This window comes from Papaver somniferum, chromosome 3, assembly GCF_003573695.1.
Source record: "Papaver somniferum cultivar HN1 chromosome 3, ASM357369v1, whole genome shotgun sequence".
Taxonomy (NCBI): Eukaryota; Viridiplantae; Streptophyta; class Magnoliopsida; order Ranunculales; family Papaveraceae; genus Papaver; species Papaver somniferum.
The window spans coordinates 78218226-78290314 of record NC_039360.1 but is presented as its reverse complement, the minus strand read 5'-3'; the positions used below and the strand labels follow the sequence as shown (position 1 = coordinate 78290314).

At 37.8% G+C, this 72089-nt stretch overlaps 3 protein-coding genes across 3 annotated transcripts; all 3 read left to right on the top strand.

Moving 5' to 3' along the window:
* Positions 1-26837: 26837 nt before the first annotated feature.
* Positions 26838-31766, top strand: LOC113356580 (thiamine biosynthetic bifunctional enzyme TH1, chloroplastic-like). Its single transcript, XM_026599751.1, has 10 exons — positions 26838-27004; positions 27090-27326; positions 27652-27726; positions 28055-28130; positions 28217-28292; positions 28618-28752; positions 29578-29642; positions 29752-29879; positions 30407-30663; positions 31043-31766. The coding sequence occupies exons 1-10, from the start codon at positions 26963-26965 to the stop codon at positions 31578-31580; spliced, it is 1629 nt and encodes a 542-aa protein (XP_026455536.1). The 5' UTR covers positions 26838-26962; the 3' UTR covers positions 31581-31766.
* Positions 31767-57777: 26011 nt separating this feature from the next.
* LOC113356579 (serine/threonine-protein kinase SRK2A-like) lies at positions 57778-62465 on the top strand. Its single transcript, XM_026599750.1, has 9 exons — positions 57778-58453; positions 58545-58619; positions 58710-58811; positions 58903-58956; positions 59057-59149; positions 59265-59357; positions 60925-61029; positions 61133-61231; positions 61881-62465. The coding sequence occupies exons 1-9, from the start codon at positions 58334-58336 to the stop codon at positions 62229-62231; spliced, it is 1092 nt and encodes a 363-aa protein (XP_026455535.1). The 5' UTR covers positions 57778-58333; the 3' UTR covers positions 62232-62465.
* A 311-nt stretch (positions 62466-62776) lies between these two features.
* LOC113356578 (short-chain dehydrogenase TIC 32, chloroplastic-like) lies at positions 62777-65108 on the top strand. The gene is made up of 8 exons (XM_026599749.1): positions 62777-62967; positions 63041-63272; positions 63354-63433; positions 63525-63687; positions 63824-63902; positions 64105-64186; positions 64291-64349; positions 64792-65108. Exons 1-8 carry the CDS (start codon positions 62853-62855, stop codon positions 64966-64968), a joined length of 987 nt encoding a protein of 328 aa, XP_026455534.1. The 5' UTR covers positions 62777-62852; the 3' UTR covers positions 64969-65108.
* Positions 65109-72089: the final 6981 nt, after the last annotated feature.

Genomic DNA, 72089 nt, shown 5'->3' with positions numbered 1-72089 from the left:
GACCACCACCTGCCGCCGCCGGTCGCCGTCGTCGGCCAATTTCCGTCCGGCTCTCCCAGGTACGTTTTTTTTTTGCTGATGTTTATGATCCTCATGAGTTGTTCATGCTTTGATCATGATGAAGTTATATACATGTGTGTATATTAGTGTGAGTTTTATGAAAAAACCCTCGTTTTTTGAAAACGTATGTTCGTTCGATCGTTAGTTTTGAAAACTAACTATAATCCCTGATTTAGGAGAGATTTTTTCTTAATATGAACCTAGGTCCAGTGATAAAACTTAGTGTATGAGATTTCATGTATACCAAGGTTTCATCATAAAAGAAGTGAATTTTCATGTAATTGGAAAAATCCTACGTTTTAAAGACAAATAATGATGACACGAAGGAAAATATGTATGATGAACTTGTGCCCAGTGATAAAATTTTTCTTATGAGGTTTCATGTAAATAAAAAACTTTATCATATGTATGAGACGTGAGCTTTCACAATATTTTTTGAAATAAACCTTCGTTTTAAAGACAAATAACGACGATACGAAGGAAAAATATTTTTTTTTATATATGTATATGCAGCCGTGACATATATTGTGCAAAATATGATGATATATTTTATTTTCATGAGTTTGTTTTCATTAAATAAAATCCTTGACAGTTTATGTATGCAAGTTGCATTAATTGCTGCTTTTTCGAAAAATCAGAAACGTGGGTTTTGAGGAACCTTCGAAGATAGACAATATATTTATGATGAAATATTTTATTGTTGTAAACTTCATAGGTCAGTTGTGTGAATTTTCACATTATGAAAATTGTGTCCGTGATTTCATGAAAAATCAGTTTCGGAAATTAAATAAAGTTTCGTTCGTTTTTGCAGTTTTCGAAGAGACGAACGATTTTGAGGTGTTAACTCTAGCATTACTATCACTATTGTTAGTGGAAGTATAAAAGGTAAGAGTTAAGAGTTACCATTTTTGCTTGTATTTCCTTGATTTATATCTGGACGGCATACTGAAGTAGAATGTAGTGTGAACCTTTTCAGCTACTTAGCAAAGATGTCCAATTCCCAAGCTGACGACGCCTCGAGGGAAGAGATGTGCGTTGATGATGATATCTCCAGAGATGAGACATGCATGGATGAAACTTTCGTTGGGGGAGACGAAGACGAAATCCCTGGGATTAAGAATGTCCCGAACATAGATGATGCATTCTTTGAAAAAGATATTCCAGGAGCTGAGCAACATTTGAAATCCCCGGTGTATCGTCTTTTGATAAATCCCATAACTGTTACTCAGAAGAAATTGGTGACTCCTAAGACAGTGATTCGATTTTGTCTTGAACGAGGGGTCTTCGCCTCATCAATCATAGAGTTTAAGCTTTCTCGACGACCTTTGGAGAAATTTGTCGGCTGGGTGAGGCATATGTTGGTTTTTCCCCATGTGAGGGCTATGCTCGACCAGGCGCAGGTGACGAGAGCTATTCAAGCTTCTGGAGCGTTGTTCATTTATCATGACGCAAGTGGTATTGTGTCTCTATTTGCTCGTTGGTGCATTCCCACTCACACTTTCATATGTAGATGGGGAGAGTTTACCATTACCTTGGAAGATGTGGCGGCTCTGATGCATCTCCCGATCACGGGCAATCTTCCTGGGGATCTTTCAGATCAGGAGACCGCCGTTTCTCATGTCTTGACAGCTGCAATGGATAAAGCGAATAAGGCTGGTAGTAAAGGATGTTATGCTTCCTGGTTGACACACTGGTGGCCTAAAGACGAGGTTTCTGATAAACCCATCGACGGTATGTTACCCATTGCTGCTTTCTTATGTTTATGGTTGTCCAAAGACGTTTTTGAAGACAGTGGAAACATGTTGAAGCCTTTTGTGATTCCCTTTACTATTAAGATGGCTCAAGGTGAGCAACTTCCGATAGGTAGTTTATTTTTAGGCTCCTTATATTACAACCTGAACTCCTTGATTATAGACTCCAGCGTGTCGAACGGCTCTATGAAGATTGAGTGTTATGCCAACACGATGTTTCTTCAAGCTTTGATGTGGGAGCATTTTAAGAATTATGCAACTACTCCACGTAATGTTCTGCAAGGACCGAATACTGATGCGTGCCATACTTTCCCTGAGAAAGATAATGCTAGGATCATGCTTTGGTCCACAAAGCAGCCTCATTCTAAAATACGCTTTATTGATGTGTTAGATGAAGAATCCGAGTTCAATTTTCGCCCGTGGGTTTCAGTCCCTGATTATGTTTCTCAGCCGATGACTTTCAATACTGGAGAAAGCACGAGTTTGACGTATGGTGTGCATCTGAGTGATGGCGAAAGATCTTTCATATTGAGTTGCACCCCTGGTCATTTGCTATCATCCACGTTTGGAGAGCTTTCAGTGGAGGAGTATAACAGTGACAGAGCATCTCGACAAATGGGCATGGATCAGTGTGTCCCAACCATACGGAGAATGAATCCATCAGTTGAGCAACTCAGGACTCATTTGGATCATACCCACGTGGATGAGAGTAGCTACTGGTTTCCTGGATCTGATATATTCGCCTATGTAACCCCAGGTTATGTAGAGTTCTAGGATCAGCAACTTGGGCGTTTGCGTGGCTTTGTAAGATTTCCCAGATCTCCATTCAAGGATCTTCCTTCGGCTGAGATGATTTCCAGTCGACCAAGATTGAAGTATCTTTCTGGTGATAAACGAAAGTCGTCTCCAGGATGCTCTCAGGTATGTTTTTTTTTAATATAATCTTCCCGAAATTATAAGAACTGTATTTTGATTATATTACTGGATTTCACCACAGGACGGTCGTAATATACGACCTCGAATCGGTGTAGATTTCTCAGAGATTGAGGCGGTTATTCATGGCGGAGAAGGCAGGCATAAAGGTTATAAGCTGTTACCCAATACCGTAAAGTCCCCAGTTGGTGCTTTGGTGAGTTCCAAATATTTCTCACCGTGACTTTCATTGCTATTAACATTAGAATCATGAAGCCAATGTTGTTAATTTTGTTGCAGAATTTTACTCCACCGAGTCTTGAAGGTCTTCAATTTTCTGCTACTGAACAACCAATTGTTGATTTGAGTGACGAGGAAACTGTAAGTATTTCTTCACATGTTCAAATGTGGTGCTTCATGGATGAAAATATTGATTGTAAAGGACGTGTACAGGAGGATGTCGTCATGGAGATGAAGAATTATGGAACTCAATCATCCTCTGGAAAGGGGAATGGAGGTAATTCCCAAGATTCGGAACCGGATGGAAGTGATGTTCCTCTTGTCGTTGATGTGGACAATTCCAACCCCTTGGACACTTTGGAGACTCCTCAAGTAAGTATATATCCTGTATATTCTTCATAGAAGTATAAAAGTTCTGACTTGTGAATGAATGAATGAGAACCCATATGAATATATGAAAACTTAGTCGTCAGAAATTTCAGAACCCAGCTTTTAGTAAAAACGCTGTAGAATCTTCGTCCGGAGTCGGATTTTGATGATATGCATGTGAAAATTCAAGACCGGAAAATTTCCAAGCTTTAGGAAAGAATCTTTTTAAGTTTTGAGCACGTTCAGGGCTAAAAAAAGGCGAAATAGTAAACTTCCAGGAGACTTCCAGAACTTTTTCAGATTGCGGATCACTTGATATTTTGGCCACATATACCCGCTCGTTCATCGGATTGTCATAAAATTTTGACATGTCATAGAGGACATCCATACAAAGAGAATGGTATATGACCCATCCTCATATTCCTTGTATATTTCTCCCAGTCTGTCTCTTAGTACCGGGAAGAGTTCAGTTTCTTCAGACGGACTTATCGTAAAACGTGTTTTCATGACTTTCATGCTATTTGATCGTGTCTTGAATGTAGTATGATGAAATTTGATGATTTTGTCTTGAGGGTATACTGTGTTTCATAATCCCCTTTGGCTTCGTGACTCTAACCTCATGCAAATCTTCGTATTAGGTGCTAAATACCGAAGTTGAGGATACTGGAGCTTATGATGATAACTCTAACCTTTCCGAAGTTATTGATGAAGAGACGGCTATCCCTGCACTTCAAGGCTATGAGAAGGTCTCTGATTATGTTATGGAAAACCAGATGGTTGTTGCATCAGTGATAGAAGAAACCGAGATAGCAGCGGAGAATACCGAAGGAACTGTTGCTTTGGTCGTGGAAGCCGCTCCATTGATTGAGAACCGTATAATAGTGTATGAATATCCAACTGCAGGGGTTGCTTTCGATCCTCCCTTTAACACTTCACTCCTGTATCATGAACTGGTCGGTGGATTCAGCATTCCCATTGGATATGCACGCTTGTACGAGACGATATGGAAGAAGTTCGGCAACATGATCGTTGACAGGAACCCTGGGCTTGCTTATGCTTTAACCATGCAAGTAGGCGTTATCTTGCGTGTCATGAGTGATATGCATACGAGACCCAGGAATACCATGACTCCAGATATACTCTTTGATTGGGAGTTTAACTTGGAGAATTCAGAAAGACTTGGCCTCAACGTGAAATGGCTTCGTAAGCAAATAAACATTATCAAGGATTCATGTGAGAAGAACGTACCCTTTCCAAACGATGATGTGAATGAGAAGGAGGACAAGATTTCCAAGCTGACCGAGGAGTTGAACAAGGAGAGGGCGGCATTGCAAATCTTGAAGGATCCTAATGAGCGAAAGCCTTTTCTTGCTGATCTCTTGAACTTCTGAACTTCTGAGAGATGTGAGGTTTATACTTGGGTTTTGATATTTAGATGGTTTTGGATTGACTGATGGTTGAGGATTTTCTTGTAGATTTGATAGAGATTTTCTTTTACGAAATATGAACTGAATTTTGATAAATTGCTGAATTCAAATACTGATTGCAAGTATTGCAAATGTTTTGGAGGAATTGAAATACAAATGAAAGAAAATCCTAAATGTTAAATCCCAACACCATGAGTGCTTCAAACGCCCAATACCTTAAATGTCCAATAATTTCAGATAAACGCCTTGAGCCAATTTTCGTGAATTACTGGTAGGGTTCTGCCATCTGTGTTGGTCAATTTGTAGTATCCTCCCGGCACTCAGCGACCATGAATGGTCCTTCCCAATTGGAGTTCCTTGTAGAATGAAGACCGCGCTGAACTGCTTTGAGAACCAGGTCCCCTTCATGAAACTTGTTAGGCTTGGTCGATCGTGCCTTGAATATCTTCCGCTGATTCGGAATTCCCTGTTTGATGGAATTCCTCGATTGTGGCCCGTATGGACACTCGCGGAAGAGAGTATCCAGCATAGTGTTGATCATGCTTAGCCAAGTCTTCAGCAATAAACCTCTCGATGGAGTGACCGATTTGAAGAAGTTCTGAACCCAACCATTGAGTGTAATATTGCTGAGGTGAAGTTACCCACTCGTAGCTTTTGATGACTGCTAAATTATTCATGGGGAGAAGTCCCTGGACCATAGTAGCGTATTTGAACATTGGTAATATTGGAGCAAGAGGAGGAATAAGACTTGCCTGAGCTCGAAACCTTCTGACAAAGGTGTGCGGATTATCTCCAAGTTCTGCGTAAGTCCCATCAGAGTTACTTCTTCCAGATGCTCAAACGTGGTGCGTCCTCTGCTTCGTCTTCCGACTCGGAATCCTTGTCGATGACAGGATGTGTTGAAGGCATCGTTGTCCTTTCAGCATGAATCCAAGTTCTCCCAAGGACCATGTCGTATCCAGGGACTTCCCGGATTATGAAAAACTTGGCCTTAGTGCAGATCGATGTTTCCGTAACTTTGAGAGTGCCGTATGCGTTTCTGGAGATTCCTTCGTGGTCCCTGATTGCTATGAGAGCGTGGGTGGCTTCCCGTCGAGTAATACCAGCAGCTATGAGAGTTTTCAAATGGATGATGTTGACGGCAGTACCAACATCGGTGAACGCCCTCTTGAACTCATTTCCTTTAATGTGCACTATGGTGAGCAGTCCCCAGTCATACATTTCTGTGTCGGTGTCTGAAGGTCCGGTGGTAGTATCTTGGATCAGCGGACGTCTTCCGGACACGATGTGGTTCAGTGCAGCAAACATGTCTTTCCTTTGAGCTTTCGAAAGATACAACAACTTGCAGACATGTTCGATCAGAGATTGGACCGTTTCCTTGACAGGAGGTTCGGAGATGGTAAAAGTTCTGACTGGGAGGGGTTTTTTGTGCACCCCCTCAGTCCCCAGGTTGAGCTCTCCTGATTCGACCTTTTCTTTGAATATGCGCTTCAAAATTTTGCAATCATTCCATGGCCTCTTCAGTTGGTTCCTTCTTGACATAAGACAATTTGTTTGCGCCGTCTTGAATCCAGGCATCGAGTAGTTCATTAACTTCTTCCATTGAACAGGGAAAATCAGGTGCTTCTGGATCTTCGGTATGCTGAGGAGGGATTTTCGAATTCTCTTTCTTGTGTGTCTTTGAAGGGGTGGAGGAAGTCTGCTTGTGTTGTGGTTATGCTTTTCGCTTACTCCCTTCCGCGACAGCATCTGTTGAAGGTTGCAGGTTATACTGCTTGTTGATCAGACGCCTGCTTCCTCGAGTGTCTTTTGAATCTTCAGTCTTTGTAGACTTTGCTCTTTCCAAAAGAGCGGGTGCAGTGATTGCCGACCTCTTCGCAGCTTCGTGAAGCTCTGAGAAAGTCTGGAATCGAAGGTTTTCTAGCAAGGCCCTGTAGACCGGGAGCATGCCATTGATGCACAAGTCCACCATTTGTTGTTCCGTGACGTTTGGGTCATGACAATCCAGGGCTTGGACTCTGAACCTTTTCACATAATCATTGAGATTTTCACTGACCCTTTGAAACATTCTTCCAAGGTCGTAGAGGGTGACTTGTTTAGACACGAAGAAGTATTTCCTGTAAAATGCGTTAACCATTTCTCCCCAATTATTGATGGTCCCTGGTGTGATGCTGTTATACCAGGTGTATGCCCTGCCTTTCAGAGATTTTGAGAATTCCTTGAGACGGACGACATGATTATGCTCATGTTCTTCCAAGGCTTCGAGAAAACGAGAGACATATTCCCGAGCATTTCCAGTTCCATCATACAAGGTGAAAGTTGGAGAAACGTAACCTTTGGGGAGTGGAATCCTCTGCGTAGCGGCAGGATAAGGAGGTTGATGACGATGGTCATGCGATGTCTTGCCTTTTCCATGATTCTCTAAGAGGTGCTCCAGATCCTCGCGAGTGATGAAATTCGGTGATCCCTTCGTTGATGAGTTGTCGGCAGCAATTTTGTGGACTTCGTCGTCTTCGACTGTATGGATTGGAATTACTTCAGGACCGTCGTCCGAGGATTTCTCCTTCTCCTTTCCCTTCTCTTGAGTCTTCTCTGACATCTTGTCAGTAAGAGTTTTGAGATAATTGCACAGCTCCTTCTATGTAGCAACCATGTGAGTCTGATTCTTTGCAAGAGTCTCTTGCGCTTTGATAAGATCGGAAATGGTAGGTGGTGGATCTCCTCTGACTTCTTCAGGGTGTCGTCCGGACAGTGGATGTCCTTCGACGTGAGGAGGAGTAACGTCACCACCATCAGTGTTGGAGGTCGGAATTGTCTCTGGGATATTCTGATTATTGTTGTTGCTAGTGCTAGCACGGTTTGTATTAGGATTTGTAACTGAACCTGACCTGAGATCAACCATCTTGTGAAATTGCGAGATTGCAACCGAGAGATTAATCACCCACTGTGGTCTCCAATCTGTAGATGGGGAAAAACGATTTGCTGGTTTATAAGGAATTGAGGAGACGACCGTACGAAGGAGACTCCTCGGACCGAGCGAAATGTTAAACCTCACACAGATGCACCGCTGCAAAGGGGGTGCTTTAGATTCGAGAGATCAATCTGTAGTACTCCGGCCTAAATCAAGACAATTACCGTTCCAGAGTAAATTCGGTCACAAGAGAGGATGGGTTTATCTGTAGGAGGGAAGCTGAGAAATGTGTGGAATCAATGGTAATCAAAGATTGTGGGTGTGTGAATTCCGAATGCAATAAGATCTGAGTGATTGAAATTGCTCAACTGAGAGTAGTTTCTCAATTGATAAGTTGATGATCTCGTGTTGTCAGTTTGACGTGAGATTGATGATACTGATGATGCTGATGATTCAATCATGATTCAGAGACTTATTTATATTGCTGGAATTTTAGACACCATGATTCCATGAAGTGTGACAGTTGATGGAATCAAGGAGTGGGGAAGTGGAGATCGTGTTTGAAACCAGTTGCTCAACGTGTGGAGACTTGGTCGATTTTACACCCACTACCTCGTGAATTCCTTCAACTGATTGCACGACTTGCTCACATTCCATCATGTGTTTGAACACACGTGCCGTAGACCGCCAGACCAAAACCCTAAGTGATATCCCCCCAAGTGACACGATTGACGTCTCGTGGTTTGTTATTCAATTGATGACTTCGTGGTTTAATGGGACGATGAGTCCATGTAGTTGCTGAACTGAACATGATGTTCTGAAACTCATGAATTAAACATGTCATGAGACAGAGGTATAGTTCTTACGATGAAGTGAGCAAATATTGCTCATTCGATGGATCGTTGAATATTGATTGTTGAACCAATATTCCTTGGTTTGAGCAAATTTTTATCATCCGAGCAAGTGTTGCCCATGTGATGAATTGTTGAATATTTGATCGTCTGAGCATGTGTTGCTCATCTGATGGATTATTGGCAGCGTACCAAAAATATTAATTAGAATACTGGTCGTTGAACCGAGAATAATTAATAAAATTAATGACCATGAGGTCGTCGTAAAATTATTAAGGTTGGAATCTAGAATGATGATCCTTGGATTCAAAAACCCTAATTTGATCAATTGATGATCAATTCATGGTTCGTCAGAAGTTTAACCATGGGACGAAGGAGGGAGCGACTACATAGGACCGTGGATCAACCATGTAGTGTCCATATGCTCACGTGAGCAAATACGAAGAACTCCTTGTAGAGTTGACGATTTTTTGGTGAAAGAATGATTAAATACTGGTTTAATCATTTATTCGAAAATGCTCGTTTGAGCCTTAGGTGAGAAAACCTAATTAATTATGACGAGGCGATGGACCGACCATGGAGTCATGAAACCGGACCTGGGTTGTCACGTGACCGCCTGACGATCTCTTCATGAAATTCCAAAGTGTTTGGAAGAGTTTTGGACCTAATACGAGCAATTGTGCAAATTAGGTCAAAACTGTGAAAATTGATGGGACCGGCTTCCGTGAGCCAAAGAGCCAATCTTGGTCGGTCAAGATGGCCTGCTCGTGTCCCCAAGGCGTCCGCGTCTCATTCCTGAGAATTTTGACATTTTCTGGCGTGCAATTGAGCACCCATTCGAGAAAATATGCCAAAATTAGGGTTTCGACGAAACTGAGGAAAACACCATGAGATGATGAAAAATAATTATAAAATAAGGAATGAGAGGCGTGGGACCGCCATGGTCAAGGCATGGTCGGCCGGTCATGACCACGGTCACGTGGTGCCTTTTCCTTAATTTTATAATATTTTGATGATTTTATGAAAAATTCATGAATTTTGAGAAACTTGATGAATTTTGGGAGTTTCCATGTATTGAAGGAGTTTTCATGAGTTCAAGGAAGCAAAATATATTAAAATAATAAAACAAGGGTGTGTGGGATTGTGGAAGGCATGGCCGGCAGGCTAGGGCCCGGTCCTACAAGTTTCCCTAATTTTATAATGATTTTATGAAAAATTCATGAATTTTGAGAATTTTGATGAATTTAGGGAGTTTCCATGAACTGAAGGAGTTTTCATGAGTTCAGGGAAGCCAAAAATATTAAAATAATAAAAACAAGGGCGTGTGGGACCGGGGAAGGCATGGCCGGCCGGCTAGGGCCCGGTCCCACGAGTTTTCATAATTTTTTAATATTTTTTAGGTATTTTTGATGATTTTAGGGAATTTTTCCTAATTTGAGAGAAATACCATGACATCAAGGAATTCGATGAATTCAAGGAAAACTAATAATAAAATAATAAAACAAAGGGGCGTCTGGGACCGGCTAGGGCATGGCCGGCCGGCCAAGGCCCGGTCCCACAAGTTTTCATAATTTATTTTATTTTATTATTATTTGATAATTTGTGCAAAATACCATGAAATCAAGGAGTTTTTTCATGAAATTAGAGAAATAATAATAATAATAATAATAAAATAAGAAACCGTGGGTGTGGGGCCGGTTGGGACCAAGGCATGGCCTGTTGGCCAATGGTCACGCCCTACACTCCTTTCCTTAATTTTATATTATTTTTTATGGATTTATGGAAGTACCATGAAATCGAGGAGTTTCCTCAAGACGAAGGAGATTTGATAAAATGAGAGAATTTTCATCAAATCATGGAAAATAATAAAAATGCATTAAAAATATAAAATTGGCGTGGGATTGACCACGACTCGGTCGGTCGGTCGTGTGTCCGTGCTCCCAGCACCCTGGTCAATATTTTAATTATTTATTATTTTCATCTCTATTTTGCATAGGTTCATCGTTTCGTTGTATTTTTGAAATACTCGTTCGTGCGGTGACTGTTAGCGTATCATCGTTGAATACAGCTTCACCATTTGAATCGGGGCTTACTTAGAGGTAGCTCAGACGCCCGGTTGTTGATTATTTATTACTAATTGTGGAATTCAGTGGAGAATAATTCACAAAACTAAGTAATAAGATGTTTATTATTAATTCATAGGATTAGCTGAGGATTCAACTACGAATTCAGAATAATAAAGTGAGCATTACCATTCCATGGGATCGTAGATTCGACCATAGAATCGGAGTAATTAAGGTTTATCTATTACCATTTATGAGACCAGTTGTGGAATCGATCATGAAATCGGAGTAATGAGATAATATAGTTATTGTTATTCTATGAGATCAAGATGTGGATTCGATCATAGAATCAGAACAATTGTTATTGTCATTCCATGGGACCAGTCATGGACTCGACCATGGAATAAGAGCGATTGTAATTAGGAATAATTAACTTTGTGGCTCTATACTAGCAGAGCAAGCTGTCTAGGAGCATTAATCATCCCGATATGAGCTTGTCGGTAAGTCATATCCTTTATATAGTCAGGATAAACTCGTTGTTTGTTTCTGAAGACGTTATCGCTATATCCTAGCAGAGCAAGCTGTCTAGGAGCCGTCCATCACGTGATGCTATATAGAAATAATCATTGAAAGTATTCAGTATTCCTGAGATATGCCGTTGTCCGGTCGTGAGACTACATATCCACATGTACTCTGAGAGAAAGTACTTTCTGTTGAGAATTCGATGAGAGAGTCGTGTCTCAATACTCGCATCCGATTGCTGAATCAGAGCTTCGTATAATTATGAGTTTACAATTTTAGCCTTTGTCGAAAATCCACCATCTATATTAAGTCCCCTGCTTACTGAGGAAAGCTGTGTTCCTCAGTCAACATTAAATGGTGATTTTCCAGCCATAAATAATAATACCAATGATTGAACTTAGTCATAAGTTGAGACGTTACCGGATTTAGAAAGCATGAGCAAACCACGACTTGATGAAAGCTTCAATGTCATGATGGAGCGCCGTTTGATGAGCACAAATTGGTGTTGAACCGCTGGTTTGGACGACGAGTCCGTGGTCGGTTAGGATTCGCGGGTCGGGCCCAATAAGGAAATCCTTAGAAAATTAGGTTTTGGAAATAAAATTGATATAAAAGGGATTAATCCTCTTTTTTTTATTTTTTATTTTCCTCACACACGACCAGAACCTTCATCACCTTCACGCCAGGGAAGGAGAGTTTTCCAGCCGCCGCTGGACCACCTTCACGACCTGTTTCTAGATCTACTTTTTCTCTTTGTTTTTCTTCTTCTTTTGTTTGTTTTGATGAAGATATTTATGATTAAGAACGACGAAGATGATGATGATGATGAAGACGTTGATGAATATTGATTTACAGATCTATAAAGCTTGATTTTGACGATTACAAGATCGATTTTGCTGTTTTTAAAGATGATGAAAATGATGAAGATTTGTGTATTTTTATTCTCTGCTGTTGTTGAAGATGATTGAGACGATGATGGAAACGATGAACACGATGAAGATGAAAATAATGGAGACGATGGACACAATGAAGATGAAGACAATACGATGATGATTTCTTGTAGATCTATGTTTGTTTTCATTATTTATTTTTTTGTTCTTCGATCTGATTTTTGATGATTTAGGTTTTTGTTGTGTGTTCATTTTTACGAATGAACTCTGTTTTTCTTATAGGTTTTATTATCTGTTCATTTGAAAAAATGAACTCGGTTTTCATATATGTTTCATTAGGAGTTCATTTCTGCAATGAACTCCGTTTTATATAAGTTTTTATCAGGAGTTCATTTCTGGAATGAACTCTGGTTTATATAGGTTTTTATCATTAGTTCATTTTCTAGAATGAACTCTGGTTTATATAGGTTTTCATCAGGAGTTCATTTTCTGGAATGAGCTCTGATTTATATAGGTTTTTATCAGGAGTTCATTTCTGGAATGAACTCTGGTTTATATAGGTTTTTATCAAGAGTTCATTTCTGGAATGAACTCTCGTTTAAAAGTTGATTTCTGAAAAATTAAGTAGAAATTAACAGGAGTTCATTTTGATGAATGAAATGCTACAAAAAATAAACATAAATTAACACGGAAGGGTACTTTGGTCTATTTAATATTTTTCAATAATTATGGACTAAACAGTAAAGGCGTTTTCCCAAAGGACTAAACTGACATGGGACCACCTAAAAAAGGACCAAACGATTATTTTCCCTACAACTAATCGGTTCACACTTCGTGTGATCGTCTATGGATACGAGGTCGAGACAATACGACAACAAGATAACTTGTGTGATTGACTATGGATACAAGATCAAGACTATACAACAACGAAGTATGTTTACTTGATAAAAGGTTCGGACTTAACTAATCACAATAGGATTGCTATCAAGTAAATAGGAATTAACATTTGTGTATTTCACTTCTAATTATAATAAAACAATTATAATCGTGGAAATATAAAAGTAAAAGACACAGCAAGATTTTGTTAACGAGGAAACTGCAAATGCAGAAAAACCCCGGGACCATGTACAGAATTGAATACTCTCAGGATTAAGCCACTATACAGAATCTAAACCAACTTCGTATAGTTGAGAGTTCACCTAGTTCCGTCTGTATCCCTGCGCCTCCAACTTGCAATAAGTCACACACTTGGAACAATTCCTTTGGTTCGTATTCCAAACAGTAAAGGAACAACAAATCTGTTCGGTAACAACTCTTTTCAAACAACGTGATATGAGTTTGACAAAAGGCTCTTCCGTTTATCCCAATAAACTCCTTTGTCAGGTCCTTAGATCTATCTTTTCAACAACTACCAAAGTAATTGTTAAGATTATGCAATCAATACTTTGAATCACAAAGAATTGTATTGATGTTGATCTACTCAACTAGTCAATTCAATCTATCACAAAGATAACCCGATTATAGTTGGATCCTTTTCCAGCCGAAACAAGTTTTGTGCACACCAAAGATTATGAACCCAAATATCTTATTTATCTTCAAATCTTCTTTGATCTTCAATAAACACTTGCACACAAACAACTTGAATCTCTTGTGATCAATCACACACAGAACGGAGTCTGCTAACAGTGGATTATCACAAGACGTCTTTAGATCTACAAACAGTCTAAAGATCCTCGTTGAAACTTCGATCTAGTTTAAGTGAATCTTATATCAGAAGAGAAGATTCTTAAGCATAAACAAACTAGGTGCAATCAAACTTCAACAACCGTTAGTCAATCAAATCAATCAAAAACTAATAATAAACTGCAATTATCTAGTTTCCCACCAACGGTACTCGTAGAGATTCCCAATCCCAAAGAAGTCTTTAAAAAGAACGGTCGTAAGAGATTTCTCCTAATTAGGGTACTTTCCTCTCCGAATAGACGGCTCCACCAGTAACAACACAACTAGGTAGTTTTGCTGGCTCTGAGGATTAGTTTGCTAGAAATGCAAACTTCAGTATTTATAGATAAGGAAGTTTGGACACCAAGGAATTTCCAAAACCGAATATTCTCAAAGATATGCAATAAGGGCAAAAACGGTTTTCATAATTCCTGGAAATGCTTTGTCCAAATATTGATCGAAATCTCAGTAGAAAATCTCCAACTAGTAAATGCACAATACTAATTTTTATTTTCTAAAGATATGCATTTTAGTTGCTGGAAATTAAAAACATATGAGAACTAAAAACCTTAACTAAAAGATTCTCAATTTATTTCGATTTGGGATTCTCCTTTAGCTATTAAGGAATATCTTTGAACAATAAAAGATAAGAGTTGTTGCACATGTTCAAATTATGTCGACATCTTTAATTTGTAAATCCTTTTTCATATTTACAATCTTGGAACCGATTTTCCACACTTACAAACAAGTTTAGAATTGGTTCATCTGACTTCCAAGAACTATGTGATTGATTATCCTATCAAGTCACCATTAATGGGTTCACGGTTCTACCTCAACATAAAGTTTCGATTCTACCTCCAAGTGGGTAATAGGATCGGTTACACTAGTTACCATAAAATGGCTAACTAAGTACTAGGATCGGTTACCACTTCATATGGTAAAACTTGTGATCGATTGACCAAGTTATAGGATCAGTTACACCAACTTACTAAAACTTGTTAAACCTCTTACAAGGATCGATTACACTCTCTCTTGTGATCGGTCACACCTCTTACTAGGATCGGTTACCCAATGGTTAGTATTTAGTCACATCAAATTCAAGATATCGATCTTTCCATCTTAGATGATTACTTAAGATCGGTTTCACTAATAAAAGTTATACCGATACAAAAGTCAGGCCTTGTGAATAGTTTTACCAAGATACATAAACAAGTTATGAGCGGTTATACTAAACATACATATTGGTAATTCAAAAGATTTGCAATGAATGACAATACCAATAAGCCTAGCGATTTCCCTTTCGATTCACAAAACAAGTTTATGAATTTACTTCCTTTAAATGAATGTAAAACATTGTTTCCTAAGACGAAATCGTCACTCATACCCATACATAATCATAATAGCATTCATACGATTATGTCGATGCCTTATATACGAAGTTCAAAAGATAGGCGTTATACTTCGTATTGTAATTCCTTAATACTATGTCTAACTAGAGTATAATATCACAGCTTCGCAGTTATGTTTTCAATATGCACGACTTGAAAGATACATTAGGGAATGAAGCAGTTGAAGTCAAATATTACTAACCTCAAGTGGAAGGATGATGTCGTCGTTGTAGCTCCTTACTTCTTCACATTCTTCAAGTCTTCACGTAATACTTGTAATTTCTCATATCCTAATACTTTCAAGCTAACCTATACGAAGTTGACTCTAGCAAATAATCAAGCGACTCTTTAAATGAGTTTTGGTTCACTAAAATATGACAACCAATTTTGACATACCAACGCTTGGTGGGTTCAACCGAGCTATGATCTAACACATAGGACTATTTATACATCATTTTTACTTGGCCAAACCGTGCACAACCGTTGCACACGCATGGGACAACCATCTGTCCCATTGAGCAGTTCTGTAACCGCCAACAACTGTGCTAACTGGCCAGTTCTTCTCCAACTCGCGCCAATCATCCAACACCTGTTCTATTGCAGTTAGGAACCTTCTCACACGCTTATAAACTCCCTTTATAACCTTTCTTCCTTGTCTCGCGTGTTTGGAATGCTTTTGAATCTCGTAACCAACTCCTAACCGTCACTTGAGCTGCATTACACAACTGTTGCGCTTTACTGAATTTATCCTTGATACTTTTCTCAACCGCCTTGGCCCTGCCAACTTCTTGATCTAAGTTAATGCACAAACCATCCTTGTGCTTTAATCACCGATGCCAATTCCTTAAACTCATTCTAGTTACTCATGGAGTCATATGCTTCACTTAGCCAATTTTGCTTGACAATAGCAATGCAACTCTTGCATTACTAGCTTGTTTGCATTTTTCAAGCTTTGGCCTGCCTTGAACTAATGTCATATACTAACCCTTAGTCTATTCTACCTTCTTGCATCATCCTTGAGTTCGGGCTAACTCAATTCCACAGATATGCCTTAATGCCAACATCGCATGTTGCATGTTGCATCTTGCCACTTTGGCTTTGTCTTGCCTTTCCCTCAATGAAGCTTCATTGTGTAGGCCAATAAGCTTCATTACTTAGATAAATGTGTTTACAGTGGAGCACTACCGTTGCGCTTCACTGGCCCTGCAGGGTTATGCCATTCTTAGCACTTGACAGTCTATGCAGTATCGCACAATCATTGTCGGACACCGACCTGGCCTGCAACTCTGTAACGCTCGATCATTGTGCGTCACTTGCCGGACCGGTCATACTAGGGAACTAGTGAGCCATTTTTCTGGTATGACCCAGAGGACTGTCAGAGACAAGTTTTCCCGGCTTACTCAGGTAGCAACTATCCTTAACTTGGAAAAGGTTTCCGAGATTTTGGGATTCTGTGGAGAGAATGCAGGACCCATGGAGACTTACTCCGGCTGAAGTGAGGAGATTTTTAGGTTTAAAAGTTAAATTTAGACCTGGAGCAATTGCTTCTCTTAGATTTTAGTCCTCATTTGTATTCATTATCTTCTTCTCTTTTTCTTCCTTTCTTGCTTTGGCTTCTTCTCTTCTTGTTTTGAATAGAATTCATAATTGTTCACTTATAATTCATTAATTTAGATCATCCGTGCTATCTGTTGTATTTCATATATGAATTTATTGAACAATTTTTATACTTTCTTGAAGAAACTTTCTGACCTAGTTGTTGATGGTGGTTTTTAGTTTAGGGATCAATTTGTAAAACCTTGCATTTAATGTGCCGTCACTCTGCAAAGAAATAAAACCATGTAAAAGTGATGAGTGTTCAACCTCGCCACTGGCACATTTATTGAGCAACACAATATTTCCCCACGAAATTCATCCAGAATGGTGCATGTAGCAACAATGCCAGATATTCTGTAAATTTTGGCACCTTGCCTGTATTACTCAGTTAATATAAGTTTCTTTGAATGCTTTTTGTGCTATGTTCCCCGGCTGGACCCTTAATATTGATATGGCATTAAAATTTGTGTTCACTCGCAGCAGAGTAGCACGAATTTCCAAGTATCAAGGTTAAAGTCCTTGCATAAAGTCTTTAATCGGAAAGCATACTGCTCTCTGGCAATGAACTTAAAGAATTCTGTATCAACACATAGAATTCATTCAATTTTGTGATAATTCACAAGATTCAGATATTACCCTGACTAATTTGCAAAAACTAGGGTTTTGCGCCTTGCGCAGTATATTAGACCTTTCCTGTCGAAATTAATCCTAGGCGAACTAGGTAATTAATACGCCATGGATTAGTAGGTGCAAAATCCTACCTAAAATCAGAAAACAAGGAATAAAAGGAGCCGTGGAATAGGAAAAACAACAAAGGAAGGTGTGGTCATGCCATAGGCCAGCCGGCGCCACTTGCAAGTGGCCACACCCCATGTTGCTCAACCGGACCCTATTTCCTGTCGACCAATCAGGTCGCCTTAAACCCGCCACACACACATGAGTTTTGGATGGGCCCATACTTGCTGGCCCTATTTCCTATCGACCAATCAAGTCGCTTTAAACCCGCCACACGCACACCAGAAGTGTGGCCACGCCCATGCTTGGCCGCCCCCTCTTTTCGACCAATCATGTCTCTTTAAACCTGCCACAATATTAAAAAAGGCAAAGTTGCGCCAGATGGTCACGATGCCAAATTGGCATGCCAAACATGCCAAACGTGCCATTCTGCTCCGGCGTTCTAGTGTCATGCCAAACATGCCATGCCGCGCCAATACACTAATTGGCATGCCAAATGTGCCACTTTGCCGCAGTAGCATGCCGAACATGCCAAACGTGACACTTTGCCGCAGTAACATGCCAATCGTGTCAACATGCCATAAATAGCGCGCCAATGTGCTAATCCACTCCTTGTTCGTGGCCAAACGCCATAACATATTCCAATTAGGGTATTCTAAACGGTTCTGCCTTAGTAGCATTAGTCGAAACCCTAATTTCCAGTCGTGGCCCAATTACGCTACTTTGGCCCTACAACATGCCACGAGCCATATGGGACCCGCCAAACCCTATTATGGCCTGCCATAGTTCCTTTGATGTGGCCATGGCACCGATTGCATAAAGCGTCATCGTGTCGCGGCCATGCCGTACGCTAATTAGGGTTTCGATATGCCAAACCCTAAATTAGCTAAAGTTTCCACGCCAACTAAGTCAAGTAATTCTCCTAAGGCCTTAAGTTTGATATAGCAACATGGCCGATGTTGGCAGAGCCATATTTGGGTCTAACACCAATATGCCAAAATAGCTGCCCAGGCGCCACTATGCCACTGGCATGCCGCTATATGCCACTGGCATGTTCCAATGACGCCACGGTGCCGTCGTCAGGCGCCAACAGAATGTGGTCATAATCAATGGCCATCCTTTCTAATGGGTTACAATCTCAGCCGTCCGAATTCGCCACAAAATTGACAGGCCTGTGGCAAGTTTTGGGCGACCAAATAAGATAAGCCAAATGTCATCACGTGTTATTCTCCTGTGACAAGTCTCCTGAATTTGACTTGCCACACATAGCAACCTGCTACATGTTTTGCATGAAAACACTTGAGACATCAAACATGTCACAAAATGGGGGATGCTCATCAGGGTATTGGTTTGGCGGTTTACAGCATGCGGCGTGCAACACGCCCATTATAAGAACGTGTCAGAAAGCGGGGCACTTAGTGGCGGTAAGAAGTAGTGGGTGTAAACTGACCAGTTTCCTCCATGGTGGGAACGTGGTCTCTGGCATTTACACATAATCCCACTTCTCCACTATTCAATCACTCCCACTTTCTACGAGATCAGGGTGCGTTCAATATGACTTGTATAAATAGGATTTACCTATTTTCGACCAAACAAAAACTTTTTGGTTAGAACAACACAGTATCCAGAAAAACACCAAGGAACTGATAGCTTTCATTCTACAAGCAAGTTCCAAATTCTGATACAAGTCATAAAATATCCACACCTTCAAAATTAACCATTTTGGTCTCAACACCTTATTCGCTTCCCTCACTAAGACCAACCCTTCTCCTTCACTTTGTGACCGAAGCAAGACTGGGTCAGCCATTTCTTGGTTTAGGCCAGGATTGTACAGACTGATCTCTCAAATATAGTACTCTTTCTTTTAGGTTTAGATTTGTTTCTCATCCACACACCCAAATTTACCCAAACCAGCAGAAACAGTTTTTACCCATAAACACTAGTGGAAATTGGGTTGGATGTTTTCAATCTTCAACTGGATAGAGATGCTAGATGTCACATGCCCATTTAATCGCCTAAAATTTTCATGGGACATGACCGACAATGATTATGTTTCAGTGAATCAACTTCAGCCACAATCACTCAGCCTTGCATACTCGCATCAAAGTACACATCAACCTTCACTCATAAGGCTTTGCGCAACGGAAATAATTTCTTCTTTCTCTCCAACTCTTCATGCCCCCATAAGTATAAGAGGTTCTGCCATGTACTTGAACAATTTTCACACAAATCAGCAACATCATAAACACAAAGACATGACACAATTAACCCATTTTATTGCATCAAAGGAATGTTAACTCGTCCATCACATGGTCCAAAACAGGCCATTCACCCTCTTGGTGAATGCCTAACACTCTCAACAATCAATGATTCTTCTCTCAATTGAACAACCCTATTCTTATTGATCTCTAAGCTATTTATACATTCTAAAGATCAGGCCAAAATTGTGTGCAACCGCTTGCACATCCTACAGACAACCACATGTCCACAGGTAGTTTTCCTAACTGCCAATATGCTTTTCAACTGTCATCTTTTGTGTTGTCTTGCAGATTGAAGCCACAATTGTATTGAATGGTTAGGGACACTCTAATAAGGTTATGAACTCATTTCATAACCCTTACAACTTGTCTTGCACCTTTGGCATGCTTGTGAAGCCAATAACCAACTTGTAATCGCCACCTGAGCCATATTGCACAACTGTTGTGCTTCACTGAATTCTGCCTTGATCCATTATTCAGCCATCTTGGCCCTGAATGCTTATCACTCTAAGCTAATGCATGGAAAATCCTAGTGATTCAATTATTGAAGCCAATTCATTAAGATCATTATAGTTATTCATACGTCATATGCTTCATTAGCCAATTTGCTTGACAATAACAATGCCACTCTTGCATTACTAGCTTGTTTGCATTATTCAAGCTTTAGCCAGCCTTGAACTAATGCCATAAACCAACTCTTGGCCTATTCTACCTTCCTGCATCATCCTTGAGTTTGGGCCAACTCAATTCCATGGATATGCCTTAATGCCAACATCGCATGTTGCATCTTGTCACTTTGGCCATGTATTTCCTTTACCTCAATGAAGCTTCATTATGTCGGACAATAAGCTTCCTTACTTAGACAAATGTTTTTACAGTGCAGCGCCACCTTTGCGCTTCACTGGCCCTGCAATTTGTCATTCTTATCACTTGACAGCCTATGCAGTGTCGCGAAATCATTGTCGGACACTGACTTGGTTTGCATACTGTAACACACAATCATTATGTGTCACTTGCCTGACCTGTAATAAACCTCCCACACCTAATCCGTTCAACGCCCTCGTTGAACGCAACCAAGTATAAACTCTATACTAGTCTCAATCTTTTCCATATGCACTTTCAGAACCCTTTAGCAATCTTTGCTAGCTTTTGCAAACCACACTTATGCAACTTTTCATGCCTTAGCATCAGCACCACTTAGCTTCAATGCTTTGTCATTGATCTCATATACTTGAGCCACTTCTCGGCGTCATGCATTATGCTTACATGGATACTCAAATCATAGAGCACTGCTCGGTCGAACTTGCATGCGTTGCTGTCTCAAGCATATTTGTCAATGTTAGTGATCAAAACTATAAGTCTTGATTTCTAGTATATTATTATCTAAGTCTCGGACTAGTATAGAAAGTGTAGTTGTGCTCAAGACTTCATGGCGATCATCATACAAAGACGAAGAACTACTCAAGGAACTGGTGGAACTTCATCGACTAAAAGGTATGTGGAGACTTGAACTTATCTATCACTCAAAAGTCTATTTACTCTATCTCTTATCTTGAGACAAAAGTCGTTTTGCTATATAGACTTTGATTATACATATTTGCTATTTCGAGCCGAGTTTATCTCGCTTATTTATTTCTCGAAATATGGGTTGGTAAGCTTTCGCTTTGGCCAAGTTCATCTTTACTAGTGACGAAAGTCATGTTAATTTTCAATCAATTGAAAATGGCTTTGACGAAAAATGGTTTGTGAACAACAACTATATAACGTCCTCTAAGAATGTTTCAATGATTGAAATGAGAGTTTAGATTATATAACCATTGTGGGATATAAACATTGTGTGGTAACTCATACATTTATAAGTCCTTATTCCTTGAACCAAAGTATGCGTACTTTGCTTCTTAGGAAAACCGGAACTAGAGTCCGCGTACCAAGTTCGCGTACCCAGTCTGCATACCCAGTCCGCGTACTTTTGGAGGTTCTCATCCCAAGAATTTCTGCTGGAGTTTGTGAATTGAAAACAAACTTATTCCGAGTACTTAAGTCCGCGTACCAGTCCGCGAACTTAAGTTGGTTATTTTCTAAAGACGATTATTCGTGAACTTAGACTTATATAAACTAAGGAATGCAAGTTTGCAAACCGTGGCTATAAAGTTCATGAATCGGTTCGAGTGAATCAAATCGTTTTTGTTTCAATTGTGTCTATTATAAATATCTAAGCAATTGAACAACTCTCTAACTAGTTCATTTGAGTCATTTGAACTAGTTGTGGTAAACAAGAATATGGTTGATATGAAAGTGCTCATATGGCTAACCATTTGGTTAACTACTGTTTAACCAACTAGATGTATGTGTTTGGGTACGGTTACACAAACATAGATAAACGTGCATTTCATTTGTGTGTAACAATCTAAGTTTCGATCTAACGGTTGAAAGATATTATCTTGAATCTAATAAGGTTTTCATATAATGGTGAATATTGAATGCTTTGTTACTAAGCTAACATTGATTGCAAACCCTGATTTGAAAGACTATATAAGGGAGAACTCTAGTAACTGGGAAACCTAATCCCCACACCTCTCGTGTGATACTAGTTGTATTATCTAGAGTCAATTCTCCTTTAACCTTAGGTTTCTACCGAGATCATATAGGTTAACGACTTGAAGACTTCACTGGGATTGTGAAGCTAGACCGATACTACTTTTCTTGTAGTTATGTGATCTGATCTTGCTGTTTCTATCGTACTAAGTACAATCGTAAGGATTGGCTTGAGATTGATTTCTCCGATAGGCAAGATATAAAAGAAGTCACAAACATCTTCGTCTCATCGTTTGTGATTCCACAATACCTTCTTTCGCTAGTCGATTAAGATTATTGTGAGGTGATTGATAATACTAGGCTGTTCTTCGGGAATATAAGTTTGGTTTATCAATTGGTTCCTATTCACCTTGATTGATCAAAAGACGGAACAAAAAATCGTAGATATTTCTATGGGAGACAGATTTATCTATTACCGTAGACTTTTCTGTGTGATACAGATTCGTTTATTAAAGTCTTCGACTTTGGGTCGTAGCAACTCTTAGTTGTGGGTGAGATCAGCTAAGGGAATCACATGCATAGTATCCTGCTGGGATCAGAGACGTAAGGAGCGCAACTGTACCTTGGATCAGTGTGAGATTGATTTGGGTTCAACTACAGTCCAGACCGAAGTTAGTTTGTAGTAGGCTAGTGTCTGTAGCGGCTTAATACAGTGTGTGTTCAATCTGGACTAGGTCCCGGGTTTTTTCCTACATTTGCGGTTTCCTCGTTAACAAAATTTCTGGTGTCTGTGTTATTTCTTTTCCGAATTATATTTTGTTATATAATTGAAATATCACAGGTTGTGCGTTGAATCGATCAATTGGGAAATTCAACCTTTGGTTGTTGATTAAAATTGATCGATCCTTGAGCATTGGTCTTTGGTACCGTTCAAGTGATTTCTGTTGCATTCAATTAGACTCGCAGATTTCTATTTGCTTGAGTAAAGTATTGAATCGAGAAAGAGAGATATAACTCTTTGATATACTTTTATTAAGATTGAGTCTGACCGTCTAGTTGATTCTCTTAAAAGTATATTGGAGTTAGTTCATACAGATTGCTAATTGAAATATTGGGTGTGATTGTTAGACCCCCGCTTTTTCAGCATCAATACCCAAATGCAACCTGAAATTCTTCTTAGCCAACTCCCTTTAGGCCTGAATTTCGGTTGAATCATTTACGCCTAAGTGTACGCATAGAATGGTTCTTCTTCAACTGATCACTATGATCATTGCCATAATCTTATGCCTTCATTTTCCGACTTTAGTTGCACCACGCAATATAAAATGACTTATACAAGACTTGGCCTCATTCTTCAATCATATGCGCCTACGCCAGATCATGCCATGCCTTAAGGTATGCAAGCTGTGATTCCATACCATTCGGTATGCGCCAAAACTATATCCTTTGCTGCACTTTGCCAACATCAGCAGTTTCACTAGATTTGGCCTCCAAATCATATTGCAAACTTCTCCTTCTTGGACTTGCATTATTCGTATGCCAAAGAACCAGCACCTCGCTATTCTTTGCTTGCATTGTACCTATTGGTATAGTCATGTCTTAAATACCCGGGACATTCCACCGTTACTTTGGACCAGGCATCCTCTTCACGCGCCTTTGAAACCAGCACTTTAAGCATCACTTGCTTTTCCAAACTACTACGCTTTAATGTGGCGGAAAAAACTGCATCATGTTCTTCCAAACCTTGAGTTACTCTTAACTCATATACTTGATGGACTTACATCTTCATTCTTGCTGCGTTACTCCATGCTATCGCTGCCAAATGACGTACCATTTCTACATAACTCTCAACAACAAACTCGACTATGCCACCAACCCTATTTGCTTCTTTCACTTTCAACGTCTTCTACTGTATGTGGCATCTTCCACGCGAACTAACTTTACTTTAAACAAAATAGGTAAGATCTTTCACTTCAAATACCTTCATTCACTACTACCTTACATAGAGAGACTTCACTCCAACACCAAGGTCCACTCGACCCAAACTGAAAGTATACTCAAATTTGAGCAAATACTCGCGCCAACTGATTGCAACTTGTAAGACCTAACAAGCCTTGCAATAATGACTTCATCTTCGCTTTTAAGCAACTAGTATCACACAGGAGATGTGGGGATTAGGTTTGCGAGTTGTTAGAGTTCTCCCTTATATAATCTTCAAATCAGGGTTTGATAACTTTGGAACAAAGCAATCAATATTCACCGTCAGATGAAACCTGATTAAAGATTCAATCTAATATATTTCCACCGTTAGATGGTCTTAGCTTGTTACACACAAATGAAATATACCTTCATTTAGATATGGGTAACCGTACCTAAACGTGTATATTGAGTTGACTCAATAACAGTTAACCGAAGTTAGCCATATGAACACTTTACTCTTAACCATGTTCATCTTAACACTTCTAGATCAATTGATAATCAAATGAATCTAATTGTGTTACTCATAGAGTTGTTCAATTGTTTATATTCTCATAGAAGTATACAAGACACAATTGAAGCAAAATCGGATTGATTCAAAAGAATCAGTTCATGAACATGTTAACCACGGTTTGCAAAGATTGGATTCCTTAATTTATAGATGTATTTGTTCATGAGTATGAAATCATATTAACCGATTTTAGAACTTGAACCACTTAAGTTTGCAAACGAGTATGCAAACTTAAGTTCCGGACATTGGTCACAAGCCGACATTTTGCAAACGGGTACGCAAACTTTAGCTCCGGACCGAACTCAGTTGAAACCGTTTGCGAACGGGTACGCAAACTTGGTTTCCGGACTTCAACAATTAAATTAGTTTGCGAACGGGTATGCAAACTTAATTACCCTGACTTCATTTGCTTTTGGATCTCTACAAAAGCTGCAACAACAATAACCTTTTCCATTTCAAGTTTAGAACAACCACAATGAGTATGTCCAAAAACATGTAAACTTACATTTAAGAAGTTTCCTAGAATACTCAATTTAAATATTAAACATTTTATTTCCATCAATCATAACAGGAATAGTTGTAAGAAAATCAAACATAACATCTACTTACACACATACATGAGCATAACTCATTTTAATTCGATTCAAAGACTGATGATCCATCATAATTGGTCTAACCAAATAACTAGCATTTTGGATCAAACCCTCATTATCCAAGTGTAAAGAAACATTTCTAAAATTCATCCAAATTGATCTGATTTCAATTCAACAATTTCACTCTCTAAATCTCGGATGCTATGGCTGAACAATAAGCAAATAATTCGATATATACATAAATCCATGCTTAAGAGCAGCAAACCTACTAATATATCTCCATCATCAAAATAAAATAAATTTACCATGAATAAGTAAGATTAAAATTTCCCTCAAGCCCCCACGCACACTCAACAACACGTTCAACCAGATTATAAGGCAATATCTTACATACAAACACCTCCACATCCAAGTTCTCACATCTCTTTATTTGAGCTTGAAGATCCGAAGAATTAACAACAACCACTATTTGTCCCTCGTTAAAGAGGTCGATCCGTAGGATATTGCAGCTTCAAAAGCCCTTTTTCACAGAAAACAAACAAAAAAACCAATTTTCATCAGGTTAAAATATATCGATGGATGAAAATAAATCGATGGATTCTCTAAACCAGAGACACTACCTCCCCAGACAAACTACTCTCCCCTCTAGGCCTGTCAATGGAAGAATATCCGTCGGATATTCAGAAATCCGATATCTGACAGGTTAAGCACTATCGGATATTCGATAATATCCTATAGGATATCAAAATCAGATATCGATTCCGATAGGCTAAGCTATAGGATATCGGATATTTATCCGATAATATCCGGTTCTGAAAAAATATGTTAAAAACTCTTTAAAACATGTTCATAATTGAAATTTAAGTTCAATCTTTCAAACATTTCATATCGGATATCGGATATTTGTATCGGATATCGGATATTAGGGTAAATCACAAATAAATCATAAATATGGTTAGGATAAATCACAAATGAATCCACGTTCTATCGGATATCGGATATTAACCAAACGGATAGAGCCTAATCCGATTCCGACAGGTTAAGGAAGAAATATCCGATAAGTATCTGTATCCGATATCCGATAAAACGGATAAAATCCTATAGGATCCCGAACACTCGGAAACGGATTTTGGATATCGGATATATATTGACAGGCCTACTCCCCTCTAACATACGAGATAGCTGCTACCTGAGAGGTAGTGAACAGCGATAGAAAAAGGATGGAAAGCACTGGCGCCTACCTGTTGGGTTTGGCTACTAAGGAAAGTGATACACATCCCGCGAGTTATACTGCAAGAGAGAGGGGGTGGTCCCCCTGTGATCTGGTGGATTTACAGGGGTGGGTTTAGTGTGGATCCCACCCCTTATGTCTTGCGGTACAATCTGCCAGATTGAGCCTTCCGGATGTAAATCATTTTCCGGCTAGTAAGCCGTTTTATTTTGGTATGGGCCGTCACCAATTTATAAAACGCACCGCCTTACTGCTTATCTCTCTCCTCACGTAACTAAACATACTGATGATAGTACTTTTTTTGTGCGTCTGGTTAACCACAACTGACAGTAGGTGGCCGTCCCCCAGTTCAGTTATCTACCCTCTCCCAAGACCATCCCTTTTAAAAAAACCCTACTAAAAACATCCATTAATTCATTCATGGCTTTCTCGTGTACCCTTTCTCATCCCCTCTTTTCCAAGGTTCACTCTATTGCTTTCTCTGTTAATTTCATTTTTAATCAGTAAAGATTTGTTATTGTTTATCTGAAAATTGAAAATTTCGCAGATTCGTTGTGTATCGGTATCAGCTAGTAGTCGAGTAGCAGTTGCAATGTCAAGTAATTCAGTTTCGATCGAAGACAAATGTTCTAAACAGAAAATTCCGCATGTGTTAAGTGTTGCTGGTTCAGATTCTGGTGGTGGTGCTGGAATTCAAGCGGACCTTAAAACTTGCGGAGCTCGTGGTGTTTATTGTTCTACTGTTATAACTGCGGTTACTGCACAGAACACAATTGGGGTTCAGGTATGCAATTTCAGTCGCCTTTTTTTTAATTAGAATCATTTTTGAATATGATTACAATAGTTTGTAGAATTGTTCGAAGGATAGATAAAAGTTGTAGCTTATACAATATGATGAACGGGAGTCAAAATGACGCCAATTGTTCAAATGTGTGAAATGTAGTGAACCTCCGAGATTTATATGATGTTGCCTCTAGTGAATTCATGTGAATTTATGTTACTTACATTTTACCACTAAACCACTGGTGGTTCATTTTGGATTTGAAATTGTTGTTTACCTTAGAATGATGCAGCTATTAGTTTTCCTAATGACAAATTTTTATGTACAGGGAGTTAACCTTGTGCCGGAGGAGTTTGTTGCGGAACAATTGAGGTCTGTGCTGACGGACATGCAGGTTGATGTGGTAAGTCGCGACTGGAAATTCGTGACTACTAGTATTAGGGCACATTTACTTGAAATCTTTTAAGGTGTTAGAGATGCTGACTTTCTCAATCAGGAAAAGATAAAGAGATGTCGAGTCCCACATAACCTAATAGTTACACATGGTTGTACATTTACAGTCTATGCATTCAGTGATTACTATTATGAAATAGCGCTATGACAAGGATGGGTTGACTTGCCATGACAGAAAACAAGTTACAGTGTTGTTCGAACTTCGAAGACAAACAACTGATATGGGGATAAGATTTATGTAACCCAACTGATAGTAGTTTCAATTTTGAAATTCTCAGGTAAAAACTGGTATGCTCCCTTCTATTGGCGTGGTCAAAGTTTTGTGTCGTGTACTGAAAGAATATAAAGTTCAAGGTATGTTAATGTTATAGTGCTTTTGTTGTTGTTTTATTTATTTATTTACATCATTGGTTAATTTCTGTTGCATACTATGAAGGCAGCTCTAGTGGTTGATCCTGTTATGGCATCTACAAGCGGGGATGTACTAGCCAATTCTTCCATCCTTGCTGGTCTTTGGTATGTAAAGCTTTTTGATACGGAAGCTAAGTAAAAGTCGTAATGATTAGTATCTATTGTGGCCCTTGAACCCACTCACTTGTCTGGATTTTTCCTTCGTCTTTTTATTTGCTAATAGGTTAATTTATCTGGTGTTTTGTTTGCTGGTCTGTGTCTGTTCTTTCTTTTTCATTCAAGTATATGATAAGTTTATTAGTATCATGATACTGCATCCTAGATAAAGAGTTTACGGAAGATGGACATGTTTGTGTCTTTCTCTACATCCATACTTGAAATGTTCTGTGAAATCTGATGGCGCTTTAATTCTGTTGAACTTGTATTGCAGGGAGGAACTTCTACCGATGGCTGATATAGTAACCCCAAACTTGAAAGAGGCATCCGCGTTACTTGGTGGTGTGAAACTTACAACAATTGCTGATATGCATTCTGCTGCAAAATCAATTCACGATTTCGGTCCACGGTGAGTTCGTATTGTGTGCTTCAAGTTTGAACTCAGTTTTTAATCTTATAAAGAATGTTATATTATATGAATCTCTTTAAGTCAAGTTAGTTTACTTTATGTTTTCTTAAACCACAGAATCGTTATACTTGTGAGCTTAGTAAGCCAACTTCATTATTGCATTTGTATCATATTTTTTTCTTACTCGCAAAATCATCGTTCATTTGAGGTTTAAACATTGTACTCATTAAGGCCACCAAATTTCTCTAATTCAGGTTCCAGATCGTCTTTTATACATGTTGGACCCAACCTTTTCCTTCTTCCTTTTAACATTTTACTGTTTGGAGGCTTTTGTCTTTATTGGTATTCAATTTTGGATTCTGTCAACCTTATCGCATAGGTTGAGACATGAGTGTCACCTAAATGGCGTGTGCATCTCGTGATATACATCGAGAGTTTTGAATAATGTAAATATATCATGTACATGGGCATTTAAGTTTGAAGGTAATCATGGGCTAATATGAACACTTACAAGTGATGCGAGCTTAGTTAAAAACAACAGTGTTTATGAATTGAGTTTCAAGATAGAAGAAAGTCATCTCACAAATAATAGCATTCATGATGTCATAGTAGCTCAAAGGGGAATTTTGTTTCCTAACACCAACAAGAAAACAAAAACGAAACGGAAAAAAGAAAAATGCTAGAAAGAAAAAGAAAGATATGCTTTCTCCTCCTGTTGAGGAGGCATCTAATTGTGCAAAGAAAGATAGTCTTTTTAAAAAAATGAGTTCTATTGGTTTTATACAGGATCATGTGGAAACTAACTAGTTTCTTCTTTGTTTTCAGACATGTGCTTGTCAAAGGTGGCGATCTACCTGCTTCATTAGATGCTGTGGATGTTCTGTTTGATGGTTAGCGGCACATGTCTAACTTGCTACCTCCCTCCCTCCCTCTTTGCTCGCCATTTCTTAGATACACTTGGCAAGTTTTGCTTCTAAACTTTTAGTGAACTTTATCCAGGAATCAATTTTCACGAGTTTCGTGCATCACGTATACAAACTCGTAATACACACGGAACTGGTTGCACTCTTGCGTCATGTATAGCGGCTGAGTTAGCTAAAGGTTCTCCTATGTTACAAGCTGTTCAGGTAATGACTTATTTGTTGACCAAGTAGTCTGCTGTAATTGCTACTGCCGCTACACACTGTTAGCAAGTTGTTTAGTGTATACAAATATGCCTCAATGTTGGAGTACGAGGGATATTTTTCGTGTTCATCTTAAAATCGACCAACAACTGAGCAAATAAATTATAATCTGGAAAGAATCGGAAACAAAAAATTCTGGCACCTTTGTTAGTTATATAGGGATATTGAATGTACTTACTGCTTAGGTAGAGGTGTAGTTTGCTGGTTGATCCTTTTCTGAGTGTCATGTCTCTGACATGTTAAGCAACATTACGTTTTTTCTTCAGTTTTTTTCTCTTAGAAAGATTATTAAGCAGAATTTGCACTAGACAAATCCCCCCAACTATGTTCAAATGAAATTCATGATGAAACAAGTTGTTTAGTGTAAGCATGTTAGATTCTTACTGAAAGGTAGTTTGTAGGCTCTGTTTCTCTCTCTCTTTTTTGACGCAGTTTGGGATTGCTAAGACTTATAACTCGAGTGTATTCAGGTAGCAAAAAACTATGTTGAGACCGCCTTGAATTACAGTAAAGACATCACGATTGGAAGTGGGCCTCAAGGTCCATTTGATCACCTGTTAAAGCTAAAGCATAATTTTTCTAGCTCCTCTAGACGAAGGGGTTTTAGTCCAGATGACCTCCTCTTGTATGCTGTTACAGATTCAGGAATGAACAAAAGGTGGGGCAGATCCATTCCTGATGCTGTAAAAGCTGCCATAGAAGGTGGAGCAACAATCATTCAGTTGAGGTTAGTGCTCAGTACTTTGATTTTTATGTGGGTGCTTCTGTTCCGACATGATTGATTCTTCTCCTGTACTTGCTTGTATAATTGTGTTAAATGACTTAATAGACCCCATTCTTACCCTTAGATGACTTCATAAAACAAACAAGGTTAGGCCAGGAATGGCATCGATCCTCATTTAGAATCACGAGGTGCAGACTAGGCCCAGGTGAAGTCATATTCATATTACCATCGACGAGTCAGTCCTTACTCAAACCAGAAAGCAATATGAGCTGTCAGTCTTTCTAGTGACCACCTTATACTTTACACTGAAAAGGATGCGCTTAATGCATGTCTACCTCTGAATCACTTGGTATTATTGCTCTACTTACCTTTTACTTGTCAGGGAAAAAGAGGCTGATACCCGAGAATTTGTGGAGTTAGCTAAGGCATCTCTAGAAATCTGTCGTTCCCATGGAGTACCTTTATTGATAAATGATCGAGTTGATGTTGCCCTTGCATCTGATGCCGATGGTGTTCATGTTGGCCAGTCTGACATGTCACCGCGTGTTGTCCGTTCTCTTCTTGGCCCGGATAAAATAATTGGAGTCTCTTGCAAAACCCCAGAGCAAGCTCTACAAGCATGGAGCGACACTGCAGATTATATTGGCAGTGGCGGTGTTTTCCCAACATCAACAAAGGCAAATAATAGAACTATCGGTTTGGATGGTCTGAAGACTGTCTGTTTGGGTTCAAAATTACCTGTTGTCGCCATTGGTGGTATTGGCATTGGAAATGCAGGTTCTGTTATGGAAATCGGTGTCCCTAATCTAAAAGGTGTCGCAGTTGTATCAGCACTATTTGATCGTGAATGTGTTACAACTGAAACCAGAAAACTGCATTCAGTACTAACAGATGTCCTTTCAACACAGGCATCCAAATAAAAATTTACCACTGTATAACTTAAATTCAGTTGGAAATAAATAAACAGGCCAAGGGGATTGACTCCTATGCTGTAAAAAAGTGAAAACAAACTGTTAAAACATTCTACTCTGCTAGAGCAGATACTTTGAAGTCAGTACTAAACTACTAATGAATTATTTTGAATTGCATTATCATTCTGATGGTTACAGGAGGCTAAATTCCATGATTAGGGACAAAATGAAGAGCATAGTTGTATTTTGTTTACTGTTCTAGTCGTTTTCTAGTCTGATGGTTTTCTGAAATGATTGTTTGAACTTTGAATCACCGTTTGAGAAAAGAAGACAAGAATCAAGAGGGTACTATCCACATGCAAATTATAATCTTCTGCGCCGTGCATGATGTTTCGTTTGATTTTGAATATATAAGTAAATTAGCAATGAAATGTAATCTCGTTTTAACAATTAGCTACTTGATTTATGGATGTTTGTTTTCTATTGTTAAAGATGCATGTCATGATTTGACGTAACTCAGATTTGTGTGGAAATTGTCATTTTTCTTGTCCGTGTTTGTTTATTGTCTTGACAAAATGTAATCAAACTGGTCCCGGCTTTTGCAAAATACAGAAAAAAATTGCGCAGTTAGATAAGCGTTTTGGATTTCTTTACTAATGGCTTCGCATTAAGCAACCGAAAAATCTAACTATAATTTGCAGTGAATACGAACTTGTCAAAAGGTTTATAGTTCTGAAAGACCTTCTGAACCCAAAGTGCATTATCTCATGCTTTCAAAGCAAAATAAAGGGCATTTGAATCCAAGTGGAGTAAAAAGATTTTTTATTAAAAAATAGCTGACATTAGAAAGCAAAAAGGATTTGGAAATTTAGACCAATCATCTGGTGTTAAAAAAAAAAAACAAGATCGATGGAGCCAGTGATGTTGCAAAATACTGTTTTTCTCAAGAATGATACGTAATGATGATGGACAGACATGGAAATCAAATCAATCAAAAAAGCTATGTACTAGATGTTTAAAGTTGTTTTGTGTAAAACTATTAACAAACAGTCTGCACTGAATGGCGCCCAGAGAAACATCTAAAATGTGCACCAGCGTGTTGGATAGTTAAATTAGTTAGTTCGGAGAATTTGATTACATAACCTTCAAACAAGGTGGGGTAAAAGCAGATGGCTCGGTGGGGATGTTAGAGCATACCCAAGTTCCATCACCCAAAAACGTCCCACGCAGTTCCATGTTGCTTTCCAAAAGATCTTCCAAAGCTCCATGGTCCATGGAACACGCCTTGGAATCAACCCTTTATGCCAAGTACAAGGGTGCAGCCCATTTCGCTTAGCTATAGCTCAATTGAAGCTAAGCGAAATGCATATAAGGTGCACGTTATCGTGCATGAAGCTGAATCGCTTAGCTTAACCATACAGATTAACTTAACCGTATGGTTAGAGCCTGTTTGGTATAGTTTTCAAAAACAGTTTTCTGTTTTTAAAAACAAAGTAAACAGAAATAGGAGAAAACATGTTTGATAGGGGTATTTTTAGAAAATGCTTTCTATTTGTTTTCTGTTTTTGAAAACAAAAAAAATAAAAACAACAAATTATTGTTTTCTATGTTTTCTCATTTTTCTTTTTTTGTTCTTTTTTTTTTGATTTTACCTATTTCCCATCCCTACTTTTCCTATTTCCCATCCCAACCGGACAAATAAAATTTTATAAAACTCCTTTTATATTGGGTAAACAAAACTTACTCTTTTATTTTTTCGTGGTTAACCTAATACTCTTGCCACTATCGCGACCGCCAAATTAATCAGGTGGGATACTATTTGTCAAATCATAATCAAGGTTTAAGATTGATTAACCTAATTGAAATTCTCGGGAAAAGTACACAGTATAAGGTCACGTAATTGGCGTAATTAACCTAATTGGCGTCTCCATTTTAACTCATCTACACAGTATCACATCAATCCAGTGAAGAAAAAAAAAGGTTAATGATTGATCCCGCGGTTAACTAATCATAGTTCTCACCCTTCTCGCTTTAAGTACGGAGGCATTATTAGATTAATAGGTCACGTCTGTTAACAATACAAGATGTGGTAACAGTCATCGTAAAGTATAAGGTCCGAAAGTGGTGTTGTCATATGTTTCACAGGATGGTAGTGGAGATTCAAGAAGGAGAGGGGAAGAACGAAGATGTTGGTGGATGATTACTGATAAAACATAATAGAGGGAGTTTTGTTCACCCAACCTTGAAGAGTTTAAATAAAAAATGATTTTTTAATCAAAACTAGTCATAAAAATCCAAGGTGACCAAACTTGTGGTACAAAAATCCCACTCAAATGTTGGGATCCATTAAAACTCCATCGTAAACAAAATTGATACAAAAATCCCAAATCTTAAAAAATTGATACAAAAACTCCCAATTTAAATGTTGGTTTCATCACAAAATTTGGTGAAACCAAAATAAAATTTGATGAAACCAACATTTAAATTTAGGGTTTTTGTGTTAATTTTGTTTTGATGGGGTTTTGTGTTACTTTTGTTTTGATGGGTTTTTTGTGGAAGGATGGTGACACCTCTGGGGTTATAACTCGTGGACCGTTTTTTAATTCGGATGGGATTTAGGAAAAGTGGGGATTGGAAATAGGTAAAACCTTTCTTTTTCTTTTCAGAACAAAGTAAGAGATCGGAGAATGACTGCAAGTGAGTCATGGCCAGTATCATTATTTATTAGACGAGTCTTTACATTTGATCTGATTTAGTTAATTTTTCTTGTTTTCAAAACAGTTTTTATTCTACCAAACAATTTTTAGAAAACGAAAACAAGGAAAAAATGGAATATTTTTAAAACACATATTAGCAAGGTAGGAATATTATTGAGTCTTGTTCCTCAAAACTTTCTTCTTAGAATGGGATGAAAATATCAAGAGAATGTAAGTCAACTCCTATTAAAAGTGTCTTGGTTAATTTACCTATCTATGAACTATCGATCTTTCTTGGCCCTTGCTCCATCACAAAAAAGCTTTGTAGAACAGTAAGAAATTTTCCTTGGGATGATGATCCTAATAAAAAAAATCACAATATTTGATAATTTATGGTCATGAAGTTTAAAGAATGTGGTAGTTTTAGAATTCAGAAGTCAAAACATATGAATTCGTTGCTTCTTAAAAAGCGGTACTGGTGCAGATTTGGTACGAAAAAGGAGACTCTTTGTGGAGAAATTTGGTGAAACTTCAATCAATTGGGGAACTCTTCAACCTAAAAAAAAGGTTAGTTTGTGACATTATATTTATCGTGAGCCCGAAGACTTCACCAAATTTGTGACATTTAAGATCAGCGCGTGGAGTGAAATCAGATGAGATTAGGAAGACCTTTGGATTGGATGAGATGTTATGCAATAGATTTCCTTTGTCATTTGAATCTTGATGAACTAAAGGATTCATGATGTCTCGTTTATATGCCGTCTGACTTTATATCGGAAATATTGGTAGTATTTGAGGGTCCCAGTCTTTCAAGATATTGGATTCTCTTGTTATCAACACAAATATGGTAGTGAATAATATTCAACAAGTATATATGTTTTTTTTCTGATATATATATTTTCTTTATAACAATTAATTGAATCAGAACTATAATTTGCTGACACAAGAATCGTACTTTTTATGTGTATATGTGTATTAGTTTAGTATAAGTGATACAAGCATAAAATAGCCTCACCTTACTTCTCAAAATCCAAATCAACGAGAATATTGATAGAAATTCGCGTCCCATATAGGTATCACCAAGTAAGCCATTAATACTCGTCAAGTTTATCTTTTTGTTGTTGAAGATCCTTTCATTTTTTCCTGCTTCCAAACACACTAACATATTGAGATCGACAAATTGTTTTTAAAAATGCGGGGGTCTAACAACCACACCCAACAATTCGTTTGGCAATCTGAGAATACTTACTCCAATACACTTTCTAGAGAATCAACTAGAAAGTCAAACTCAATCATTAGTACAAAACAAAGCTAGGATAAGTTAGTCTGTGTTAGTGGTGGTCAGGATTTGTCCAGACAAAGATAAATCAAGGGTTGTGGTTCTCCTGACCACCCCCTACAACTCGCACGCGTGACACTAATTCCAATATTATGAATGAAAAATGAATATTCAAGTCAAGATATGGATTTTCAAAAATTATAACGGGGAGGATCGAACTCATGACTTATTATGTCATAAGAGTGGCCTCTAACCAGTGTTCCACCTTGGTTGGAATTAATAGAAAAAATAAATCAACGGTGATGGTTTGTTCAACTTAAATATCATAATTGCTTTATTAATTAGTGTTTCACCAATTGCACTTAATAAATAATCTATTCATTATAAAGTGTTTCATTAATATGTGTTTCACTAATTGCTCATAATAAATGACTAATCATTTTTTAATTATAAATGTTTTTTTAATTAATTATTATATGTATTTTTATTAATAAGTAATTTTGATAAATAATATCAATAGACATTTTTTGCGACAATGAGTAGTAGAAGAGGTGGAGGCCGAAAGATTAGTGGTGGTTAAGGGCGGCGCCAAGCACAATTACAGTAATTTTGTCTGCACCTGGTAAGTTTTTCCGTGTTGAGTCAAATTAAGCCGCAGGCTCCACTCCTGGTGGTTCCCTTCCGTCAATTCCTTTAAGTATCAGCCTTGCGACCATACTCCCCCCGGAACCCAAAAACTTTGATTTCTCATAAGGTGCCGGCAGAGTCCTAAAAGCAACATCCGCCGATCCCTGGTCGACATCGTTTATGGTTGAGACTAGGACGGTATCTGATCGTCTTCGAGCCCCCAAATTTATTGGCATCACTGGCTAACAACCACGTGAGTAAGGCCAATGCCGGAGACCCATATTGCATCATCTGTCACGATGAAGCTTCATTTGAAAAGATGAAGCTTCATTTGCGCAGGGTCATTGCAAGATGCGGCCTCAGGAGTTGGTGAATGATTTTTGGTCCCCAAAAAAGATTTGTAGAAATGCAAATAATACATATATAGGGAAGGGACGTTGGTTGAGAAGAAAATGCAAGTTTTCCTTGCATTTCCTACGGGAAGCGAATAAATGCATGCCAAATGTGATTTATCGAATTTATTGGCATCAATGGCTGACAACCACGTGAGTAAGGCCAATGCCGGAGACCCATATTGCATCATCTGTCACGATGAAGCTTCATTTGAAACGATGAAGCTTCATTTGGGCAGGGTCATTGCAAGATGCGGCCTCGGGAGTTGGTGAATGATTTTTGGTCCCCAAATTTTTTTTGTAGAAATGCAAATAGTACATATATAGGGAAGGGACGTTGGTTCAGAAGAAAATGCAAGTTTGCCTTGCATTTCCTACGGGAAGCGAATGCCGCGACGCTTTGGCATGCACATTTATGCGTGCCAAATGCGATTTATCGAATTTATTGGCATCACTGGCTAACAACCACGTGAGTAAGTGATGAGTCCTAAAAAGTGCATATTTCTATATATTTTTCTTGGCATTTAACTCATCTTTTGTGCATTAATTCTACATTTTATCCCATATTCTGTATTTTCATTGTTTTCAAGAATAAATATTTTTCTTACTTAATTTTGCATTTTTAGGTAATAAATAAAGTATGGATGAATTGCGGAGCGGAATAGAGCAGAAAAGTAGTGAAAAGCCGGGAGGAGTTACGCAAGGAAGCCGCGAAGAACGTTGTGCATAAGACCAAGAGGCTAGGAATGGGCTTGAAGAAGAAGAATTGTCCTTAAAGAAGATATGGGATTGGCATACCCAAGGCCCAAAGCCCTTTCTCAAACCCATTTCCACTATCCAAGCCCGTCTCGGATTTCAGCCGTCAGATCGAAGCATTTCAGCATCCTACGGTCGCTCCATCATCGCACATCAAACTCCGAAGCTCCCGCTTTACATCGCAACGCCCATCTCCATCTTGGGCCGTCCTTTTCGTTGCATTCCTCCATCCGACGGTCGCTACCCACAGCCTCCCATCTCACCGTTGGATCCACCTACCATCGTCACATCCCACAGACCAGATCGCGAAACGTCATCCCTCGCTGAAACCGCTCAACACTACAGTACCAAACACCCTACACCTCTACCAAACGCCCCCTACCCCAAACTCAGTCGACCTCTTTCATCTCCACCTTATCCTGCTGCAAAACCACCTCACCCTGCAACTGTCGCCACCACCTTCTCCCTGCCACAGCCACCCTAGTTCCGCCACCATCATCACCCTATCGACCAACAACCAAAACCCATCTCCCCCCTAGCCCTCTAGTTCCCTATTTTCTCACTTTTTCACGCTTCTTTGCCTGAATCCCTAGGCGTGAAAAACTGATGAATTAGGTAACCTAGAGTTGCAATTGGCGCATGAGAAGAGGTCAGGGAGCAATTACAAAGCATGGGTCGACGATTTCAAGAATCAATTTCAAAAAATTAGGTAACCCTAATTCAACTGATTTTTGGGGAAGAACCCTAATGTTGTAGTTTTGGGAAATTGGGTCTGTGGGTATAAATATGTATTGTTGGGTTGTGTTAAAGACATGCCCGGAGTAGCCGGTGCACCAAGTTGTAGTAGTTTATTTTCAGTAATGTTCATCATGTTATAATTTAATAACTAGGGCTTTGATGAAACTCATAATCATATGTTAAGATAATTCATGTTCATGTTGTTGTTCTTGATTGTGCTTCATTGCTTTAGGAATGACAGGAAGCTAATTAAACCAAATGAGCCTGTGATAGGTTGTGCTGTAAGAAGACAGCTTATACTAGGGGTGAGTTAGTGAAGTTGGTTGATAAGTCTTCCATTTGAGACCTCTCTGGAAGAAGGAATGTGCTTCATTGTTTTAGGAATGACAGGTAGCTAATTAAACCAAATGAGCCTGTGATAGGTTGTGCTGTAAGAATACAGCTTATACTAGGGGTGAGTTAGGGAGATTAACTGATAGATCATTCATTGTAGCTTTATCTGGAAAGGAACAAGAACACAATTTGAATAGGTATTGCCTTAGTTTAGGATTATTGGGTGAATTCAAATGCCCTAGTGCTTTTAGTCACTAGAAAGATTTAGAATACAACACCAGCTCCCTCCTTGTCCCTGTGGACTTCCCCTTATTTGCTCACTCACTACTTTAGATCCTGTATACTTGCAGGTTTAGGTTAAAACATAGTTTTAGGACTTATTCCTTGAGCTACCAAGTTTTTGGCGCCGCTGCCGGGGACTCGGTTGCGGCGCATAAGTTGTTTTTCTTTGCCTTGCTTTTCTGTGCAGTTGCATATCTTGCATAATTTTCTGCCATTTGCATCTGTCTACCACCTGCATCTCATGCTGTAGTTAATAGCATTTTAGCATCTGTAGTTGTAACTTAGTAATCATTTTAGTCTTGTAAATATTAGTTAGTAATCATCTGTAGTTGTTCATTAACTTTGCTACTTAGCTATACCTTGCATCCTAGCATTAGCATTCTGTTCTGTATCATTATCATTTCCATTCTGTGTAGCTGTAGCATCACTGCATCATCTTAGACATTTGCATAATCTCTTCTCAATTGCTTAAACTGCACAACTCTGGAAACTGAAGCTTTTGTTGAGTTAGCAAGTACATGTGCTTCTCCTGCTGTGCTTATCCTGCTGCTGCTCCTGATCCTGCTGCTGCTATTGCTGCCGAGCTCCTGTTGCTATTCCCTGCTGCTGCTGCCTGCTGAAGCTGGTGTAAGATAAAGCCCAACAGGGCTGTAAGCTGCAGAAGGAGAAGAAATTGAACCAAGCCCAACTGGGCTGTAAGCTGCAGAAGGTGAACAAGTTGAGCCAAGCCCAACTGGGCCTCAGAAAAAACCAAAGCTTAGGATGATCCAAAGCCCAGCTGGGCTTTTGCAACCTAACTGAGCAGCTGGGCTGTGCTTAAGCAAGTAAGCCTAAACCCATTAAGAGAACCCAACCTGTGGGCTTCCATTTTTAATTTGTGGGCTTGTAATAATTTTTGTTTTTCTTTATTTTTTATTTGGGCTTGTAATAATTTTTCTTTTTCTTCTTTTTCTTTCTTTTATGGGTTTGTAATTATCATTGTTGTTTTTATTTTCTTTTATGGGTTGTGATAATTTATGCTAGGCTAATTTAAAAAAAAAAAAAAAAAAAAAAAATTTACTTTACTTGCTCCCAGATTTTAAAACCAAATTTTTTTTGCTCCCACATTAACAACCAAATTTTTCTTCTTCCTCCTTATCCCGACAAAACCAAAATTCTCCCATAAAAACCAAAAAGTTTTCCAAATCTTTCCCTAAAAACCAAAATTTTTCTTTTTCCCATCAAAACCAAATGTCTCCCGCCAAAACCAAATTTTTCCCAACAAAACCAATTTTTCCAAAAAGTCCAATCCCTTAAAAACCAAATTTTGAGCTTTGTAAACTCTTTACTTAGCCTTTGAGCCCAATCATGTCTAGATCTTTTTCTACAGTTGGGAATACAACAAATCCCTTAGAGAACTTGCGTGTGGACAACTTCACGTTATGAACCTCCCATAGACCATGATGTCAATAGTCATAGGAATTATTATGGACATTTTCAAAGTCCCGAGCCTCAATACATGAACCCTAATGACTATTCACACATGCATCATTCGCCACAACGTGAAAATGAACATTTTGCTAGTGCCTCACTCACACAATCATCTCTTGTGGATCAATTAGAAGCTCGAATCGCAGCTTTAGAAATGCAATCACATGAGGAATCTGTCACATCTAATTTTCTTAGGCAACCTGAAATCTATGCATGTCCCGCATGTGGTAGTTTAGACCACCCTGTTGAGAATTGTCATATTTTGCATAATTTTAGGCAATCTAGAGAAAATCCAAGGTATGAAATGCCCATAAATTGTGAGAATGGTAGTCATTGGGACCATAATCAATCCTTTGAGGGTTGCGATCAATCTTTTATAAACCCTAATGACCATGCACACATGTACCAATCACCACAATTTGAACATGAAGAATTTTGTACTCCCATGAATTTAGACTCCACCACAGAAGCTTTCAGACTCAGTGAGCAAAACTTCGATAGATCTACATCACGAATTCAGGCATATTTAGATCAGATTTTGCTTCACCTACAAAAGGAGGAAATTCATGAGGAAATGTATGTTGTCCCTAATGAAGTGTCTAGTCCCATTCATGTAAATGATGTTGAATATGAACCTAATTTAGAGGAACATGAATCGACTAACGACACCACCACTTTTAATGAGGACCAATATGCATGCTACCATGATGATGATTATGATGATTATGATGATGTTAGAAGAACATGAAAATATTGTGGAACCTGTTGGTTCAAAACATATGGCTTCTCGCCCTCGACCTTCATGAATGTTGTTTTTTCTAATACTCATTGTAATTCATATGATTTTGATATTGACATGGGATTCGTACAATTATTCTGTGAAGATGAGCATGACATAGGAATAGTTGAATCTTCTGTAGACACTAATATGCATGAAAATATATTTGATGTGTCTGATTCTCTACCTAGGTCACATTGTGATATTTCTCCTGATTTGCCGATGCATGAGAATGAATTTGTTGATGATGTTGATGATCTGATGTGAACTTTCTAATTGATGATTGTGAGCATGATGTGACATGTGTAGATGATTAGGAGATTTTGATTTGATTAATAATGACGCACTATTCTCCTACATGAGTCACAATCTGTGGCCTTCCACCCAACCTAGATTTGGTTTGTACCAAATTGTAAAACCAATTTTCTGAAAATTCCTAATCTAGGTTTGGAACTGTGTGCTTCCCAAGTCCTCTTGGACTATTTTGCTTCTAAGTATAATACATTTGAGGAACCACAGTTGGAATTAGCATGTTTGCCCGTCCCTAGCACAGTTCATTTGAGCTAGACCTTGTACATGATGAACCCCCAAACTGCGAGATTTTGTTTCCAAAATTTATCCGTTGAAAATCCAGGTTTGGGGGTAGCTCATTTTGTTTCACAGCTTCACTTGCATGCCTACCATATTTTATTGTGTGAAGCTGTTGAAACCTTTACACTTTGTCTTTTGGGTTGATCCTCAACTCTTTAGATTTTGTGTATGGTGAATTTTTGTATATAATCCAGTAGATAAAATTTCTTAAAAACCCTTTTTTCCTTTTGTATATATTTTGCTAATCCAATATGATCTCGGCTGAAATATGTTGGATTTTTGCCTTGAATAACGGAGTTTTAATTCTGCTTTCGCCGAAATCGGGTATTCTCTCTCCTTTTACTCTACTCAGCATGTCCCTTTCCATATGTTGCATTTTAATTCTTTCCATATTTTGAAACATTGAGGACAATGTTTAGTTTAGGTTTGGGGGTATAGAGTAGATACCACGATAATATGCCATAATTGAAAACGAACTCCTTCTTCTTTTGAAAAAAATTGAAAAAAAAAAAAAAATTAAAAAATTAAAAAAAAAAAACATAAAAAATGGAGCTCATTTACCTTGAAATGTTGACTCTTGTGCAAATATGTATTTTTATTAGGAGTCTTAGTCTAGATATTTAGGCACCCTGATTCTAGCACAATTCACATAGTGATAAGAAATTTGCACGCGCACGATCTACCAATACATGTATGGCCTCGATCTTCAAGGTGTTTGATAGGAAGTTACGATTGCCAATCACTTTAGAATACTGAACGAAACTTGACTAGCTTGTTCTTTGGTTGGTTGGGATAGAAGGTGGAGGTTACATTAAGAAAACAACCATCGAATTTAACTGGGTGCATCAAAAAGGGCTACCTCTTGCAAAGTGTCATGTAATCTTTTGTTTCTTGTTGTTATGTATCAAATGTGTTTCCTTCTTCAAAAAAAAAAAAAAAAAAAAAAAAAAAAAAACGATGTATATATTCAGAAAAATACAAAAAAATCAAGTATTTATCAATTCCATCATCTCTTGTTCCAAAAATAAAAAGAGAATAGTCAATGTAAATAAGAGTCATGTAAATAGTCATTTTGTTGTTTTTTTTTGTAATAAGCAAGGAGGGTGTATGCCATTGATGTACAACGCGAGTAATTGTGAAATACCTCCAACTCATTCACAATTCTCGTAAAGTCCGGACAGCTAGCTAGATTTCGACCTCAGTTCTTAGCCTGAGAAACTATCTCTTGGTGATTAGTAGTCATGACTTCAGATCTTTCTTTACACATGTGTAGATACACTTTACACTCTTATCACATGTCCTTATTTGTTATCAGTGCTAGGATTGTGCCTTCGATAGCTAGATTGACATCTCCATTTTGCTGTGAGCTTAACTGTTTTGCACATGTCACATTTGATGGAATCTGAGCTTATATTTTGACCTAGAACTTTGTAGGTACGTTCTAAGCAAACCTTCACGAGACTTCAACTCGTCCACTAGGGACACTTAGTGGTTTAAAAGGCTTAGTGCATACGCTAAATGCATTCGAGAGACCAGCGACAGTGGTATAGGTAGGATTTCCTTAGTTTTGTTTTACTTGAGGACAAGTAAAATTCAGGTTTGGGGGTATTTGATGAGTCCTAAAAAGTGCATATTTCTATATATTTTTCTTGGCATTTAACTCATCTTTTGTGCATTAATTCTACATTTTATCCCATATTCTGTATTTTCATTGTTTTCAAGAATAAATATTTTTCTTACTTAATTTTGCATTTTTAGGTAATAAATAAAGTATGGATGAATTGCGGAGCGGAATAGAGCAGAAAAGTAGTGAAAAGCCGGGAGGAGTTACGCAAGGAAGCCGCGAAGAACGTTGTGCATAAGACCAAGAGGCTAGGAATGGGCTTGAAGAAGAAGAATTGTCCTTAAAGAAGATATGGGATTGGCATACCCAAGGCCCAAAGCCCTTTCTCAAACCCATTTCCACTATCCAAGCCCGTCTCGGATTTCAGCCGTCAGATCGAAGCATTTCAGCATCCTACGGTCGCTCCATCATCGCACATCAAACTCCGAAGCTCCCGCTTTACATCGCAACGCCCATCTCCATCTTGGGCCGTCCTTTTCGTTGCATTCCTCCATCCGACGGTCGCTACCCACAGCCTCCCATCTCACCGTTGGATCCACCTACCATCGTCACATCCCACAGACCAGATCGCGAAACGTCATCCCTCGCTGAAACCGCTCAACACTACAGTACCAAACACCCTACACCTCTACCAAACGCCCCCTACCCCAAACTCAGTCGACCTCTTTCATCTCCACCTTACCCTGCTGCAAAACCACCTCTCCCTGCAACTGTCGCCACCACCTTCTCCCTGCCACAGCCACCCTAGTTCCGCCACCATCATCACCCTATCGACCAACAACCAAAACCCATCTCCCCCCTAGCCCTCTAGTTCCCTATTTTCTCACTTTTTCACGCTTCTTTGCCTGAATCCCTAGGCGTGAAAAACTGATGAATTAGGTAACCTAGAGTTGCAATTGGCGCATGAGAAGAGGTCAGGGAGCAATTACAAAGCATGGGTCGACGATTTCAAGAATCAATTTCAAAAAATAGGTAACCCTAATTCAACTGATTTTTGGGGAAGAACCCTAATTTTGTAGTTTTGGGAAATTGGGTCTGTGGGTATAAATATGTATTGTTGGGTTGTGTTAAAGACATGCCCGGAGTAGCCGGTGCACCAAGTTGTAGTAGTTTATTTTCAGTAATGTTCATCATGTTATAATTTAATAACTAGGGCTTTGATGAAACTCATAATCATATGTTAAGATAATTCATGTTCATGTTGTTGTTCTTGATTGTGCTTCATTGCTTTAGGAATGACAGGAAGCTAATTAAACCAAATGAGCCTGTGATAGGTTGTGCTGTAAGAAGACAGCTTATACTAGGGGTGAGTTAGTGAAGTTGGTTGATAAGTCTTCCATTTGAGACCTCTCTGGAAGAAGGAATGTGCTTCATTGTTTTAGGAATGACAGGTAGCTAATTAAACCAAATGAGCCTGTGATAGGTTGTGCTGTAAGAAGACAGCTTATACTAGGGGTGAGTTAGGGAGATTAACTGATAGATCATTCATTGTAGCTTTATCTGGAAAGGAACAAGAACACAATTTGAATAGGTATTGCCTTAGTTTAGGATTATTGGGTGAATTCAAATGCCCTAGTGCTTTTAGTCACTAGAAAGATTTAGAATACAACACCAGCTCCCTCCTTGTCCCTGTGGACTTCCCCTTATTTGCTCACTCACTACTTTAGATCCTGTATACTTGCAGGTTTAGGTTAAAACATAGTTTTAGGACTTATTCCTTGAGCTACCAGTAAGGCAAATGCCGGAGACCCATATTGCATCATCTATCACGATGAAGCTTCATTTGAAACGATGAAGCTTCATTTGGGCAGGGACATTGCAAGATGCGGACTCGGGAGTTGGTGAATGATTTTTGGTTCCTAAAAAAGATTCGTAGAAATGCAAATAATACATATATAGGGAAGGGACGTTGGTTGAGAAGAAAATGCAAGTTTTCCTTGCATTTCCTACGGGAAGCGAATGCCGCGACGCTTTGGCATGCATTTATGCGTGCCAAATGCGATTTATCGAATTATTGGCATCACTGGATAACAACCACGTGAGTAAGGCCAATGTCGGAGACCCATATTGCATCATCTGTCACGATGAAAGTTTAAAAAGATTACCCGGGCCTGTCGGCCAAGGCTATATACTCGTTGAATGCATCAGTGTAGCGCGCGTGCGGACCAGAACATCTAAGGGCATCACAGACCTGTTATTGTCTCAAACTTCCGTGGCCTAAACGGCCATAGTCCCTCTAAGAAGCTGGCCGCGGAGGGAATCCTCCGCATAGCTAGTTAGCAGGCTGAGGTCTCGTTCGTTAATGGAATTAACCAGACAAATCGCTCCACCAACTAAGAACGACCATGCACCACCACCCATAGAATCAAGAAAGAGCTCTCATTCTGTCAATCCTTACTATGGGATACGAAGTCCATTTTTCACATGTATCCAACTTACCAAGAGTTTTTTCTCCCTCTTTCCTCAAAATCCTGGCTTCACCCCTGGTTTGTGGTGGAAGAAGTAGTGATGGTGAGTAGTGATGGACAATATTAATTTTATGTTTTCGTTACAACATTGATAACATCGTAGTGTGGAAGATGTGGTTGGTTGTTTGTAACACTTTTGATAAAGGAAGGTACCATGGAATACCGCTAGCTACCATCTTTGAAAACTTAAACTTTGTTTATCTTCTCTTATCTTTTGTTTTTTCCTTTTGGTTTAAACTGATTTCTTCATTTTTTATCTTACTTAATGAATTTCTAACTCTCTTTTTCCTCTTATTTCTTTTGCTTAAGGAGTTTTCTCTAATGGCTTTTGCCACTTTTGTTGTTGCAATCACAGCTTTTGCTGAGTATATCTACAAGCTTTTGCTTACAGGTTCAGAACGGATTGGATTCTTAGCTTTTGCTAATGGTGTTCAAAGAAAGATGTCTCAAATCGGTATCAATTCGCATCAACTCAGCGATTATTCATCGCGCCAATCAAGGAATTCAAAATTCAAAAACTGTATAGTCAGCTGCATGCGGTCAATATGTTACCTAATTTTGGTTGGATGGTTTACTATAGACAGCTATGCAATACTTCAACACAAAAAAGATTTTCGTCAATATTGTTACCTTAAAGGTAGGATTGAAGATTATCCGCAATCAACTCATATCTCAATTTTTGGAAACCTAAATCCTCAAAACCCTATTGAAAACCATCCTCTTTCCTGTATCTCTTGTCAACTCAATTTTATCAAACCTAAAAATATTGTAACCCATCCTTTCATAATAACGGAGGAAAGAAGTTCCATTAATGTAGTAGATTTGGTCAACAAGTTTAAGAAGGCTACATTGGATTTGGGTGATATTAATGAAATAGAAGTCATCAAGAGCAACAAAAAGGAAGATGAAACTGAAGATAATTGGGAAGCCAGCGCTATCGGAAAGGTCATCATTGAAGGCAGAATGAGTTACGACATGGTTGAGAAAGGTATCATTTTCACATGGCCTTTCCTGACTTTGGAAAACTTGAGAATCATTGAAGTGGAGCCGAATATCTTTATCTTCAAATTTAATCAATGAGAATTATTGAACAAGGTAATTGACGAACGACCATGGAGCATTAATAAGTATCTCCTGGTTGTTCATGATTATATATCTACAATGGTGTATACTGACAAACATTGGGGTTTTCAACGTTTTTGGATCCAACTTAAATATTTATTGCTAGAACATATGAATGTCACATCTGTGACAAAAATAGGACAAGTAATGAGGGAAGTCATCGCAATCGAACCCAAAGATGCAATCCCCATTGGAAGCGAACCTGTGAAAGTGTGTGTAAATATTGATCTGTCCATGCCCATGAGAAGAGGAGTCAAATGTTCTACCAATGCTGGAGTAACTAAGTGGCACCAATACTTCTTTGAACGTCAGCCAAAGAGTATCTGTACTGAATGCTACATTGTCAATCATTCGAAAATTGTGTGCGGAGATGCGGCTAATTTTTTGAAGAAAGCTCATGAAAAGCCTTACTTTGTTGGTAATATTAACAACATTCGTAAGAATATAAGCATTATCTCCACCACTCATGAAACATCAACTACAAAAGCTCCAGCGGTAAAGAAGTCTCAGAAAAAGTTTGCTAAATCTACCCAATTTGTTCCTCCCAAAGATGGTGAAGTCATAAACTTAGAAGTCGTGCTTAAGGATGAAGGAGTTATTATGGAAGAGAATAGCAGACTTGTAAAAAGACACAGAGTGGGTTAAGCTTCCACTAATATTTCTAATGATGTTGATTCATCTTCCCAGAATACCATTATGAATCCAAACCAAACCGCTATGATTACTCATATGATTACAACTGGAGATACTCCAAAAGTCCAATCAGATAAGGGGAATCAAGTGCAAAAATCTATCAACTTTTCTTCTTTAATTATTTACTTCTCTAAACTGTTTCTTTTAACTGTGCATTTAAATTTTTCTAGGGTTCACATTTATTTCAAATCATTGCATACAATAAACTTAATCGACTAGCGAAACAAGTTATTGTGGAATCATAAACGATGAGACGAAGGTGTTTATGATTACTTTTCTATCTTGCCTATCGGAGATATAAATCTCAAGACAATTTTACAATTGCACTCAATCACGATAGAAACATCAAGATCAGATCACGCAACTACAAAGAGAATAGTTGGGTACGGGTTCACAATCCCAATGAAGTCATCAAGTCGTTAACCTACAGGGTCTCGAGAAGAAACCTAAGGTTAAAGGAGAATCGACTCTAGTTATGCAACTAGTAGCACACATGAGATGTGGGGATTAGGTTTTCCAGTTGATAGAGTTTTCCTTTATATAGTTTTCAAATCAGGTTTTGGAATCCAAGTTACCTTGGTAACAAGGAATTCAATATTCATCGTTACACAAATGAAAAATGTACCCTCATTTAGGTTTATGTAATCGTACCCAAACGTGTACACCATGTTGGTTCAAAAATAGTTAACCGAGGTTAGCCATATGATTACTCTGATATCAACCTTATTCATCTTAACCATAATTAGTTCAAATGACTCAAATGAAACTAGTCAAAGAGTTGTTCAATTGCTGTATTCTCATGGATTTATACAAGAACACAATTGAAGCAAAATCGGTTTGATTGACTCGAATCGATACATGAACATTATAGCGGCGGTTTGCAAAGATTGCATTCTTTATTGATAAATATTTTTGAGGTTCATGTACAACCGATTTTAGAAAGTAACCACTTAAGTATGCATATGGTTATGCGTACTTAAACAACCGGATTTGAGTTTGTTTTAGTTTTCAAACTCAGCAGAAATTCACGGGCGTGAACTTTCCGCCAGTATGCGTACGGGTACGCGTACTTTAGGTAACCTGGTGAGTTTGGTTTTGGCTTTCAAACTCAACAAAAACTCACCGACGTGAACTTCCGCCAGTATGCGTATGGGTACGCATACTTACCCAGTCTCCTACAACCTTTTTGTATACACACAAGTATGCATACTTTAGGCTCCCGGTTTTGGACTTATACACTAATGTGCGAACACACTATGCTTATATCCAAAGATTCTTACAGGATTCTAAACTCTTTATTTCATTCATTGAAACATTCTTCTATAATGACAATATCCGTTTTCACACACTATTAGCATCATAGCAATTTTTAAGATATTGAAATAATCATTATCGAAACATTCCAAGTCTTACACTAAATGATTGTATCACACAAACCATGTAAGATGTTACTCGACAATTTTCTCATGATATAAGATGAACTTGGTCAAAGCGAAAGCTTACCAACACATATTTCGAGAAATGTGTAAGCGAGATATACTCAACTCGAAATCTCAAATGTGTATAAAGAAAACTATATCGTAACACGACTTAAGTCTCGATATAGGAGATAGAGTAGAAATAGACTTTCCAAGTGATAGATGAGTTTAAGTCTCCACGATGAAGTTCCACAAGCTCTTCTTAGTAGTTCTTCGTCTTCAAGTGATAAACGTCGTGAAGTCTAAGCTCAACTACACAAACTATTTCCTAGTCCGAGACATCTATAAATAGGCTAGAAATCAAGACTTATAGTTTTGATCACTAACATTGACAAACATGCTTGAGATAGCAACGCATTCGAGTTCGACCGAGCAGTGCTCTAACAGTTTCAAACGTGGTTAAGACACTCGCCACTTCAATCATGAATTTAGGTTTTTATAGTTGTAACAATATTAATATTATAATTGTAATGAAAACTACATCCTTCGACACAACATGTCCAAATTTTCTTAGTTCTCTAACAATCGTAAAATAAGTAGGAACTTGTTTCATCTTTATAATACCCCGATTTGGCAGGTAGGGTTCATATAATGGAATATATGTAATGGTTCTTTCCTAACACCAAGGACTTTTAAGCACAATTGGCTCCAGAGTTGGAAGAAAACTCTATAGTTATGAGTACTCGGGCGGGAGTAATCCATGGATAGGTAACCTCCCGGAAAGATGATGTTAGATGAACACAACGGTGCTCGTTGGAAACCCCGTATTGTCGAATAACCGTAGTGTCTAAGTGGAGACAATATCATTGGAGAAATGGGTCATTACAAATGGTATCAGAGCCGACGACGAGTCAATTGTCGAGGGTGGGAGAGTACGCTGGACATGATAGGTCATGTACTGGTATCAATCTGTCGATGGCAGGGAACTTCATAGTTCTGGACTTAAATATATTTTGAAGCCGAGGAGAGCTTCAATATAAGGTGGTGGTATTGTAATACCCCGATTCAGCAGGTAGGTTCACATAATGGTCATTTCCTAACACTAAGGTCTTTTCAGAACAATTGGATCCAGAGTTGGCAGAAAACTCTGCAGTTAAACGTGCCCAGGCGGGAAACACTACTGTTGGATGACTGTAGCGGTACCCATTGAAAATCCCACATTGCCGGATAATCAAGGTGGCTATATGGAGACAGTAACGATGGAGGAACGAGTCATTACTATCTTGGTCCTCACAAATCCAACATAATATATCCACATTCATACCCTTTCCAATTTATTTATCAACCTTTCGTTGAAAATATTGATAAGACCGACTCCAAATAATCTGACACTTCTGTGTCCTAGTTGTGGGTAGAGTCATCATCTAAAACCTAGGTTTTCTCTTCTGAAACTATATCAGGTTACGACTTTGAAAAACTTCACTAAAGGATTCGTGAAGCTCGACCATATGTACAATATTTTACCTGCTTATCCAGATCTTGTTCCTATTAATTAATATGTTTTCTGAACTATAAATCGAGAATAAGATAGATAGAAATCATAAAGTACTTTTCATCTCAAATTTTGTGATTCTACATGATAGATATCTAAATCACTTCTGGTTTAATTTTTGTAGATTATTCTTGTGAGGTAGAATTGATTGAGTTTTCATAATCATTTAGTTTGTTTAATATCTTCTTTTCTAGAAAATCCCTCATAATCATATAGATTTTCATACCTTGATTGAATATCTTTTTTAAGGGGAATCAAACAGGCTTTTTGTTAGAGGAAGAATAGTCAAAAGGTCTTCACTTAAGTTGGAGCAACTCCCAAGCATGTAAAGGTCGTCGGTTAGGAGAATCGTGTTGCATAGGGTATTGCGATATAATAGACATAAAGGAGCATAAATGAAACTTAATTACTCGTATGGTCGATTAAGTCTCAACTACATTGTATTCCGAAGTATGATAGTAGGCTAGTGCATGTAGCTGCTTAACACAATGTGGTGTTCAAGTTCTGGACTAGGTCTCAGAATCTTTTCGCATATTGCAGTTTTCCTCGTTAACGAAATTTTTGGTGTGTTGTGTTATTTCTATTCCGCATTATATTATTTATCTTTATAATAGAAATATCACAAGTAGTAAGTTAAACAACCTAGACATTTTCTAAGCCTAAAATAATGTATAAAACCTACAAGAATTAATCTTGAGAATTTGTATCTTGAAGGAAAGATTACAAGAGTTACTTTTGTTGGAATTTAGTTCCCGTAACAGTCCGGTACATACTAAGGTTGTTACATGGATATTAATTTTTGAGATCATCTAAGTAAAAGCTTGTCTACATATTAGGTTTCATATCTTTACTATTGATATGTGCTATTGATAGTAACAAGTTTGTCCATACAAGTTTACAAACAAAAAATTGATGGTACACTTGGTACCCTTTCTTTTTCACATACGACACAAGAATTGAATCTACTTTTACTTAGAGTAGAAGATCAATCAGATCCAGATCGGCAAATAATCAATTTATCACCAGGGCTAACCAATTTTCATGCCATAGATATTGTGTCTTCCAATTTCCCACCTTTATATAATGTTATTTGTTCATTTTTTTTCTTTTGTTTCCACGTTTCTTTTCCACACCCTCTTTCTTTGAGAAATGTTCGTATTCATAGATAGAATTGTTTGATCACCGTGACTAGTCCTTTTTCGAGTCACCTTTCTTCATATTTTCTTTCTTTCGTATGTGTATCTCCAGACCCACCTAGTTAACGAAGATTTACTAGCATCTCTAAGATTTGTTACTCCTTAGTCTACCTGACTTTCTTGGCTTGCATATTTCTCCCAATAAAATCAACGCATTTTCCGTTTATCCTCCTTCGTACCCAGAAACAAATAAATCATAACGTGTATCATTTACTTTTTATTTTACTTGAATGGGAAGGGTTATACTAACTTCTTATCATTGTTCATAATTCAACTTTCGAGCTTAGTCAAGTCGGTTTGATTCAAGAGCTAACTTTTATCTTGATTCAACATCGAATCAAGAAATCCCCTAATGGTTTCGCGCAAAAAAAAATGAAGCCGTTGGAGTTTAACATCTAAAGACATACCCAATGACTCATGATATGTGCGACAAATGGTTGGGCACAAAAAACACAACCATTAGATTCAATTTATAAGACAAATCTAGTGAATAAGATTTGATGCGTCAAATATTGTAAAGTTTTATTGCGCTATTTTTTTTGATGCTTTGGAACAGTGGTCTTGGACTACATCCTTAACTTCTTAAGGAGTTATTTTGGCGATTGGGGGATTCGAACCCCTACCTCCGTAGTGGAGGGGAGCATGCCAACCACCAGACCACTTGATGGTTGTCATAGGACAAATTATTTAGCGCCTCAAAATTTATCAAATTTGTGTTCAAGCAATCACTTGACTCACAGCTTGAATCATAGGATTCATCCACGATTTTACCCTTGATTCTTGAATTGTTAATGTCCATAAAACTTGGTATTAGTAATGATATATACTCATATTATATTGTGAAAGCTAGAAAGATTCTTTGTGTAATACAACCAAATTTCTCAAAATATAAATAAAAATTCTTGGTAAGTTATCAATGAGTTCAAATTTTATGCTTTCAAAAAAAAAAAAAAAAAAAGGAGTTCAAATATTGGAAATCATATATTACCTCTAACATTAAGGCTTGGTCTTATGGTTTTCGAATCTAGCATCTAGATTGGAAGTCCACGTAAGCTAGACTACCCATCTAAGTCTTATGGTGATTCCAATCTAGCATCTAGACGCGCTGAACCATTTCCTTAAAAGTAGAATTTGGTCGCGCTTAATGGAACAGCGCAACCATATCAGCCTTCGGATCAAAAAATAAAACAATCTCGCTGAATCATTCCGCGAAAAATAGAATTTTGGTTACGCTGAATGAAACAACGCAACTATCTAGTTACTAGTTAGCATTCGAGATATATCTGGTTGAAAAAAAGAAGAAAAGAATATGCAACATTTTTTGTCTAATCTAAAAACAAAACTAGCACCATAAAACTTAGCGTTAGGAGAGAGGTGTTAAGCAACAAGCTCAGTCTCCAGTGTGTCAGCATGCAGTTCAGGATGTTAAGCAACAAACTCAGTCTTTCTAGAGTCAGCATGTAGTTCAGTCATCCTCAGGACTAGCTAACAATTCACATTGACTGCGTGCAACTCGTTCCATTTTCTGTTAGCTATTTTACCGTCTTTTGAACTCTATCTCTGTAACTTCTTATTGTATAAATAATGAATGAAACTCCACAAGTCAGGGGTGGAAGATATTCTACCAAAGTCCATGTTCTAACTTGGTATCAGCTTTTGATCCAAGCCACCTTCCGCTAATCAAAAAAAAAAGAAACTCGAAATCAGTTCTGCAACTTCAACAATGGCAGATACTACAAACACCCTTCGCCAAGTGCAAATACACCATCTAGTAACCCTGAAACACACCGAAACAAATCATTTGCTCTGGAAGGCTCAATTTAAACCCATTCTTAAGGGTCATGATCTCACAGGTTTCATTGATGGAACTAAAGAAAAACCAGCAAAAACTCTTCCAGATGGTGTGACAATAAATCCTAGTTTTATTACGTATGAATCCCAAGACTCACTGATAGTTGGATGGCTAAATTCAACCTTGACACCTGAAGTATTAAGCACGGTAGCAAGACTAGACACAATTAAAGAAATATGGGACAAGTTGGAATCAGAATATGCACCAAAAACCTTTGTTCATCAAATGAACCTCAAGAAGCAGCTTCATAACCTCTCAAAAGGTAATAAGACTATGAAATCTTATTTGACTGATGCTAAAACTTTGTTTGCTCAATTAGCAGAATCTGGTTATACAGTATCTAGTGATGAAAAGAAGCAAGCCATCTGCAATGGCTTAAATCAAAGCTATGATCCGATTGTCACTTCTCTCACAACAATTGAGGGTATGGACATTAATCTTTTTTACTCCCATCTTTTAACTTTTGATATGAGGCTAGAGCAACAGCTAGCCTTGCTGCAAACACCATTAGCCAATGTGGCTGTGTCTACCGCAACAACATCTGGCAATAGACATGACCAAAGGAGATATGCTGGTTAAAGTTCTCAGTTTCAACAACATACAAATATGTCTAACAGGAGAAACAACAACAACAACTATAATTCACAGCGCAATACCCAACATCAATCACAGAATGATGCAGTCACAGGACCAAAGTGCCAAATCTGCAAAAAGAGAAATCATCTTGCAGATAGATGTTGGTTTCGTTATGAGAAACCTAATAACAATCAGCAGCGCCAACCAGCTGCTTACATAGCTCTACCTGGTGCACACTAAGACACACAATGGGTTACTGACACAGGAGCAACCAATCATCTGACAACAGACATGAGAAACTTAACTATTCCTCATGAGTATGATGGCACTGAACAAGTGCAAGTGGGTAATGGTAATTCACTAATTATTTCTCATATTGGTAACAGTTCTTTTACAAAACATTCAAGATATTTTTTCTTGAATAATGTTTATCATGTACCTGAAATAAAGTGTAACTTACTGTCAGTGTCTAATTTCTGTAAAGACAATGCAGTCTTCTTTGAATTTCACACATCTTTTTTTGTTGTGAAGGACAAGCACACGGGGGCACCACTGATGAGAGGAATTGAAAGGAATGGTCTGTATGTCCTAGATGGAGTCAGTGAGCTGGATCTTCCAATAAAACCACAGGCTAATGTTGCTTCTAGTTTACCATTGTGGCACCAGAGATTAGGTCATCCCATGTTGTGCACAGTCTCAAGAATATGCCATCAATTTTCCCTTCCCGTTGCTAATAAAACCTTTGATTTCTGTCACTCTTTCCACATCAGTAAGAGCAAGAAGTTGTCTTTCTCTCTTAATACGACTGTTTATGACAAGCCCTTGAGCTTGGTAGTTTCTGATATTTGGGTTTCTCCACACTTGTCAAGATCTGGTTTTCGTTATTTCCTATTGATAATGGATGTCTTTTCTCATTTTACCTGGGTTTTCCCACTTGTGCAAAGGTCAGATGCTCTTAAAACTTTCATACTATTTCACAAACAGGTTGAAAATCTAACTGACCATAAAATCAAAATATTTCAGTCAGATAATGCTTTAGAGTATAAAAAGTTCACTTCTTATCTCAATGAATCAGGTATTCAACATAGATTTTCTTGTCCACATACTTCACCTCAAAATGGCCTGGCAGAACGTAGAATTCGTCATGTGACTGAATCTGGCTTGGCTCTTCTGTATCATGCACACATGCCTCGTTCCTTCTGCGCTGATGCCTTTACCACAGCTTGTTTTTTAATCAACAGGCTTCCTAAGTCCAATTCAGAGTCAAAAACTCCACTAGAGCTTCTTTTCCAAAAAACACCAGACTACTCTTTCTTACGAGTTTTTGGTTGTCTAGCTTATCCCTGCTTAGGTCGTATAATGCAAACAAACTTTAACCTAGGTCTCTTCCGCGTGTCTTCATAGGATATAGCAGTTCACACAAAGGATATTTGTGTTTGCATCAGGAAACAAACAGGCTATACATCTCACGTCATGTTAGGTTTGAGGAAAGATCATTCCCATTCAAGTCTTCTCGGCAGTACCAAACTCCATTGTCTTGTTCAGGTAATGTACCATCCAGTACAAGTGTTTTATTTTCTCATCCTTTTAATCAATATAACGCACTAGTACATCAGGAAGATGCTCAATTGTACCATCCATTGTTTTATTTTCTCAAACGTCTCCGATTTTTAACGGCTATGTAAAGAATATCCACCGATTCTAAGATTAATGCGTAGCAAAATCACCAATTCACTGTAGAGAATATCCGATCCCAGAAAAGGAGTGCTATGCATGACACGATGAGTCTCATAATAGTAGGCACGTCCCATGTCGGCATGCACTAAATGGGTCTTGACTCAAGTGTTCATTTCTACTTAAACTATAAGCTAACAACGGTTGAGTTGACTTTAAACTAGTTTCAACCGAAATTTAGATTCTCAGAACACAAACTAGGATAAATATATACTCCAAATCGTTGAAACGGGTGGGTCATAGAAAATCCAAATTATGAGCACGCATGAGATGCCTAAAAGATAAGGTTAAACAGCTAATCAAGATGGTTAGATTTTATCCAAAATCTTAACTATAATTCAACCAACTTTGGTGAGCCATCATATGATTATAGCTGCTGTGCTAAGTCTAGTGACTCCTATAGTTAAAGTTTGTGTGTCAAATCCTCTCAATAGGATCACATGCATCAGCTACAAGACTACAAGAGGATTAACTAATCAAAGAAGATTAGCTAAATAGATAATCTAATGTTTAATAAAGAAGATTGATTAGGCTTTCTCTTTCTAATGTGACTCTAAATAAATACTATTAAAGACAGGGACCAGGACCAGGTGAATTGAAGAAAAAGTATGGTCAATGATGGTCATGCATGTGCTTGTACGTGTTGATTGCGTAAATCCCTAAGCAATTTTAGTCGGTAGTTTATTATCACCGTCTTCTTACAAATGAAGTACCTTTCCTGGGTGATGCCCAAGACCATGATTTTGGCCGGGTTTTCGTCTAGACTAGCTCATTCTTGTCATCCCAGCAATTATCATTAACCTCGTGATGGCATTCAGAGATTAAATTTCGTACATGACTACCGATGATTGTTGAAAGGCAAACATTAAACCTTGAAGCGGACGTGATCTTACTTGTAAGTAAAACACCTTTTTAGATGTAATCAGAAGAAGGGCAAGGCTTGCCGTTGGTCACTCATAAGTACTAAAAGGGGAGTCTTTGAATGAAAAAAAAGAAAACCGTGACTATGAAGTCAGCTCAAACGAAATACCGTTTCCTGTTAGATCTTCAATCTATTTATAGCAAGCAATAATTTGATTGTGATGTGCATGTATTCAACTACAGGTATTCCAAGGATTCTTTGTTAATTTTATCAAGTCATCCAAGATTTTATTAATTGGTCCAGAGCCATTTGATTTTGGACAATGTAGAAGCTTGAAAATATAATTAAAATTCAAAATACGTATCACAAAATAATTTGAGCTCCACTGCCTTCTCCAGAGCTCCTTTTTTCCTTCAAAATGCTTGAGATCAATTTTTACAATATTTATTTTTAAATTATTATTTTATTTTTATGCGAGCCTTGTTGATAGCCGGAACTTTTTTATTTTAAGTTTTGCTTACGTTAAGTTTAGAAAACGAAAATATCACTTTTCTTAAGATATGTAAGAAGGGATCCCCACCCGCCAGAGGGAGGAGGGATAAGCCAAGTATGGGGTAGGAGTTTAGTTCACAATTGTTCATGTCAGGAACATTATATGGATTTACATGCACATTTTAATGTCTCTACCGATATATATATAGTTGTGACCGGAAGATATAATTGCTGCAAAACAAAGGTAACTTGGTTTCTGCTTACCAAAAGTTTGTATGCAACAAGGCAGGCACTTTGCATGCCAATGGCAATCACCATTCCTGAGCCCCGAGTCCCGCTTGGTTACACCGAGTGAGGTATTGATGACCTTGGTGAGCCTCATCCACAGAATGTCGTAGATTGTATTTTGCGTCTTTGGTGAGCTGCTCATCTGTCTGTCGGGTTCATTTATGATTTTATGGGTGCTGAGAATGTACTGATGTTACCTCCACTTATGATGTTCAATCTGAGTCATCCCATCCATCTCTTTCCACCACGTACAAGACACTCGCATATTCAGCATCTTCCTTCCTCTCATTTGTCAGCATCGCCATCATCACTCACAAAACCGTTTCCGTTATGGTAATTTATTTCTTTTTGTTGTTTCGTATATTTTATTAATCTCAATTTACTGTATTTTTTCTTAAATAGCACAGACAAACCTTGTTTTCTTTCCACACCACACAGATGAATAAATGAAGAACATGAATAATTACAGAGAGAAAGAGAGTGAGTTTCTCGATTGAATGAAGACAGCAGAAGAAAATTATTAAAACATCATTTATTTTCAGAACCCTTCCTCCCACCCCCTTCAAGTATCTCTCTCCACAGAGAACGGCGATATTCAAGATCGAATTTTTATTTTTTTTACACAAAAGTTTTAAGGAAACAAAAAGATTTTAAAAATGGCAAGTTTGTAAGGATGAGGGATTCATAAACCCATTTTTCAATCCATCTCATCATCACATGCTTATTTGATTTTAATATTCCTTTCACAACCCCCCTTTCTATTAAAGCAGAGCTGAAGAAGAAGAAAGAAACAGCTTTCTGAAGATCTCAGTGTTTCCTTTTCAGAGAAAAACTCAAACTCAGAACAAAAACCCCGGAAGTCTATATTTATTTTGTTGGTATTTGAAGTGAAAAACTTGTAATCTGTGGATATATTACGGATTTTTTTGATTGATTTCTAGAGATGGAGAAGTATGATGTTGTTAAAGATATTGGATCTGGGAATTTTGGTGTTGCTAGACTTATGCGACACAAGGAAACTAAAGAATTAGTTGCTATGAAATATATTGAGAGAGGTCACAAGGTTTGTTCTTTCTTCTATATCTTAGCGTAACCTAATTTTGTATCTGATTGGGATTTTTATTTTTATCTGATTGAGGTTTTTTGGATTTCAGATTGATGAAAATGTAGCAAGAGAGATTATAAATCATAGATCTCTTCGACATCCAAACATTATCAGATTCAAGGAGGTAAATTTAATCCAAATTTTAATTTTTCTGATTGTGAAAATTTTGTTTATTTAATCAAATTTTGGTTATTTCAATTTCATGTCCGTGCAGGTTATTTTAACTCCAACCCATCTCGCTATAGTAATGGAATACGCAGCAGGTGGAGAACTCTTTGAACGAATCTGTAACGCTGGAAGATTCAGTGAAGATGAGGTCAAAATCAACTATTCATTCATTAAATAATTCATCCATTCTTCTCATACAAAACTAGAACTAATATTCATTCAAATTTATATGTTTCCAGGCAAGATATTTCTTTCAGCAGCTTATATCTGGTGTTCATTACTGCCATGCTCTGGTAAATAGTTAATTCAGTCCCTAATAATTTTTTATTTAAAAGAAAAGTAATCTCTTTAACAAAATCTGGGCTAATTTTATTTTGATTTTTTTTGTTCCAGCAAATTTGTCACAGAGATTTGAAGCTTGAAAATACACTGTTAGATGGGAGTCCTGCACCTCGTTTGAAAATCTGTGATTTTGGATATTCAAAAGTAAGTTAAATTAAAATATACTCTGAAATCTCCATTTGAAGTTCTCAAATTGTTATTATCATGGTAAGAACTGTAAATTCAGTTAATAATTTGGGTAGTTTAAATTCTCATGTAGTCATCTATACTTCATTCAAGACCTAAATCAACGGTTGGCACACCTGCATATATTGCACCAGAAGTTCTTTCTCGCAGAGAATACGATGGAAAGGTAATTCCGTAATTGCATACCTTGTTTTACTTGCAATACATAGATTTTTGTTTCGTTGTTACGTGGGTTGTCTGATTTCATACGTGTCTGTTACCTTGGTTGCCAAGTGTGCACGTTTACTATATTGTTGCCACCCACTTTGTACAGTCCATGTAAGCATGCGTTGCTGTAGATTAGATTTTGCCAAAATATCTGTTTTGAGCAGGGCCCACATTATTCAGACAACAATTGTTCTACATCAACTACTGGAAAACCTGGGAAAAATCTTGGAGAACTCTTTAAGGACCATGGATTGATCTAGGCTGTGAATGTCATGGCTTGTAGACCTCACATTCTTAATTCAATTGTAGTTCACATGCACTTGATTTGGAAATGTGGGGCCAAGTGATCCATGGCATTCACAGTCTAGATCAAGCCACATCCCTAAAAGGGTTGTACAGGATATGCCATGGTTTCCCCTCGGTGGGTGTATGACGCCACTTCAGTTGCATGTACATAGTATGGATGACTGATAGGTAACCGAGTGTTTATGATGACTTCCCTTAGATTATGTTAGACTCACTAAGCTCTGCTTCTCGGTCCAATGAACCAACGTTGATTTGTTTCTATGTTATTCCACATCTTAATTTTTTGTGGATGTTGAGCCATGTTCGAAACGATTCAAGGGGTGATTTGTAGGAAGGATGTTCAAGTTTCATTGGGATCAAGCTAATTGTTCAGTGAAGTGATCTATGTTGAAGAGTGAGTTGAACATTTTGTACCAAAAATCAGCTCTTGATTCGGTTCCAACTGGTTTTTACTTTCCTCAAAATCATCATGTAGGTTAACCATGTTAGCAGGAAATATAACTAGGTCAGCAGGTGGCAGGAATATCGTTTTACTTGGTCAAATCAACTCTTGATTGTACAGTTTATTAGTCCTGTTAAGAAGTCACTATGTGTAGCAGTATAGTTGACTTTCTTTGAGACATGGCCTTTAGTGTAATATTTTGTTCCCAACACCTGATGACCTCAGAAGATAGTAAATTTGGTCAGATTGAATCCATATTGGAGATTTGGTAAGTATAGTTGCAAGTTCATTCTTGTCAATTCTCTTTGTTTGTTGTCAGCCAGTCGAGAAGATTTCAAATTCATAGGTACAATATCCTAATTTCATGGTTGTAGTTGCTTGGCATGAATGGAATTGGATCATAGACCTTTCATGCGTGACTGATCTTTTATCTTCCAATCAATTGCCTGTCGCCTGAATATCTCGATCATTTCCAGAATATTCGTTCTGTACCTTCTGTTTGACCCATTTTTTTACATGTCACTTATCTTTGTGCCAGATTTTCATGTCACTCATCTCTTAGTACTCTTTTGCTGCGAAAATCATAGTAATAGAAATCTAACTAATATTTGTCGGACTGGTATTCAGTGGAGGTAAATGGTTTTGCTGGCCCTAGAAGTCGTCGTGATAGTTTAATATAGAGTGTTTAGGTTCGTAAAATAAAATGTCCGCTTATGCTTAATGGGACACTTTCACAAATTATGTTATGAAGGTTAAGTTGTCCTTTGTTTAATTGTAGTTGGCTGATGTCTGGTCCTGTGGAGTAACTCTTTATGTTATGCTTGTGGGAGCATACCCTTTCGAAGATCAAGAAGATCCCAAGAATTTCAGAAAGACCATTGGAGTAAGTGTGCCTCCTTTTCTTTTCTTTTTTAAATAGTTTTTATTGATTTCAGTTTTTTACCCATCCTTAACTCATATTGCTTTAATCATTATCTATTTTGCAGCGTATAATGGCTGTTCAGTACAAAATCCCCGACTACGTTCACGTATCTCAAGATTGCAAACATCTTCTTTCTCGCATATTTGTTGCAAATCCATCCAGGGTATGTTTTTGTTTGGAATTTCTCAAGTTTTATGTTTCCAGGATGTCAATGTGGTCAAGTTAGTAATCGTATCTTGTTTATTGATCAATGAGAAAAGAATATAATCTATGTGCACCAGGAAACTAGGTAAATTTATTTACTGATGACGGACTATGCTAGTGAATATAGGAAAAGTATAGGGGAAACCTGCGTAGAAAAGTATAAAAGTTAAACATGGTGGGCCTCTGTAGCGCTTCGTTGTTTGTATCTACATTTAATTCAGTTCACTTATCAGAACCAAAGCTGTATTGTTTGCTTTAACATCTATACTCTTAGGCGTGTGAAATGCAGTTTCAGTCCTACACCTCGTTGTCGATTGTCGGTCGAATTTTGTGAATATCTGAAATTGAATACCTTGTTCTGTATGTGACCCACATTGTGACTAATGGTGGAATTGGTTTACCTTCCATATTCATATTTGACCTTTAATTTAAATGGTGCATAGAGTCGCATCAATCTGGCATTATGTTACTTGAATCTAGTTGTTGGTAAAGATGTCACTTCCTTGCTGCTATGTGTTCATGGTATTGGAAGTTTTTGCATCACCCATACGTAATACCTTCTGGAGGTCCTGCTTTTTCTGAACTTAATATTTACATGAATTCTACAGAGGATTAGCATCAAGGAAATCAAGACTCACCCATGGTTCTTGAAGAACCTGCCAAGGGAGCTTACAGAGACGGCCCAAGCAATTTATTATCAAAGAGAACCCCCTGCAAGCCTTTTCAGCCAGACCGTTGATGACATAATGAAAATTGTTAGTGAGGCCAGAACTCCTCCTCCATCGTCTAGGTCTGTTGGTGGGTTTGGTTGGGCAGGAGAAGAAGAGGAAGAGGACGAGGAGGCGAAAGAAGAGAATGCAGAGACAGGAGAAGCAAAAGAAGATACAGAGGATGATGAAGATGAATATGAGAAGAGGGTCAAGGAAGTTCATGCAAGTGGTGAATTCCATCTCACTTGAAAGAACCAGATTTATCTTCACTCAGTTGTTTTCTTTCTTCTCCTTTGTTGTATTTTTTAGAGATTTTTTGTTCTTTCTGAAAACTGAAGTTGAATTTGGGACTATTATTTACTCTTTTTTAGGATCTTGTTGCTCTTCTGAATGTATGTATAAAAGTTATACTTTTACTGTTGCCATGTAATTCAAAAAATCATGGGTTTAGAAGGTATTTGTAAGAACAGGCTTCTTTCGCCATTGAAGGTCCTTCTATCTAAAGAAGAAGGTAGTACACTCCGTATCTAGCTTCAAACAAATAATTTTGCACAGTTGAAGAGAGAAAAAGTATGCCTGTAGCGAGAGTTCTTGTTGCATCATCCGCAGGTATTTCAGGTTATGTGCAGATAGAAACTTATTGGATGGATTTGAAAAAGATGACATGTGAAGGTTTTTCTTCCATTCAAAATTGCAAAAGGCTTATAGTGGGGACGTGGAGGTTGTTTGTCTTCACCAATATCTATCTTTTATCTCATCCAAATGCAAAGCTATAAAAACTTGATGACCTCAAAATTTCACACGACAATTCTTACTTATTCTATAAACCATTGATCCTGCTCAATATGAAAAGTTTGTGAACCTTAAGAGATGGGTAACTGGAACTGGTTCTCGAAAGCTGGTCCTTCTGGTTTTAAGTCTTCCTCTACAGCTGAAGAAGTCACCGAGGGGATTGACGCTACAGGCCTCACTGCAATTGTCACAGGTTGAATATATAAAACATTGTTGGATAATGTTAATTGATACTATGAATGCTGACTTATTCTCTGTGTCAATAGGTGCCACAAGTGGGATTGGGAAGGAAACAGCAAGAGTGTTGGCTCTAAGAGGTGTGAAAGTAATTATACCTTCAAGAAACTTGGAGAATGGTTTGAAGACAAAAGAAATGATCCTCCAAGAAAATCCTAAAGCAAAGCTTGATGTCATGGAGATGGACTTAACATCCATCAAATCCATCACTTCTTTTGCTAAATCCTTTAATTCTTCCAAACAACCCTTAAATATTCTCATGTATGTATTTACCTTGTACACATTCTCCAACTCATCATAGTACAACCACATACATAATATTTCTTTCACATTTTCGAGCAGAAATAACGCGGGAATAATGGCTTGTCCATTCCAGCTCTCCAAAGATGGAATAGAGCTGCAATTTGCTACCAATCACCTAGGTAAATATGCACAGTAAGAGCGTCGACTCAGCTTTATGTTGTAATTTAGTTTTCTTTTTAATTGACTTTTCGTATTTGCAAATTTCATCAGGACATTTCTTACTGACGAAATTGTTAATGGATAAGCTTAAAACCACAGCTAAGAAATCAGGCATAGAAGGAAGAATAGTTAATGTGTCCTCCACTGCTCACAGAAGATTGTTTGTGAAGGAGGATTCTTTGCTTGATCTCGAGATCATTAATAATCCAACCAAGTAATAGTTTCTACTTAGCACTATTTGCATTCGAATACATGCATGTAGGAACGTATTCGTCTGGTAAATCAGTTGCATGGTGTGATTGGCTCCGATCCAATGAACTATCTGTGTTGTTGTTGTTTTGATAAAACAGGTACTCAAGATATGATGCTTATTGTAGATCCAAGCTTGCAAATGTTCTACATGCAAATGAGTTAGCTAGCGTTTTGCAGGTGAGTCTCCAATTCAAAGGAACACATTATTGGCATCGGGCAAAAATTTGGATTTGTAAACAAAGTTCAGTTAGCCAAGGGTGGACCCAACAACATTAAAAACTAGAACTTAATCACAAATTATGTTTTTCAACTAATAGGCCTTTTGATGGCCACATTTTATTTTGTGAATTGATAATGTGATTTTGAATGAGTGATTTAGGCAGAGAAAGCTAACGTGACGGCAAATTCTCTACACCCTGGAGTTATACCCACTAATTTATTTCAATTCATGAACTTTAGAGGTAAATCTTATACTTGATTACTAATTTGCTTTACTGCCGTATCTTTTATCGACAAACGACTACAGATTACTTAATCGTTTTGATATGAACTGAAATTGTTCCAGGCATTCCGTTGCCGGTACTAGGAGCATTGGGGAAGCCTTTCATGAAGAATATACCCCAGGTAATTATCTTGGTTGATTGGTATGAAAAACTTATGCTGTGTCAAGGGGATAATTTTTTGATGGTAGCATTTTTTGATGGGTGCATGAGGGATAAATGAGATGTTGACACATGCCTTTCATGTTAATTGATTTCAATAAATTATGTTTCAAATAATACAAACACCAATTAAGGTAATCAATATTTTCTCCAAAAATACATTTGTTTTTATATGTTTGGAAACATAATTCATCGAAATCAATTAATATGAAAAACACATGTCACATATTATTTGTCCCTCATGCACCCATCAAATTTTTTTTTTGTCTTAAGAAATCAAAACAGTTCCTCCCCAAATTAGTTTGGCGTGAAAGTGCATATTTAAGAAGGAAAGATTTTCATTAATCAAGTTATACTAATGGCGAAGAACGTGGCGTTTAACACTATTACCATCTTGTATGCAGGGTGCATCGACAACTTGTTATGTTGCACTTCATCCTGATCTGAAAGGTGTTACTAGAAAGTATTTTAATGATTGCAATGAAAAACTTCCTTCACCACAAGCTCAAGACAAGGATTTGGGGAAAAAACTTTGGGACTTCAGCACAGATTTGCTTAATAATCTCAACAGAAGAAAATGAGAACCAAATGCATGTAATTTGAAGCATACTATTATACCACAAAACCATCTTGCATTTTTTCATCAACTTAAAATCACAGTTTCTGATTTTAATGGCATTTTTAATACATATCAGTAAGTAGCTGCGCTCGCATGTTTAAATTTCTTCTTGTCTAGCCCTCTGTTTGATTCTTGACTTATTGTCTATTCTCAAGTCATATAAGGCCACATTTTTGAAGAACTTCCTTACTGAACTTAATTTTGAAAGAAAGATCAAAGTAAGTTGATGTCTCATTCACTGAAGGGGCGACGAGTTTTTATCCCAAACCATGCGCCACATATTTAGGTCGCATTTTCAGTTGTCCACACTAAAGTGGCACTCATTTGAAATGTATTAACTACATCTACGACCACGCGTACGAACCTTCAGGTGATGTGCATATCAAGGGAATTGAACTAAAAATGTTGTATGGTTTTCTTCGAGGTAACAAATATGAATGAGAAACTGTTACACAGTTTGATGAAGGAAGGCTGGACATAAATCTAACCATTACCGATTACATTGTTTCTTCTACAACATTTAGCAGCATCGTTTGCTGTAGAATTAAAGCTTCTTTAATGTAATAAACTTTGACAGATTGAAAGTCACTCATAGACTAATGCAACCATAAAGAATTGAACTACTGAACCAACTTGGTTTTGATTTATTTTTCAAATAAGAAATGACATTTATAGAGTCATGGTAAATGCAGATGTCCCTCAAGTTGGAAGTTTTAGCCCATCTTATGGCTTCTAGAATAGCCAGATTCTCCGCTTCCTCCGGGCTTCTTGCTAGTCCTGCAACTGTTTTGCATCCTTTGAATTCACCTGTTATGTCAGTGAGAACAATGCCATAACCAGAAATTCAATGGTTGGTCATGGTGGACATAGAGGTCCTTCGTATTTAACCATTATCTATCTTTTATCTTTCACCCAAATGCAATACTATAAACACTTCAATACTGGAAAATCTTCGCACGACAATTCTAAAGGATTATGCCATAAAAACATTGATCTCCACATACCTAACTGGGGTACATAATATGCATATACATTGATGTCATAGTCTCATGTCATGCTCTCTTGTAGTAGTGGACACTCTGGCTGCCTTTAGCTAATTGTTTGGTGCTGTAATAACTAGGGTCTGATAGGGTAAGTAGTGAACGCTCAGATAGTGACAGGTGTGCACTATCTGACCGTTGTTGCTAGGTTAATCATCACTATTAAACATGTACGAACCTTCTTTTGTTATCATTAATGAAGATAATTTGATAGTTGTAGTAAAGGTTGCGTTCAATAGGAACCAGATTTCTTATTTTCCAATATCTTGATTCCCAAATTGTACTGAGTACAGTACATTTGGCATCAGAGCCATCTAAAAAAAAACAAAAAATCCAATGGTGGGTTCCGATCAGAAAACGGTAAAGGATCTTCATGATGTCTTCATAAAAGATAGGAAAAATAATGATGATCGTCTCAAGGTGGTAAAGAAAGAAGTTAAGGAGGCTACCACACTTTGCAGAGAATCATCTGATGTTGTCAAAGGTTTTACATAGAAGCTGGATTTGTTTCTCAGATCTGCATCTCCGTAAAGGCAATCTATTTTTAACGTCTCCAGTGGTCCGACACCAGAAAACCATCCAGGTTTTGGTTCCTTTCCTAAAAATCAGTCACCCTCAACTTTCAATCGCATACCCAAATTGGATTTTCCCAGATTTTATGGAGAAAATCCTCATGGATGGATCCAGAAATGCGATCGATATTTTTTCCTACACAACATTGAAGAACATCGTAAGATACACATTGCAGCTATTTATCTGGATGGTAGGGCTGATAAATGGTTGCTAAATTTTCAGGTTGGCCGTCCTCACATGTCTTGGTATGAATTTTTCTCATGAGATTTGTGCTCGATTTGAAAATCTTGTTGAGGAAAATTTTGTTGGTTCTTTTAATAAGTTGATGCAAACTAATTCTGTGGAGGAATATTACGAATTGTTTGAATCTCTTTAGTTTATAACCCATCCTTAGATGAACATTATTTCATTATGAGCTTCATTAGTGATCTTCATTAAAGAAGAAATTCGCAACTCTGTGCACATGTTTAATCCTTCTACACTTAGTCAAGTTTTTTCATTAGCTAGGATGGAGGAACAAAAGTGTCATTTACTGGTTAAGTCCACCAAACAAGCCTCCACTTCTTTAACCTCCCCTAGATCCTTTTGTTCCTATAATTTTTCCCCAAAACCCATCATCACTTCTTCCAACTTTCCTAAATCAGCACCTACCACACCCAAATCTTATTCACCCACTCTTCCTAAGCCTCTTCTTCTCCTATAATTAGAATACTGACACAAGAACATATGCGTAGCAGAAGGGACAAAGGGTTATGTTATAATTGTGATGAGGCTTATAAGATGGTTCATGTGTGCAAAGGCAGGCAACAACTATTTTTGGTCCAAACTGAATACCCAGATTCACCAGATAATGATACAGAGGAAGAGATTTTTGAAGAAGTTGTGGAGTCACCAGTCGAATCTGACATGGAGATTTCTTTTCATGCTTTTACTACTAATGTCACATGTGATACTATCATGATACCTGGACTCCTTAAGAGACAATACATCTCCATTCTCATTTACACAGACAGTACTACAAGCTTCATTGATTGTGGCTTAGCTGCTCATCTCAAGTGCCACATGTTAGAGCACTGCTTGGTCGAAATCGCAAGCGTTGCTATATCAAGCTTGTTTGTCAAGTTTAGGTGTCAAAACTATAAGGGTTGATTTCTAGTCTACTTGTAGCTATGTCTCGGATTAGGATATAATGTGTAGTTGAGCTTTAGACTTTACGACGTTCATAGATTGAAGCCGAAAATCTACTAAGGGCATGTTGGAGGAACTTCATCAACAAAAAGTATGAGGAGACTTGAACTCATATATCACTCATAAGCCTATTCTATTCCATATCCTATTGAGACTAAGTCGTATAGCTATATAGACTTTTACATTATACACATTTGATATTTCGAGCTGAGTTCACTCGCTTTTATCTTTCACGGAATATGTGTTGGAAATATTTTTGCTTTAACTACGTTCATCATTATACTTGACGAGTTTGGTTGGAAACTGAAAAATCGGGGGTCTAACAACACCACCCAATATTTCACTTAGCAATCTGTATGGACTAAATCCGATATGCTTTCTAGAGAATCAACTAGACAGTCAGACTCAATTTAGATAAAAGTATATCAAGGAGTTAATATATCCTCTCTTGATTTGATTTACTCAAGCAAAACTTGCGAGTCCTAATCAAATACAAGGAATAACTTGGATGGTACCAAAGACCAATATCCAAGTGTCAATCAATGTAAATCAACAACCAAAGGTTGGATATTCTAATTGATTGATCTTCAACACACAACATGTATTATTTCAATTATAAAGATAAACAATATAATGCAAAAATAGAAATAACACAGACAACAAAATTTTTGTAAACGAGGAAACCGCAAATGCAGAAAGACCCCGGGACCTAGTCCAGATTGAACACCACACTGTATTAAGCCGCTACAGTTACTAGCCTACTACAAACTAACTTCAGTCTGGACTGTAGTTGAACCCTAATAAATATCACACTGATCCAAGGTACATTTGCGCTCCGTACGTCTCTGATCCCAGCAGGATACTACGCACTTGATTCCCTTAGCTGATCTCAACCACAACTAAGAGTTGCTACGACCCAAAGTCGAAGTCTTGAATAGACAAATCTGTATCACACAAACAAGTCTACAAGATAGATAAATATGTCTCCCACAGATAAACCTATTAAAGTTTGTTCTGTCTTTTGATAAATCAAGGTGAACATGAACTAATTGATAATCTGGTCTTATATTCCCGAAGAACATCCTAGAGTTATCAATCACCTCACGACAATCTTAATCGTATGGTAGCGAAAAAAGATGTTGCGGAATCACAAAAGATGAGAGGAAGATGTTTGTGATTTCTTTTATCTTATCGGAGATAAATCTCAAGCCAATCTTACAATTGAACTCGTACGATAGAAAATGTCAAGATCAGATCGCAAACTACAAGAGAAGTAGTATCGTCTGGCTTCAAAATCCCAATGAAGTCTTTTAGTCGTTAACCGACAAGGTCTGGATAACAAACCTACGGTTAAAGGAGAAACGACTCAGCAAAACTAACGAGTAGCACACATGAGGTGTGGGGATTAGTTTTGCACAGATGCTAGAGTCCTCCTTATATAGTTTTCAAATCAGGGTTTGCAATCTAAGTTACCTTGGTAACAAAGCAGTCAATATTCACCGTTAGATGATCAACCTGATTTTTCCAAGCTAATATCTTTCAACCGTTAGATCGAAACTTAGCTTGTCACACACAAATGAAATGCTTTCATTTTGGTTTGAGTAACCGTACCTAAACGTGTGCATTTGGTTGGTTCATCAATGGTTAGCCACATGAGTAACTTTCATATTAACCATATTCATCTTCTTCAATAACTAGTTCAAATGACTTCAAAAGAACTAGTCCAAGAGTTGTTTAATTGCTTAGATATTTATAATAGACACAATTGAAACAAAATCCGTTTGATTCACTTGAATCAATCATGAACAATATATCCACGGTTTGAAAATATTGCATTCCTTATTGATTTATTATTTTTTAAGTTCATTATGTACCGATTTGAGATATAACCAGCTTGTGTATGCGTACGGGTACGTGTACTCTAGCTTTACCGGAATTGGGTTTGTAAACCCAGCAGAAATTTTCGGCTCGAAAACTTCCAAGGGTACGCGTACGGGTACGCATACCTAAGGTGACGGTTTTCCAGTTTGCAAACTTCACAAACCTCAGCAGAAATTTTCGGTTTGAAAACTTCCGCCAGTACGTGTTCGGGTACGCGTACCCAACCTGTCTCCTTCGCCAATACCGTATGCATGAATGCACACACTTGGTTTCTGGAACATGGATTTATACACTAATGCATGAACACACTACATATGCTTATATCCATAGTTGGTTACTTATTCTCAACTCTACATTTCAATCATTGAAACATTCTTCTATAATGTTATAATAATCGTTATTCACGATTATCGTCATCAAAGACATTTTCAAGATTGAAACGTCTTCATGACTTGCGTCACGGATAAAGATGAACATCGGCTAAAGCGAAAGCTTTATCAACACGTGTTAGAGTATTGCTCGGTTGAAACCCACCAAGCGTTGGTATGTCAAGTTTGGTTGTCCTATTTTAGTGAATCAAAACTCATGTTAAGAGTCGCTTGATTATGTACTAGAGTTAACTTCGTATAGGTTAGATTGAAAGTATTAGGATATGAGACATTACAAGTATTGCGAAGACTTGAAGATGTGAAGAAGCAAGGAGCTACAACGACAAAAATCATCCTTCCACTTGAGGTTAGTGATATTTGACTTGAACTGTTTCATTCCCTAAAGTATCTTTACGTGCATATTAAAAACATAAATGCGAAGCATATATGAACTCTAGATAGACATAGTATTAAGGAATACAATACGAGGTTCATTGCTTAACCATTAAACTTTGTAGATAAGACATCGCCATAATCATTTGAATGCTATTGTGATTATGTATGGGTATAAGGTGAGGATTTCATCCTAGGGAATAATGTTTACATGTGTTCTAAGGAAGTAAGTTCATAAACTTGTTTGTGAACCGAAAAGGAAATTGCCAGCTGTTATTGTTTTTGTTATTCATTGCATAACAACCAATATGTGTGATAGAGTATCACCGCTCACAACTTGTTGTGTTCTTGGTAGAGATATTCACAAAGGCCTGACTTATGTACTGGTATAACTTTTATTAGTAAAACCAATCTTAAGTAATCACCTGTGGTATGATCGGATTTGTATGTCTGACCTTGTAAGGGAAAGGGAACCGATCCTAGTAAGGGAAAGGGAACCTATCCTTGTAAGGGGTGCAGTACATCAAGGGGAACCGATCCTTGTATGGGGTGCAACAAGGTTTATAGCATAAAGGGGAACCGATCCTATGGACATGTGCAACACATATAAGTTACGTACCATATATATGTGGGTAACCGATCCTAGTACCTAGTCAACCGAATCTTTGGGAAGCTAGTGTGACTATGCGTAGTACTCACATGGAGGTAGAACCGAAACTTGTTTTGGTAGAACCGTTAAACCCATGATTGTGATTGGATGATGGTTTGATCAATCACATAGTTCTTGAAAGTCAGATGAACCAATTCTAAACTTGTTTGGAAGTGTGGAAAATCGGTTTCAAGGTTGTAAGTGTGAAAGAGAACTTACAAAGTAAAGATGTCGACAAACTTTGAACATGTGCTTGTGAATGTTTATTTCTATAATTGTTCAAAGATATTCCTTAACGGCTAAGGGAAGAGAATCCCAGGATCGAAATATAAGTAAGTTAAGAATCTTTTAATTAAGGTTATTAATTTCATTTTGTAAGGAAATTCCAGAATTGGTAATGTGCTTTTACTAATTAGATTTTCCGAGAGATTTCGATCGTTATTTTTGGACAAAGCATTTCCAGGAATTATGAAAATCGAATCTGTGCTTTTATGAATATCTTGTGAATATTTTCGGTTTTGAAAATTCCTTGGTGTTCAAACTTCCTTGTCTATAAATACACGAAGTTTGCCTTTTTTGCAAACTAATCCTTCGTAACAACAGATTTACTCTTTTGTTGTTGTTACTGGTGTAGCCGCCTATTCAGAGAGGAGAGTAACCTAATAAGGCGAAATCTCTTACGACCGCTCAATTTAAAGTCTTCTTTGGGATTGAGAAGCTCTAGCGCGACCCATTGGTGGGAAACTAGATAATTGCGGTTTATCTTTGTTTTCGATTGATTTGATTGACTAACGGTGGTTGAAATCTGATTGCACCTGGTTTGTTTATTCTTGAGAATATTCTCTTCTGATATAAGATTCACTCAAACTAGATCATAGTTTCGACATGGATCTTTAGACTATTGTTAGTTCTAAAGACGATCTTGTGATAATCCATTGTTAACAGACTCCGTTCTGTGCAGGTTTTTATTGAAGATTTAAGAAGATTTGAA

Bases quoted from the DNA above. Each gene is read 5' to 3' on its own strand.
- LOC113356580 (XM_026599751.1), top strand. From the start codon at position 26,963: ATGGCTTTCTCGTGTACCCTTTCTCATCCCCTCTTTTCCAAG. The intron at 28,293-28,617 runs GTATGTAAAGCT...CTTGTATTGCAG, and splicing joins TCCATCCTTGCTGGTCTTTG to GGAGGAACTTCTACCGATGG. The intron at 28,753-29,577 runs GTGAGTTCGTAT...CTTTGTTTTCAG, and splicing joins ATTCACGATTTCGGTCCACG to ACATGTGCTTGTCAAAGGTG.
- LOC113356579 (XM_026599750.1), top strand. From the start codon at position 58,334: ATGGAGAAGTATGATGTTGTTAAAGATATTGGATCTGGGAATTTTGGT. The intron at 58,620-58,709 runs GTAAATTTAATC...ATGTCCGTGCAG, and splicing joins ACATTATCAGATTCAAGGAG to GTTATTTTAACTCCAACCCA. The intron at 59,358-60,924 runs GTAATTCCGTAA...GTTTAATTGTAG, and splicing joins GCAGAGAATACGATGGAAAG to TTGGCTGATGTCTGGTCCTG.
- LOC113356578 (XM_026599749.1), top strand. From the start codon at position 62,853: ATGGGTAACTGGAACTGGTTCTCGAAAGCTGGTCCTTCTGGTTTTAAG. The intron at 63,273-63,353 runs GTATGTATTTAC...ATTTTCGAGCAG, and splicing joins CAACCCTTAAATATTCTCAT to AAATAACGCGGGAATAATGG. The intron at 63,688-63,823 runs GTAATAGTTTCT...TTGATAAAACAG, and splicing joins ATCATTAATAATCCAACCAA to GTACTCAAGATATGATGCTT.